The 72,089-nt window shown below is 45.7% G+C and overlaps 1 protein-coding gene across 1 annotated transcript; it reads left to right on the forward strand.

The window, feature by feature from the left end:
* Nucleotides 1-972: 972 nt before the first annotated feature.
* Nucleotides 973-58,732, forward strand: LOC147685479 (HUWE1-associated protein modifying stress responses). The gene is made up of 4 exons (XM_086941367.1): nt 973-1,720; nt 2,512-2,592; nt 28,480-28,755; nt 56,683-58,732. Exons 1-4 carry the CDS (start codon nt 1,525-1,527, stop codon nt 56,925-56,927), a joined length of 798 nt encoding a protein of 265 aa, XP_086797493.1. The 5' UTR covers nt 973-1,524; the 3' UTR covers nt 56,928-58,732.
* The last annotated feature ends 13,357 nt before the right edge of the window (nt 58,733-72,089 follow it).

Below are 72,089 nucleotides of genomic sequence, written 5' to 3' on the forward strand. Positions count from 1 at the left end.
TTATGTAATATTTATAGGGGAAGGATGTGCTGTAGTTTAATATCTATGTAGATTGGAGAGGTTTGAGTATGCATTAAGGCCTGGCAGTATGAGGTAGAGGAACTTTAGAATGGAATGTGAGGGGCTGGGCATAGAAAACAGTACTTGGTCATTGATTGCTGTTGTACTGTGCTGTTGAATAAACATTTCGTCTGGATCTAATACCTTTTTGTCATTGGATTGCATTTAACAATGTGTCTTTGTTATCAAAATCTAATAAAATGTTCTAATATATATATATATATATATATATATATATATATATATATATATATAATGTCGTGGTGTGTCCCCGGTTACTATGGGAGAACAACGTTAGCTTAGAAAACTGATAACTGTGAGCACATCAATAATTATACGCTTTGGACACCTCGCGCTACCCAGGTCACGGGAGGCAACACAAAAGGCCTGAAAAAGTCACTCACAGCTGTGATGAGACAGGAATGAAAACAAGCAGTCACATGGTTTTTTGTCACCAATAGACATAAGAGGAGGGGCATAAGCCTTGTTCCAGCGAAGTCGTCAGCGAGCAAGATTTACTGGATGAATCACAGCCAACGCCGTTAGAAGGACTTGTTAGGGCCTTTCCTACCGAACTGATTCTTTCGACTTCGTTTTTGGAAAGAAGGTTCGTTTTATAATTGCATCCACAATACTTTCAAGAAAGAGAACTTTTGTCACATATTATACAACTTTAAGAACATGTGTACTGCTGAATATTTTTGACTCAGTGTGTAAACATTATATCACACGCAGATACAAACAAGACTTCCCAGTCGATCAGTGGAGAAATATTTATTTTTTTACTTCGATGTGTTTTATATGTTTCTACGTTCACTTTAGCATTCACAGTATCGACATTTCCAAGATGGTCTTTTAGTTGTTGCCTACGGGACGCTGCGCCAGGCATAGTCCTTTCTTTGTGTTGACGATAAAAATGAGTGACACTGGATTACTCAGCAGGAGCGGCGCAACGTCCCGTGAGACAAACACCTCAAGGCAACACGCAGGCGTAAACGCATTTTTTTTCCCTTTCCCTCTTGCGTCGCATCAACCAACCTTGACCCACCCAAACCCATCTGTGACGCTTTCAGAGCGACACACATCTCCACCAATCAACTACGGCTCTCCTCAGTTCAAACCGGTTCCAAACAGAGAGGCAGCGAGTGACAGCTGGCCGTGGAGGCGGGGCACGGGGGTGGGGCTTCCCGGCCAGCATGTAATCACATTCTTAGAGTCGCTCGGTGGCGTAATCTGTTCAGTTTATTAAGCAAGGCCTCTGCGGGACTATGGCTCGGAGGTAGAGGTGCGCCGTCGGGCTGTGTGTTCTAAGAGGTGGCCGCGACGGGCCTGTCTGAATCCGGGGAGGCCCTCGGAGGAGCGTCCGGTGTCCGCGGGGTCTGCCAAGCGCAGGGCGCGGCACCCGCTCCTAGGAGGAGGAGGAGGAGGAGGAGGCGGCGGCGGCAGCACCAGCGGTCGGGTAGGATGGAGGAGAAAAAGGAAGAGGGCGAAGCTGAGATTCAGGAGCACGGGCCCGAACATTGGTTTACAAAGTGGGAGCGACAGTGCTTAGCAGAGGCAGAGCAGGATGATCCGCCCGAAGAGGAGGCAGATGGCAGTCCGCAGAAACTCTGGCACCTCTTTCAGAACTCGGCCACAGCCGTAGCGCAACTCTACAAAGGTCAGAAAAGGGGCCTATAGTTTGACAGGGGCAACATAACAGGGTAGCAGGAATGTTTGCGATTAAAGCCCGAGGGGCGGGGTGGTGCTCGACGGGTGGGGCTTCTCTGGCAGAAAAAGCAGGACTGCCCGGACTAGCAAGTAGAAAACAAAATGGCGTAATGGGTGTCTCCAGGGGTCCGACACACTAAAAGTGCATCTCCGACTGGGGATCGGAGTGACTGACACCAATTGCCTTTGGTAGTCCGGTCGCGAAACCAGTGTTCTTTTGGGGGGGTAGCGTGAGGGGAGCAGCCCCTCCCCCAACATCTTCTATGCAAATCACAAAAACAAAATGGCGATTGGTTTGGTGAGGGCAGGGAACTGCGGGCGGATGTCTTTTGGGCAGATCGTTAATAGTGTTGCTTACTATTATGGCTACATAAAAACGGTTTTCGCAGTTTGTTACCTGTCATAGAGCTTGACGGTCTTGTAAATTGACAGGCCTGCATTCAACCTATTTACACGTCAATGTTCCTTCTCACGATTACCTGAATTCCTTGTTGTCCTATTCTTAAACATTGGCAAGGAAGTGTATGCGATTAAAATTGTAATCGCCATTTTGTACACTATTTTTTGGGGCGGGGGTTTAGATTGAGGCGAAGTGGCTTCTGCAGTGTTTATGGGTGTGGAAACAGCCAGTGATGGTGTTGGCAAACTGTAGAGGACAAAATGGCGAAATCAAACATGGCCGTGGTTCTAATATTCTGCTAAAATCCTTAATTGCATGTGCGTCTCTTTTGTGTATTACAGATCGTGTATGCCAGCAGCAGGGTCTATCCCTCTGGGTCCCCTTCCAGAACGCGGCCACGGCAGTTACTAATCTTTATAAAGGTAGGTACTCGTGTTTACGTCTGACTCGTTCTCTTCTGTGCTTAAGTCTTGTTTGACAGCCGTGTTTAGTCTTTTGCTGAGGTGGCCTGCTGCTGGCTCAGCAGAGTAGCATTGTTATTTACGGATGTGTACTCATATTTAGCTCTCAGCGGGGAGGTGATGGTCGTTCAGCTTTGGCTACATCTGAGCTGTCTTGAATATGTAGAAAGGTCATGCTTACTTAACGTATCCCATTAGATTAATTAAAGTGTTTTGAGTTTGCATAACTGTTGGTAATTTGAGTTTCGATGGTTTGTATTTACATATGGCTCGACCAATTTAATGCATTGTGCGCTTAACCTTGTTTAGACCTATGGCAATCTTACTCTTATTTTGCTTGGGTGAGCAGTAAATTACCTTAATTTTTTAACGTTAGATTATGGCTACTAACTATTTTGTAGCCGCTTAATTGTTTACTTGTGCTACAAAAGAACTGTTCCATGCCCAGGACAGTAATCCGTTATTGTGTATTGTCTGTCTAGTTAAGAATTAATAGTATAGACGCACACTTTATGCAAAATACATTAAAGCATAGTTTTTTTCCTCCAAACATATTTGATTTTTTCACAAGCATCACAATGTAAGCTTCATTGACATTACATAGTTTCAAATTTAATTTGGCATATCACATTAATACTTATTATCGCCACTTTTTAAGGGCTGGCGGTGACTCTACTTTTTTTTTAACGTTTTGACATGCCCCACCCGCCCCCCCCAAAAGTGTAGTACATAGAACACAAAGTATCGCTAATTATGAATGAGTGGCCGATCGATGTTCGTTACGTTAGGTCTGTGGCGGCTGGTTTCTACAGGATTTCTGCCCCAACACAGTCTATTAAATAGTTTTGTTAAATAGTTTTGTTTTTTTAAATATATATCTATATCGTTGTTCCTGCTTTAGGCCTATTTCCTACTATTAAGTTTTAGTTTTATCTTTAGGATTACATTTGGTTAGCCATTATGGTGTAAATGGTGTTTTGTAGTCTGTTAATAAAACGTTGCACTATATATTTGTGTAATCGTTATTGAATTTCTGGCTCATTATAGTTTTAATATCTCCATTAAATTTTTCTTCACATTCCCATTCTACAACTGTCAGTATGCAATATGGCTTGTTTTTACAAGTGTAAGGTTTGTTAGTTATGTCCAGCATAAATAGTGCCAGTGGGGTTTGTTGGCTTGTGCGATTCTCACGTCTTGTATGGTATATTAAAATTGTAAGCTGGTCACATATCTTCAACTTGTTACTTAAGTCTCTATAAACTGTAGACCAGGAATCGAACTCTCCTCCTTACTAAAACGTACAAGTACAGTTCACTGCATGGAACTTCGGAATTAACTGGTGAATTTTAAAAGAAAAATGCCTAATGGTGGTTAGTTATAAGATTATCTGATACATGAAATCTCCCCCAGATATTTACACATAGCTGTATCACTGTATGCTCAGGGAGCTTGGGGGTTAACAAATGATATACTTGAGTTTGACATACATAGGCCACAATTGCATTTATTGGTGTGTCCTTTTTATAAACTTACTTTTTTTTCTTAATTGGCAATGAGTGTACTTTCTATCGTAATTTTTTAGTCTTCAACTTGCATATTAAAACTACTCCCCATATTGACTACTTTTTAAGGATCACTACCAGTGAATGGTGGTTGTCTTCAAAGTAGGTCATCGCCTTTTATCTGTTTGTTTATTTTTAACTTGTGGGAAAGGAGTATGCGACTGTTATGCTTGTTTTATTTTGGACTGTGATATTGAGCAGCATGTTTTTGTCTGCTTTAGACTGCATACCCGTTCTGAATAATTAAGCAGTGTAACTGCAGGTCCTTTTATTTGGCCTCTTTTCTAATCTTGTTAGTACTGCTATCTGTTTCCATATTTTTGTTTGACAGTTCACGTTTTTTTTCATGCTTATTAACATGAATGTGATATAAGACTGAACTTACATAAAAAGACGGCATCAAAAAAAGACGGCATCAGACTGACAGCTGACTCCTTCCACAGTAGACTGATGTCTAACACTAGTGCCGAACCGCTGCAGTGTCTGACAATTGAACATTGCTGTACTCTAGCTGTGTGGTTATCTTACTTCCTAGTTCGCAACCTTGTGGTGTTGAGGCGTCCAGTTGGATGAAGCAGCGGGGCGAAGCCAAAACCCCTTGTTCATTGGGGCTAATTGACCACGCGTCTTCGTGACCACTCGTCTTCGGTAGCAGTAATTGTCCTCCTTGCATTCCCTGTTTTCCAGCCTCTGCCTTCTTTCAAGGCATGCATTTCCACCCCATGTTAACCTACCTCCACTGTTATTTTTCGCAATGGGGAGCTGCAGGGTAGCATGCTTTGGGGGTGGGGGCTCGCAAGGTTAGGGTTTATGTTGGAAGTGTACATGCAGAGTATTCACAGGCACAAGAGTAAGCTCTGTAACATCAGTGGAGAGGAGCAGAGGTGGGGTGGGGGGGGCTTATATTTTTGCCCATTAGTAATTTCTGGTGCTTGGAAACCAGACCAGTGGTGTCATGGGTGAACCACATAGTCTGAGGTAGGAGGCAGATGATCAGTGTCTTCTGGGCAGCATAGTGTGTATAGTGTTACAAGGAATGGGCCATGAGTGGAGTGGAGTGGTGTGGTGTGGCTCACTAGTTAGAGGCGGCAGACCCGTAAGCAGAGACCGGTCCGGGACCAGGGTTCAATTCCCAACGCGGCAGGGTCGTGGACCAGGGTCAAAGCTGACAAAATAATTCTCGCCTCGGTGCCTACTCTAACCAGGGAACACACTCGGCAACTCTGGGCATTAAGCTTTGCTCATCTCTAAAACGGCCCCCCACAGACGCCGGGGATGCCTGGTTTCACCTTGGAGATACCCAGAAAGGGACCATCTCACAGGGAAAACCAGGACGGGTTCCCCTACGGTCTTCAGCGCCAGGATACTCCATGGAGTCGCAGTGCGCTTTACAAGTACATCCACACCCACATGAAGCCATGCCTTGGGAGGATAATTACAAGATGTATGAATAGTTGAGCAAGAACAGATGCGAGTGACAAACTATCCCCTCCTCCTGAGTCATCACAGTTTGGGGGCTTATTAGTCTGATTTGGGTGTTACTTTAGTGACTTTTATTTGGCAGTCTATTGTCAATCTAGCTACCCATTGATCTATGGACGATTTGCTCATGAGTACCAAGTACCATTCCTGTCCCTCGGTTCCTTTCAATTTAACATATTGAATAGCAATCCAAAGGCATTTTGCTTCTGGTGCAGAGTTGAAAAGCTTTAGCTAGGGGTCTGCACGCTGCTGTGTTAAGGAATATAAAATACATACATAGTTTGTGAGTGAGGGCCCTATCTAGGTCGTTTTCAAGGAGTTGAATGGTGGCCACCAGAAAATTGAGTGCACTGATAAAAAGTAAAAGGGACTGGATCTCCCAGAGTCTTGTATTAATATTGTATTCTAAAATAGTAAAGAAGAAATGGGTCTAAAGTCTGAACACTTAAGATTAACAAACTGTTCAATCGTGAAATGAATAATGGTGAGGTGGTAGATAAAATGGTCTCTTTAAGAGTTCAAAGCAGCAAGGCTCATAGTAGTCCAGTGGAGGCGTATGAAGATGGAATTGGTATCCAAAGAACTTAGAGAAGGTAAAGAACCCATAGAAGCTTTGGATGAGGATAAACCCTTTTGATAACATTTGAGACCACTTGTTTTAGACCAGGTCGATAAATGTGAAGGTACCCAGGGTAGACATGCAAGTAGAAGTGCAGGCACATGTACACTGTGAAAGAAATAGCACCCCGTTGTGGGCTATAAATGACCCATCTGAGCAAGCTGTAAAGAATATAGGGCCAGGGATAAGGTCTCGGGATGCAAAAGGTTTACAACGATGCAGGGATTATATAGAAGTACAATGAATACAATGGGGTAAAACACCGTCTTAACAGGTTTTAAATGAGGATAGAACTGGCCAATATGAAATGCCATTGTGCTGTTATCAGAGAACATCCAACAATGGGAAAGATCCTCAAGCCCCATAAAAGTGAAAGGAGCAACCTCGATACTGAGGAAGAGACCTTGTAGCCCAAGAAGATTTTCTTTGCCCCCTTTAAGCAATTTCTCCTCCTGACAAGATGAAGAGGCCTTTGAGCTGGTAACTAAAACTAGAAGTGAGGTAAATCGGGTGACTGAACGGTGGGAAGGTGACTTGACACAAGACAAAGACCCACTAATGAGCGAAATGCCAATTAACATTAAATAGCTGCAGTCTATGAATAACTCTGGAATCTATAGCCCTATAATGATATTGACCATTGCAGAGTTAGAAACTTGCGAACACTTACCACACCGTATAAAATTTGAAGCAGGGGATCACTTGTTAAATAATAAAACACTTGTCAAATAATGAAGCACTTGTCAAATAATGAAGGGTTTGATACCCTTGCTCAGCAATCAAGTGTCCGAAGTGCATGTACATGTACGTTTGCTAATCTCTAATCTAGTGCAGCAACAACAGCCTAAAACCCAAGTACAAGATTTCTGCAAGATAAGTTTGAAAACCGCCTCCACTTGAACTAGCAGGAGATGCACCCACATACCCTCACAATTGTGATTATTCTAATGATACCAAGTGGGAGGACTAGGGGAGAGATGTGAGCCGCACACAGAATTCACTAATAAGGATATACTGAATACTTTTGCAGAGGGTTCCAGTGATGCTCTGAACTATGAAGTAAAGGTTGGGGGCAACAACAGAAGAGCCAGGAGAATGTCTTTTCAATCTTCAAAAGAACAGTGGTAGGAAGAGGTAAAAAAATAACTAACAAATGTACAAAAAAAAATCGAAAAACAATATACTGGCAGGAGAATTATTAGGTTTGCGTTTTAGCCAAGAAAGGAGAATAGTCATTCCCCAGGGGAAGCTACACCGAAGGAAATAAAGCTGGCCTCTTATGAGCCAATGATATTGGGTTGCCAGGAGGAAAATAAATCGCATGGCACTTGACACAAATCCGGGGACTTTTACCAACATTTGAAGAAATGTTAGAGGGTACACCAGCTGATGCATTGGCTAGATTATTGAGAAATGACAATCCTAGCACTTGGATTTCAACTAATTCTCTACCTAAATTTATAACTTGGAATACAGCAGAATAGTGGTTCCCAGTTAACAAGCTGCCTTGAGAATGTTCCATCAGAATATTTACGAAAAAAGAACCGTGAAAAGCCGGACATGGATGATAAAATATTGTTGTTGGTTGACATTTCTGCCACTGGAGGTCACAAATTGTTTTTAAATCCATCAAGAATTGACAATTTTTTTTTCCTTTCTCCCAAATTTATCAAAGAGAACATCCAAAGATAGATCTCTGGTCACATCGCTTATACACAATTATAAAGTGCAGATTGCAGTGATAGGCTTCCTGTCTAGAATCGTAGCTGAAATGGTCCTAGATCGTATTGATTTGAGACGCTCTGGATACGATGTCTTCGAAACTAATAAGAATATTGCTTTTAAACTGAAAGGCCCCACTATATGCCCGGAGCATCATAGTCCCTTTTATTAGCTTTATTATATACTACGCCGGACTGTATGTAAACGTAGGTTCCGACCACCCCGGTCTAGGCAGCGCAGCAACCCAGTTTATTGGGATTAGTCATACCAGTATTACATGGAACACCTCTCAATCGACATGGAATATAAAGATTGTCATATAAGATCCTCCAGAATGATAACATAATGGCTACTATGGAAATACGCCGACCATTGTAGTGAATTAACAAAGATTGTCCTTCTATAACATCAGAAGTTTCAGAGCCTAGCTCCGTACGAACATGAGACTCCTCTGACCATCTCAAGATGGCCACTACCAAATTGCATTCTCTCTGCAGAACATCATCTACAGAGAACAGAGCCTCTCCAAGATGGCTGTCACATAAGCCTCAACCACCTTGGTCTCACCTGTACCCACAATGCTTTTTGACGCTGAGTACATCTGGGTCTCTGCTGCAGGTGATCCTAGTTAACCAGGCTCTTTCCTTTCAGCCTTGCACTTCATCTGCAGGCAGGACGAGAGGTAAGGGATGGGCTGCTGACTGCGCATGGAACTGGGTGTGATCTTGATCTCGGAGGAGAAAGTGACACATGAGTATGCAATCGTTGAAACTATGCATTGACCGCCTTCGATATTTTTCTTTTACAGAAACTGCAGTAATCTGGCAGTCCCCTGTGATGACCTAGGGCACATTATGGCCTATGAGTAGGTGTAAGAAATAACAATGCTTCATGGGACTCAGTAAAGACAAAGCATTTTTATCTTTATTAACACTGTTGCGAGTTCCTGTTTTTGTTTATTTTATTTTTTGTAACACTTGCTGTTACTGAGATTTCACGAGTGATTTAGGCACTGCTAGCATTCACCAATAGAAGAGGTAGTATAAAGCTCTAACACAACAGGGCACTGCATGATACAATGATATTCAGAGACCATTCATGAATCTCGTTCTGTACACAAAGCATTGATTGTTTGGATATTTCAAGTCCATTCCCTATATCTATCTTTCCTCCAGGTTGATTTATGGATTCATACTTTTGTGAGCATGTTATAGATACCTAGGATCTACTGTATCACGTCCAGGGATGGAGTATGATAAGACTCTAGATACCCACCCTAATTCAAGGATAGGGAACATATTTTTTGGTCTTAAAGAAACTCTTAGGATCCAGTACTAGACCGACGTAGTGTGAAACTTATTGACCTGAATAGTGAAACCACAATAGTTCACTACAACACACTTGCAGAATAGTGGCGTATCATAACCTTGCGCACAGTACTGCTTCTTAGTTTTTGCCCTTACTGCAAGGTCTCTGAATAAAATTTGATCTCCTTTAGGTAATTTTAACATCACACCTTCCACCATATACTGCATGCACTGTCACGGCGGATACAAGAAAAGATCTCCGACAAAGAGCTCTCTCGCGGGGCCTGTGGGGCGTTACAGCATAAGCCCTACGAAGAGCAAAACGCCTGCTGAAGCATGACTCAGACCAGGGTGTGTAGGCAATACTTCCATATAAAGACCCCCCCCCCCCCCCCCCCCGAACCATATGTTCCAACCACACATTTTCTTGTAATGTTTTCTATACCCTCTCCACATAGGAACAAGTACCCACACTGATTAGATGTCAATTATAGTGAGGCGCATGGGTACTGGACCTTTATCTGGCTACTAGTCCCCCTCTTTTTGATTCATAAAGGCCAATGGCATCTTTATCAAGTAGAAAAGGCACTGCTTTTTGCTAGTGTTCAGACCAATGTGAAACCAGTTATTGGGGTAAGCAAGCAAATGGTAACACAAAACTGATTGGGGTAGGCATATATCTAGGGATTGCAATAAGTCACCCAAAAATGAGTGACTGGCATATTTGTGATGGCAATAAATTCAGAAACGGATTCCCCAGTGCCCATTTTGGAAAAGCAGATCTGATACACTGAGTGTCATGGAATTTTGCTGGACTAAGAAGGTACTGGTGGTTCTTTCAGAAATTGAAGAACATGGACATTACTTTGGTTATGTTACAGGAAACTGGGAGTTTAGGGTTGTGGTGATGTATTAATTTTTATTACTTATAATATAAAAGCTTTGAAAGGGCAATGTGATGTAGGACTTGATGGGTGTTTGTGTTAAACGGCCCAATTAAGAGACATACGGTTTAGGAGGATCTGTTCTGAATTTACAGATGTAAAAAAAAATATTTGAAGTGATGCCGAATCAGAAGGTCCCTTGTAAAATTATTGGAAATAGTATGTATATGGAAATAAAAATCCCTTTATCGAAATAACCAATAGGAAAAGCGAGTACAACAGCTGAGCTTCATCCTGGGTAAGCTAAATATATCTTGCCCCAATGCTTAATTTTGCTATGCAGAGTCTTAAACTAAAATCCATAATCACATTTTGCGTAATGAATTTCAAGAGGAAATGCGCGCATTCTTAAATATCCCACACCAGTTCTAAATAAAACAAGTGTCAGTGGGAGGTTTTTTGGGGATATCTTAAATTAGTTTAGTCTGATTTATTAATGAAAGATGCCGAGGAGATGAGTAGGTGTTGAACCTTTTATTTGTTGATGGTTTACCAGTCGCACTAATAGCCTTCGAAAATGTTTTTGACAAATTTTCCTAGTTGAGGATCTGGTCATAGGGTAATTAGCTGACTGTGATAGTCTGCCTCTCGACATTTGAACGGGCGTAGAATAATATGTTCTTTGAAAATGAGGAATAAGGTAAAACACTTGGAGAACCTTTTGATCCTACACAGTGGAACTCCGATTATAGATGATACATTACGAAAGCCTGATAATCGATAGTCACCAATTATCAGCAAAGCCCAAAACTGTTAAGGGAAAAAAATATAAACTGGTGTGAGTGTGAAATTGAAAGCAAAGATGGCTCTAAGAAAATTAGGGATGCATGTAAACTAGTTTCCAGCACCAGAAACATGCAGATTAAGGAGTATAGGAGAGATTACAGAAAGGAAATTGGAAAGATTGGGAAGAGGAGTCCTTATGGACCCAAATCCTTACAGCTCTCCGTAGTGTTATAACCAGTGTGGGAAACACTAGGTGAAGTGAAGGGGACTTTAAAAATACCAGAGGCCTGCTCATTTGATGAACAATGGGTCAAGTATATGGTGTGGTATTATGAGCCAAGGCAATAATGCAAATGTATTGCTGAAATATTTGAATAGCCACCTTAATGTCAGAAATATAAGTAGGGAGGAGAAGAATGTAATACCCTCAGTTAAAGGAGGTTATATCTATAATCCAGAACTTAGAGGGCTCATGCCCAGGGTCCAGATGGGTTATCAGCAGATATATTAAAAAGTAATCTTTCACGCCCCTGTTCACTTATATAGTTCATTCAAATATAATACCAGATTCATAGAAGGGTAGTATTAGCACAGACCCATGCCCTCACCACATCTTCAACAAAGCAGACTCCATCATAGCACCGCACCTCAGACGTCATCAACTGCTCCTTCAAATCCGCCACCTTCCCGGAAAGCTGGAAACACGCCGAACTCAGCGCCCTTCTGAAAAAACCCACAGCGGACCCCACCGAACTCAAAAATTACAGTCCCATCTCGCTCCTTCCATTCCCGGCCAAAGTCATCGAGAAAGCGGTCAACAACCAGCTCGCCGCCTTCCTCGAAGCCAACAAATCCCTCGACTCCTCACAATCCGGCTTCCGAGCAAAACACAGCACTGAGACCGCCCTCATCGCAGCAACAGACGACATTCGAACTCTACTGGACAATGGAGACAGTCGCCCTCATCCTCCTCGACCTCTCCGCAGCCTTCGACACAGTCTGTCACAGCACCCTTCTACAATGCCTCAAACATCGGAATCCAAGGAAAAGCACTGGAATGGATCACCTCGTTCCTTACCGGAAGAACCCAGAAAGTCCGCCTCCCACCATTCAAGTCGGAGGCCACTGAAGTCATCTGTGGCGTACCACAAGGATCTTCACTCAGCCCCACCCTTTTCAACGTATACATGAGCCCCCTCGCGGCCATCGCTCGCCAACACAACCTCAACATCATCTCCTACGCGGATGACACTCAACTGATCCTATCACTCACCAATGACCCTAGCACCGCCAAAACTAACCTACACGAAGGAATGAAAGAAGTAGCCGAATGGATGAAACACAGCCGTCTGAAACTGAACTCAGATAAAACAGAAGTCCTCATCTTAGGCACCTCCCCCTCCGCATGGGACGACTCTTGGTGGCCAGAAGCCCTTGGAAAAGCACCCATCCCGACAGACCACGCACGGAATCTGGGCGTCGTCCTTGATTCCTCACTTTCAATGAACAGACAAGTCAACGCCGTCTCCTCATCCTGCTTCAACATTCTTCGCATGCTCAAAACATTTCGTTGGATCCCCACCGAAACTAGGAAAACGGTCACCCACGCTCTGGTCACGAGCCGACTGGACTATGGAAACACCCTCTACGCCGGGACTACCGCTAAACTCCAGAAAAAACTCCAACAAATCCAAAACTCCTCAGCCAGGCTCATATTAGACATCCCGCGCAAAGAACATATCTCTGGTCACCTGAGACCTCCACTGGCTCCCCGTCAATGAGAGGATCACTTTCCGGCTCCTAACCCACGCACACAAAGCACTTTACGAAATCGGACCAGAATGCCTCAACACACGACTGTCCTTCTACACCCCCTCCCGCCAGCTTCGATCTTCCAACCAAGCCCTTGCCACTGTACCTCGCATCAACGGGACCACCATGGGAGGTAGATCCTTCTCCTACCTGGCGGCTAAAGCCTGGAACTCACTTCCCACTTACCTTCGCCTCACCCAGAACCAGCTAGCATTCAGAAAACAACTTAAAACGTGGTTATTTGACAAGTAATTCCCCACCACTCCTTTAAGCGCCTTGAGACCCTCTGGGTATGTAGCGCGCTATATAAATCCTCTGACTTGACTTGACTTGACTAGGGAATTTCTGAGTTTTAGAATTAAAACCCTACTTGATATACGTACGGTACTAAGAAATGTATACATTAACTAATTGAGATTTTAAAATTGCTTTACGGATCTAAAATTATGATGGCATCTAATATATTACACCTCCAATCCGTAGAAATGGTGGTCTGGAAAAAAATTGTTCGAATCTTCCAAAAGGGTCAATTAAGTGCTCTTAGACTGAAATTGGGCCTTGTTAATATCAAGCAGAGATACTAGCTGAGAATGTTTAAACTGAGGTGAAACTTTGGTCTTCAATGGGTTCACTTTGGTATCTGTTGAAATGGCAGTTGCAATTGAGGGGTGCTACCCATTGGACCATGAATCTACGTAATGTTTTTTAGGCTCAATCCGTCTTTAGCGTTTGCCAATAATAAATTGCAACTGGGTCTTCGTAAAAATAAGATAAAATATATCCATCATTCTCTGCAAGTAGCTATCAGAGTGTGGAGAGGGACCACAGGTTATGCATCTGCTACACACAGATTATAAAGGTAAATTACAACGGTATTTAAAAGAGAAAAGCACAGAAATCCCTGTTATGTTTTGGTGAAGCTGAGAATGGGTCTAGTCTTGTCACTTATAAAGAGGAATTTCAGATTTGTGAACCCCCCCCTATATGGGCAATCAAATGGAGAATCTGTCCACTTTAACCCTATGTCATATTTGAATCTTTTGTGGGTCACTTAAAAATTACCATAAGCGAATTTAGAACTGGTTTTTAGAGCTATTCAGAACACTCCAGACCTACTATTTTTAATACTGGAATGTAGCAATATAAAATTATGCTTCAGCGTGAGCAGCTTTTTAGTGATGGTAAATAGGCTGAGGAAAGAAGTTGCCGTTTTAGATTAATGGCTAGTGCCATTGCAAGCAGTGATACTTAAGTCTACATTCAGCTATATATGTGGCACTGTTGTGGTTTTAAAGAAAAATCACTGATTTGCACTGGTAGGGTGCTGCTTCCAATGATTTTGTTTTGGATGAAATTCAACGGTAGTTTGTCTATCTCTAATATACAGTAAGTTATTTTTGCCTTTGGAAGTTGCGGGTAAATTATGGATTTCAGTGATGGATATGTTCGCATTAATAAAACCATTATCATAATTAAATTATGTGAATGTATATGTAATTGTGCACCTACCAGGGGTCTAATCAAACAAGTGCAGATTGACTCTTGTACTTTCATCGGCTCCTCTTTGAACTCTCATACAGCCGAAATGGATTAAATATAGTTTACACTTCTATGTTCACAGTACTATATACTCCCCACCCACCTCAATATGGTTTATAATCCTAATTCACACACATTCAACTGTTAAACTTTTGCACAAATACAGCCTCCCGCATTTGTGACACAAATAACTAAACCCAAGAATTTAAAGGTGATTTTTCCCAACCAGGCTACAGATGTTGGCCCCGTTAATTTGTGCTACTGAAGTTGTAAATTGCCGACCTCTGCTCTTCGCAACCTATACTGAAGTAACTTACCAGGTTGAGCATCATTCTGTCCAAAACCCAAACAGAAGTCTGCTGCCAGTGCCCTAATTTCATAACTTTTCTATGGCACAGTCGTGCTTTGTTAATATCACTCTATTAAAAGTGGTCTTTCACTCCGCTGCTGGGCTTTATCTCATAAACTGACTGCCTAACTCCCATCCTAAATGGTTTTAATTTGTTGCTTTGTGGAAGAGGGACAAAATTTAAACCCGCATTGAGCGTTGTGAAAATATTTCTTTTTAGTGATGCCACCGAAAAGGGAAAAATGCTATGACTTAACTGTAGCCATTTTATGCTTGCAATACAAATGTAAAAAAATAAATGTTTCACTAGTGACATCTTTCACATTAAAAGCCTTCCAGTTGCGCCGCGGCTTTAAGGTCGAGCATTCAAGACCTCTTGTACATACTTTAGTATATTCTTATGTGTTTGACCCCCAACTGATCCTCTCCCTCACCAAAGACCCCCACACCGCCAAAACCAACCTCCGCGAAGGAATGAGGCTGTTGCCGAATGGATGAGGAACAGCCGACTTAAGCTGAAATATGACAAGATGGAGGTCCTCCTCCTCTGATCCACCCCTTCGGCCTGGGACGACTCCTGGTGGCTGACCGCACTGGGGAACAGCCCCAACACCCACTGACCTGCGCGCAACCTAGGGGTCATACCCGACTCCACCCTCTCCACGACTAAGGTCAACACAGTCTCTTCCTCCTGCTTCAAAAACCTCAGCATGCTCTGCAGGATCTACAAGTGGATCCCCACCGAAACGAGAAGAACGGTCACCCAGGCCCTCGTTGGCAGCAGATTGGACTACAGAAACACCCTCTATGCAGGAGCCTCGGCCAAACTCCTAAAACTGCTGCAACGCATCCAGAACACCTCTGCACGCCTGATCCTAGACATCCCTCACCGCAGTCACATCACGCCCCACGAGAGACCTGCACTGGCTCCTGTCAACAAGACGATAACCTTCAAGCTCCTCACCCATGCACACAAGGCACTCCAACACCAGACCAGCGTACCACCACAGACTACTCTGCAGCCCACCTGGCAGCTCCCCCGCATCTGAAGAGCGACCTCCGGCAGCAGATCATTCTCCCACCTCGCCGCCAAGATCTGGAACACCCTCCCACCTACGGCAGACCCAAGACCTGCTGACCTTCAGAAGACTCCTCAAGACCTGGCTTTTCGAGCAGTAGCTGCATTCCTCAGTGCCATGAGACCCTCACAGGTAAGTAGTGCGCTTTACAAATGGACTGATTGATTGTATGTACTTTTTGGGATCTGGAGATCAGCCCTAGGACTTGTCTGCTTCCGCTTGGGGATTTTTTTTCTATTTAAATGCCTCTATTTAACGGTCTTGATAGAAAACTACCAGTAGAGGTCAGTAACAGAATTGCTTTCTGCTGGGGGATTAAACATTTTTTTTTTTTCTGGCAACTGCCTCTATTTAACTTTCTTGATAGAAAACGACCAGCAGAGGTCAGTAAAATACCAGAATCACTTTATCATTCTCTAATAGCACCCGCAGACAATTTTTTTCAAATATTGTATTTTCATTGATATGACCACCGAAGGCTCCGATTTTATATTAAAAACCACTTTGGACTACACCATTTCATGCTGAAAGGCTATATTTCTATCCATGTGTTCTAATACCTGGCGTGTCACACAGTTTGGTGCTTACTTTCCCTCCATGTTTCTGAACAGTAGATGTTTCAGCACCTAGGCTAATGTGCTGCATAGATAAATACACACAAGGTCCCAAAGGCGAGACCGATTGCATTGCTAAGGCTAGATACTATTTATTTATTTGAAAGTTTTATATAGCGCGAACAAGATCTTTGCAGATATCAGAGCGCTTTACAAGGTAGGGTATGGAGTAATAGCATGTAATAGTTGAGGTAGTTAGGTACAAGGTGCATAGTTACATAAGTAGGTCAAAAAACCGGAGGTAGATAATAGGTGAGGTAGTACAGGGTGCATAATAGTCAAACAGTTGCGCCAATAATATAAAAGTACAAAAATAAGCATATACTTGTTTAAGCGTGCTACAAGTGTTTTTGGAGATAACATCAAGGTGGGCATAGTTGAGGTAGATGCGTGCAGGATGTAAAGTCACACAGGTGCATCAGTAGTACAAAAGTAGGGAAGGTTGAGGTGCATCAGTAGTACAAAAATAGGGATGGTTGAGGAGGTGTAGGTACAGTGTGCAAGGTCAGACAGGTGCATTAACAATACATCAAAATACAAAGAGGGAACATATACAATCAAATAAGTCATGATACAAGTTGTACCGGTAGACCAAGGGGTCAGGCAGGTATTACGGAGCGGATTCATGAGCGCTAAAGGATAATAGATCATGTGTATTTAGCCATGAGGATCGCTTTTACTTCTTTCTTAAACAGTTTGTTGGAGGAGATGAGCCTCGTTTCCGGAGGTGGTGAGTTCCAGATCCTGGGTGCCATTCCTGAGAAGGACCGTTTATAGGTTTTTTCCTTCCTGAATCTTCGAGGTTTCAGCAGAAGATTGTTTGTGCTTCTAGTAATTCTAGAGCCACCCGAGATTGTCAGCTTTTGAGTGAGGTAGGCGGGTGAGTTCATGTGTACAGCCTTGTGAGTCATGCAGGCGATTTTCAGATGTATTCTGGCTTCAAAAGGTAGCCAGTTCAGGGATACTATTTGTGAAGGGTACAATAAATGCCACTTTAGCAAGCACTTGATTTGAGTGCAGCTACAGTTTCATCTAAACACTTTCTAACACATTTTTTAAAGGAGTGAAGGCAAAATGAATATTTACGTTGATATAAAAGATAAATTAAAGCACACTATGAACCAGTTTTGCTACTTGAGAGAATTAATTTTTTAATTGATGTGAACAGTGTGCACATGCTTTCTACAGTCATTCCATGCGAAGGGAGCTAGTAGGTGAAGTGGGCAGACCCACTTCTGGCTTGTTTGTAGTGGTAGGTGGAAGCAAAATGACGATGACAATTTATTGGTACAATAATTGAGCCCGCTGGTCAGGAGCCCTTTTATGTATGTATATGATGTATGAATTTCTCCAGAAACTAATCTGGTGAGACAGCTAAAGAAGTCTTGAAGATTGGCTCTAAAATGCTGCTTAGCTCACTAAGCTATCCGATTACGAGAAGGAAAAAAACTAACGTGCGAAGGTGGTTTTTTTTTTTAGTCCCAGTGCTTAGGGGTTTTAAATGAACTCCGTGGCAAACTAAGATAGCCACAATAGAAGGGAAAGCTAGGAATGAGCCCACCCTCTAACAATCCAATATAGAATCTGTGATTATCCATAAAGGAGATTACTATTGGGATGATTAAGTACATGGGCCATTTCCCTTATAAGATATTGCTGAATATGCAGTGATAAGCATTTGTCACTTTTTTTTAGCAGCATTGGTGAAATTTCCGGTCCATTTATATAGAGAGGAAAGTTTTCCGCGCAAAATAGACCATACTCCCAGATCACAATTTAAAGTGCTGGGATATTTTTAACTTAAAGCCTGAAGAAGGTGGTTGGACCTGCTGATACCACCGAAACGCATCGTTTCTTGGTCTCTGCTTTAATAATATTTGGATATATCATATGATATTTAAGATCTAATAAGAAAAGAATACAATGTTGAATGTATACATTGTTGAATGTATCAACACTGTTGGTTTTGGAGTCACACAGTTGACTTTCACTTTGTTTTATATTTTGCTCTGTATTTTGACAATTCTTTTGATGAAATTGTTTTTTTTAAATATCGGAGTGGATAAACCTTTTGAACTCATTTTTAACAACTGTACTGACTTTATGAATAAACATTCCTATACTGGACTTTTTTGCTGTTATACTCTCTAGGTGATTGATTTTGCTGGTGGCGAGTGACTAGTTTGGTATGGTATTGGTTTCCCAAAGGGAATTTATTAAGAATTTATTTTAGACCTACTGACAGTTATCCACCTGAAAAACCCTATCCTATTGAACTTTAAGGACTTGCACCTTCTGGAATCATTACCATTCAATGCAGCTTTTGCTTGAATTTCCATCTCCCAGATTGCGGCAACTCATTTAGAACTTTCTTCCATTTCCCTTTACTCTTTGGACCATCCCGTCTCTGCAAGTCTTATATTTATTATTATTTTGGAATGTAAACTAAGATACCTGCTGTACCATTCAAAGTGACTGTTTTTGTTTCTTTTCCTCAACTGCTCCTCTTCCATATGCCTTTTCCCTACGATTACATTCTTCTAAATTGGTCATACTATTTTTGTCTGCTTCTGTTTTTTGTAAACCACTTATTTTGTGGAATCTACTATACAAAAAGCGTTAAGTGTGAAAACCAACTTTTGGTTTCTGAAAGTACTTGATACTGTGTCAAACGGTTGTGCACTTGAAATGGTCTTCACATTCTCCTCTCCTTTTTTTTTTTAACGCACAATTTCAGAACAGTTAACATTTGGATCTCGCCATCTTGTAGCCTAACCCCAGTACCTTAAATCATGTGAGTGCCAGCAGAGGGCTTCTTTAAATTATGTAAACGATGCCATTTTAGTACGTACCTGGTGGGGTGCACCTATAGACTGTCGCTCTTGCAATGCCCTCTTCATTCTTTGTGCCCCACAAAATATGTAGTTTGGAGAGACCACTGGCTCTGGCCTGAGTGTATACCCGGTTGGTGTAGTGTTTTTCTGGTTTTGTATCCCTTTAAGAGACCACTTAAAATTTCTATCCCATGATATACGAACACATTTTTATGTCCGCTTCTTTAAAAATGCATTTTTTTTATAGTAATGCGTTCAAAAGCGAAATAATGTTTGGGTACATTTTATTTGTACTGTTAGGTTGAGCGGGTAGGTGGCTAGACCTGCTGAAACTGTATTGTGATTTGTTCAAGAGAGCTTTATCAGCCTTGTCCATCTTGTATTCAAATGGTATGGACGGTCAGGTTTGTGCAGCCACAGAAATCCTAATGACTTCTAAAACACCTTAGAGTCCTTCATGCTAAAGTCCATATCATGTATCTTTCAGAATGGGTGGAGTTTTGAGTCCTGCAGTCTAAAGCTGGTGTGTTAAAGCTAGTATGTTAACCTCTCAAACAGCGTCACTGCAGTCATTCTGGCAGTCTCTTTAATGTGAACCTGTAGTCCACTTAACTGTGCCTAATTGTACTGTGGTCATTGAAAGATTCTTGGGAGGCGTGTTCCAGCACGTGTGGCCTTTTCTTTGACCATCTCTTTACAGTTAGCACCTAACTTGAGGCTTGGGCACCTTCAGTTTTCTTGTTTCCTGACTTCATTAGTTTCAAGATACAAATTGGTGCTTTCCATGGCTCCAAGTAATACAATGTCCTTTAAAATCATTTGTACCAAATGAAAAAGTTCCTAGCTATTGTAACAAAGTTTCAATTCTATTAAGGACTGAGGCGAAGATTATGCTATCCTTTCTCCACTTTATTGATAGCAGCCGTTTTAAAGTAGATACAAAAACTATAATTCCCCTGAAACCGTGGGAATATTACAACAGAACATCATAGTCCGACAGGTAGACTGTCCCAGCTCCACCAATCGGGGGAGCCCAGTCGGTTCATAGTACTTTATCCCTGGTCATTCCTACTCTTTCGTTGCGCGAGATCAGCCTTCTTCAACCCCCTTTTGTCTTTATTTGTGTCCAAACCTGAAACCAGATAACCTAGTTTGAGACAATACTGGCCAACTATTAGCCCTGAAAGAGAAGCTGGCTTACAGACTCATCTCAGAGGCTACACTTGCAAACAGATAAAGCTAGTGTCAATCTGATTAGAACTTAAGTTACTTACTCCACAACAAGGGTGGGAAGAATAAATGTCAATTTTTGTACCTTGAGAGGGATATCCTCTCCTCAGTCCTTAATAGAATTGAATCTTTCCGTTACGATAGCTAGGACATTTTTAATTCTGTGTCTGGACAGGAGGCGAGGATTATGTTAGTTTAAAGCACCACCAATTGGGCCATCTGTAGAACTTGTTCGAAGTAAAACAGTTTGAATGTATAGTCCAGGACCATTCCGCAGCGTTGAGTAGGTCTTCCTGACTGGCCCCCAGGGTAAATGCCTTGGAAGCCATCCACCCCCCTAGTAAGGTGGGCTCTGAAGATCTATCCCAGCTTGTTGCATTGCCCACCTTACCCAGCGGGCAATCGTGGGTGAGGAAAACCACGCTGTGGTTTTTGCAGAGCAATAAGTTCTGACATTTCCTCATAAGCTTTAAGGCAAGACACCACACACAACTTTGGGGTGTCTGGGAAGGTCGAGTACAAAATACTCAGTCCAACATTTTATTCTTCTGTGAATTGTGACAGTAACTTCTGAGGGAGAAAAGATCCTACCAGACGCCCAGAGCTCTTGACATCAGATACCAGTCTACAGGAGATCAGGCAAAGTAGCATGGCTAATTTAGCAGACAGTCCTTTCCTGGAAAGTAACCGGTTTGGTTGCCCGGAGAGAGATTTTTAGCAGCTGGTTCACATCCCAGAGTGCAGAGTAACTGGATTCCGGAGCGGGGAGAGAGTATCCCCCACATGAGGCGGCAAACAAAAGGGTGTTCTCACACCGTGGAGTTTACTGTCAAGTGACCTGCATAGATGGCGAACCAAAAGGTATTGATAGTCCTGTAAGCCAAAAACTTTCATCAGCAAGAGATGCCCAAAAATTCAGTATGTGTATCTAGTGCCACGGGATCAAGGGCCTGTCGCATACAGTGACAATCTCCTCCAGGTCGAACTATACCGCTTGACTGTATTGTCCACCTAGGCCTTGAACCTCTCAGCTGTACCAGACAGGCCTGGGACCGACCATTATCCCCACTAATCTGCTACGCCATAAGGGGTAGAGACCCTTGCACTATGAGCGGTGAGGGTGCTTTACTGGATTAAGGAGTGGTGCTGGAAATCGGGGGGGGGGGGGGGGGGGGGGGGAGGAGAGAGTCATTGGAGAAACCCAAGAAAGTTCCAGAACTGGAAACCAGGGTTGCGATCTCAAATCGGTGTGGTCATTACCCTGCTTGCTCCCTGCTGCTGAACCTGGGCCAGCGAATGGGGGAAGACATAGCCCTATTTCCCCCTGCCAATCCTGAAGGAACATATCAGTCTTCTGCGGCAGTGGATCCGGTTCAAACTGAAAAACCTGGGTGGCAGTTGATCCAGCAGAGGCAAAAAAGTCCACTGAAAAGTGGCCCCTGCAGTTTAAGTTCCTGAACACTTCCAAATTGGAGTTTCCGCAGACTCACACTGTGGAAATGGCGTGACTGATAATCCGCTGCCTGATTGTCCTGGCTGGGTAGGTACTCCGCTGTGACAGATCTGGCAGTCCAGGCAATATTGCTAGAAGTTTGCGGCTAGATTCTTAGAGGGCCTTTGATCGCGTGCCCCCAATATTGTTTATGTATCTGACCGCTGATACATTGTCCATCTTGAGGAGTACGCAGAACTGGATGGAGTCATTGGTCCAACATTGGATCGCAAAGGGGTCTGCAAGGAGTTCCATGCAATTTATATGTAAACGTTGCTCTTGTGGATACCATACACCTCCGGCGGTCAACACACCACACCTCTCGCCCCAGCCAACCCTGCAGACATCTGATTCGATTTAAATATCTGGCGCTGAACCAAAAATCGCTCTCCCATTCCAAGCTTTCATGTTGGCGAACCACCAAGCGGGCTCCGCTCTGGCCTGTCAGTGAGACCTGCTGTGAATACGAAAGGTGAAGGTGCGCGGCTTTCAAGCTTTGAAGGGCCCAGTAGTGCAAAGGCCCTGGAAAGACAGCTTGGATCAAAGAGGACCGGAGTCCCACTATGCAGGTGACCAGTCTGAGAGATGCGCGGTTTCGTGAGCGCCTGACTAATCTCAAGGTGGATCTTTGTCACCTTCCTGGAGGGGAACTGAGACAACATTTGACGGAGGCAATCGAGAAACCCAGAAAAATCACCTTCTGGGAAGGACCAATGTGGATTTGGCTTTGTTGATCACGAATCCCAATCCCTGCAAGAGATTGACCGCAGTCTGAAGCTGCTGTGAGTGCTCTAGGACACTGAGCCATCAACAGGATTTCGAGATGCACGATGAGCCTGCTGCCCAGCTCCGAAGGCGTTCCACCCACTGCCTGAAGGCCTTGTGGTGCACCACAGGCCGATGATAGGCAGCGTGGTGAACTTGTAGGTCTTGTCCCCCCAAAAGAATTGTAGGAACGTCCGTGGCTGGAAAGATGGGAATCGAGAGGTAGGTGCCATTGAGTTCCAGGTGTGCCATCCAATCTTGTGGTCGTAGTAAGTCCCGGAGGTGGTGGAGTCACTCCATCTTGAAGTGACGATAGACAAGGTACATGTTGAACTGGCGGAGGTGGATTACTGGGCACTGCCTACCATCTGCTCTGTCCACCAGGAAGAAGTTGCTGATCAAAGCTGTGGGGTAGGGTCAGGGCGATCGCTCCTTTGGCTAGGAGAAACTGCACCTCCTGATCAACCAGGGTGGCGTTAGCCGCAGAAAAGGTGATAGGCCGCGGTTGAACAGGCTGGTAGGGTTTCCCATAGAACTCTATCTGGAATCCCTGTATAGTCTGGAGAACCCAGGCATCCCCCGTGATTGAAGTCTGGGCTTGGTAAAAATTCGCCAGGCGACTGCTATCCTTAGAAGGGAAGAAGGTAGGAAACTCACAGGAATAGTTTGAGGCGCCACCGCCCCGGCCACCTCTGTGCTTGCTACGTCTTCCTCTAGTATGGTTGAAGTTTACAAATCTGGCTTGGTCTTCATACTGGCCTTGGTGGAAGCCTTGTGTGGGAGTGTATTTGTTAGGGTAACTGGGCGAGCGGCCCCTTCCTGGGCTGGCCCCCCAGGAAATCCCTGGAATGAAACACCTTTTTGATAAGGACTGCACCTTGTCCAGTGAAAGTTAAGGTGTTGACTCCCTTGCCCAACTCTTTATTAAAGGGATCTCCGAAGAGACCACCATGTGCTACTGGGCCTGCCTCTGAGTCTGCTAGGTCCCGGAGCTTGGGGTCTACTTTGATAAGCAAGAATCTGCGTCTCCCAATAGACAGGTCGCAGTTGGCGTTCCCGCGGAAAAACCCGGCATGTTGCGCTCAAGAGTACAAAGTGTCTGGGGAAATGATGGATCCGGAGGACTGTGCCTCCTCTGCCGTGTCCAAGATCTTCATGAGGGGCCCTAGGGTGTCCAACAACTTGTTCTGGCACGCCCGCCAGGACCAGTCTATCTTGAGGATGGTAGCCATGCGCGGCACCGGGGGAGGGGGGGGGGGGGGGTGAGACTGTAGCCTTTGAGACAGCCCTTTGGATTGATGCGTCTACATCATCATAGAATGTCATTTCACTGCAGTGCGGTAAAGGGGTCTACCTCCCCCAAATTCTCACTATAGTGCTCCATGGGACAGTGCGCCTGCAAACTAGGGGGGGTGTAAACCCAGTTAGGTAAGGACCGTCCTTATGAAGAGGACCGGTAGTCCCACAGCAGGCTTTGCTGAGTAGTGACGAGTTATGGGGCAGGTTATGCCCAATGTGGGTGGCTGGGTGTCAGCCAAGGCTTCAGCGCGGTCCAAGCATGCTTATGGGGGCTCATGCCTGGGACCCTGCAGCTCTGGTGGTTATGATGGGCAATGTGTGTATGGGGTGGGTCCCGCAGGGGTAGACCTGCACCTACAGACTCCAGTGTTGGGAGCGTTAAAGGCCTAATTACGGTCCCAAGGGCGTAACATGTGGAATATGCTAATGCAATACTACAGTTCCACTTTATATGTGGGCATTCTCTCCAGCTCAAAGGCTTCTCAGTGGTGCTGCAGCTCTGATTCCTGTCTAGAGCGGAATTCGGAGCGCAGGACTATACCGCCGAGCCTTCACAAGGAAACGCGGCCGTGAAGGAGCGGATATCGCTCCCATGACCGGACACAGGGTCGACCAGAGTAGCGGGCGCCCCGTGACTAAAACCTGAACATAGGGTGGAAAAAGACTTCAAAACCTGAATCTAGGGGAAAAAAATTCAAAACATTCAAATACTGATACGAGGAGCGCAATGGATTAACAACCTAAACATGCGTGCTAGAATCAGGCTTAGTCTAACGGTTTGTTCACAATGACGATCTGAAAGGCATACTAACAATAAGGGCCACAACCAACTCTAGAAAGAATAAAATGAGGGCTCACTTTTCTTTGGCTGCGAGTAGCGAAGAATGTGGAGGAATGGCCAGGGATAAATGACTATGAACTGTCTGGGTTCCCCTAATTGGTGAAGCAGGGACATGTCAGACTGTTTAGTTGTAATATTCCCATGGTTTCATGGGAATGATAGCCATTTTAAAGGCAATACATTTTTTTTAAACTATCAAGGTGGAGAAAGAATAGCATAATCTTCGCCTCCGGTCCTGACATAGAATTGCCACTTAATGGGGCATAGACAGTAGTGAACCATTTGATTCCAGTTTGACTTGAAGAACTTTAAATGTTTAGTCATGCTCACAACCTCTGCAATGCTTATATGAAGATTCCTTTCCACCATGCCTCATTTTTGCTTCTCTACCGGGCTGTTTAACTCTTCCTCTAAAGAGTTGGAGTGAACTTTCTGGGTAGAGAAGTGTACAGCTAAGGAACAGGTATAAGTAAACCAACGATATAATGGTTGGATTCTTCCAGATGTAATGGTGAGTATTTCGTATTTTTTTTTTTACTGAATTCTTATTATGAAACTTTAGCATGAAACAATGTAAAATTGTGGTCAGCAGATGTAGTTTTAATTCACTAAATGTCCAGTCATTGTGAAAAAAACTGACATCCGTGCTTGCTTTAAACCACTACAATTCTAGAACCTATAGTACTATAGAAGTTCGTTTTTTAATTGGTTTTAATGTATTTCTGATTCTATTAAGCAGCCGACCTCTTAAGTATTTACTTTATTCTATGGGACAGTGTTATTCTCTGAACGCTCATTTATTGTGAACAGTCAGTCTGTGTACTAATTCGCGTATGAAGTTTTATAATGTACTGATCGCTCTACTGTGGAGTTAAAGCATCATTTTGTTTATAATTTAGATCAGTTTATTGAATCATATCAGCCAGTTAAGCTTCTTGTTGCCAAAAAGTTAACATTTAGCAACAAGTGCAGCTTTTCAGCAGCTGAGATGGGACATTTCTTGTATTTGTCTTAAGTATACCTCTGTTTGGTCCTAATTAGCAGCGTGTTTAAATCTGCCTCTCTGTATTTGGTGCCAAGAACAGTCAATTCAGATCTTTGGTTGCCTGGTTTCCTGCGTGGCTGAACCAGTTTCTTATATTGCATCTTGTTTTGTGTCCAAATAATCTAGAACTCCCAATGTTTTTTGCTTTTTGCCTAGGCATGCATTGCTTCAGTTAAGTTGTCGGTAGATCTGTACTTTGGTTGTAGAATGATTAGCTTATTGGGTGATAATTGACAGTACACAGATTTATACTGGTTAGGGGTTCAGATATATTTAGAAAGCACCAGCATGAAACCCACCTGTCATGTTTTTAGGTGATTTTACAATTTTTGTTGGTAAGTGTATGAACATATTTGGTTGGATGTGGTAGGTGTCTTGTGGGGTTAAAGTTTTCTGAGAGAGCTGGCGTTTAATTACCTTGACCTCTACAAGATTTTTCTTTGTTCTCCTTGTGTGTTAAAACTTTGTTGGAGCCTTTTTTTTAAAAAGAAAAGGCTTTCCATTTATTCCTTTATCTGATTATTTATTTGCTAGTATTTTGATTAGTCATCTATTACTTTAGGTAAATGGCGCCTAAGATCTTCAGTGAATATAGCTAGCCACTATACAGACTTCGGAACCTCATTTAATTTCTTAGCCTAAGATGCACACCACAATATAATTTTATATTTTTGCTAGGTTATTTCATATTAATTATAAAAATGAACTATATTCATAACGTTAAAGGTTTTTTGATTAAAGAGTCTCCAGTCGCCAGGGGGACGTCCTCGTGGTCTTGGGTCTTGGCGGGTGCAAAGTGGGCTAGATTCGCGGTTCCTGGCTGGCACCAGGGGTATTGCTGTTGGAGCAGAACCACTGCTCCTGGGAGTCCCAGTCTTTTGGAAGGTTCAAGGCAGGCAGAGCAGGTGCAGGTTGAAGGAACAGGCCTGTAGAGTTCTGGGGCCAAGTCAGTGGGCATCCTCCTTTTGTTAGCAGCTGCAAGGTAGGTCTTTGTGTTTCTTGGTCTTGTTGTGGCAAATCGGGATCTGATGAAGGAAGGTTCAGGGTGCCCCAAAATACTAAATTTAGGGGTGTTACAGGAAGGGCAAGGGCAGGGACCAATGGGTCCCTGTCCTGGGTACGGTGCACCCCCTAGCCTGCTTCTCTCCTGTGGGAGGGGGACAAGAGCCTAGCTGGGATTGGGCAGTGCTCTGCATATTCAAGATGGCCGGAGCCCTGAGTCATGCTTCACCTCGCCTCTCCCACCTGAGGGGTGGGGTTGGCATAGGCTGGCACACCCCCTTTCCTCACTTAGGGTTTCCTGCCAGTCTTCCCGCCTGAGTGGGGATCAGAACCGGCAGGGGCCAGTTGCTGAGTACAGCAGATCTTCTGGAGAAGCTCACAAGGGCGGACTGCCTTTGAAGCTTCCCCTGCCCATCCTGGGGGAGGAGGCTTGGCACCTCCTCCCAGGATGTGCATTGTTGCGTGTCCAGGATAGCGAGGGCTCTCCACCCAGGGGTCCAGCAACATGTCTGCTGTGTGGCAGCCGAGGCAGCCCCTCCAGACAAGACTTGGATTGTAGGTTAGTTTTCAGGGGGATTCTCTAAGATGCCCTCTGTAGTGCATTTTACATTAAATCCCACTCTGGCATCAGTGTGGGTTTAATGTGCTGAGAAGTTTGATATCAAACGTGTCAGTCTTCAGTGTAGCCATTATGATGCTGTGGAGTTGGTAATTACAACCTCCCAGCACCATATACTCTTGATGGCATCACTGCACTTACAGCGCCCAGGAATGGTCCTGGGTACTGTAGGGGCACAGGGCTCATGCACCTGTGCCCACACCACTGGCATAGGGCACCCAGCTAGAGGAGTGACTGTATGCCAGGGATGTGTGCCATGTCGACTTTGTTTGGTTCTGTACTTAGACACACTGCCTTCAAAGGCAGTGTGGGTGTCAGGGCACAGGGCCCCTAAGGGTGGCATAAGTGCTGCAGCCCTTGGGGGTCTTATCTGGTCACAATTCCCTGGGTACTTAGGGTACCATTTACTAGGGGCTGACAGGTGGCCAGAGATGCCAATTGGGTTTTAGTTTCAACAGTTTTCAGGGAAGGAACACAGGCCCTGGGCACCTGGTTGGCAGGAGCCCAGGGCAGTGCCCAGTCAAAGCACATCAGCAGTTCAGCAAGAAGTGGGGGCATACCAATGCAAGAAAGATGGCACTTTCTCACTTATTCAATGAACTCTCCAAGAAGCCAGAGATATTGGGCTCCCTGCTATAAAGCTCTGCTCGCTAACTGTACCAGAACTGCACTAGGCATGATCTTAATTTCTTGCTGGCGAGTGAATCGTGATGCTTTTCAGCCCAGAATTGTCTCAATCACATTATTATGCTAATCTTAAGTGTTTAAAAGGGTACTAAAAAGACTATTACAAACTGCTGTTTATGGGGAAACCTGTTTATTGGAGCGTTTTGCCACTTCCTGAGAGCTGGGGGGGCAGGTGGGGGGGGGGGGGGGAGGGGGCGGGTGTAAGTGTAAATTCTATGGAAGAGGCTTTATTTAAATGCTTGGACACATTCTCACTGTTTTCTCTCCCTCTTGCAGAAAGTGTGGATGCCCATCAACGAAGTTTTGATCTAGGAATCCAAATTGGATATCAGCGACGTAATAAGGATGTGTTAGCCTGGGTAAAAAAGCGCAGAAGAACTATTCGTAGAGAGGATTTGATCAGCTTTCTTTGTGGAAAAGTTCCTCCTCCACGTAACTCTAGAGCACCCCCAAGACTGACTGTTGTAGCCCCTAGTCGGGCAACTTCGACAGAAACTAGTTCCTCTGTAGAGACTGATTTGCAGCCCTTCCGGGAAGCCATAGCGCTCCACGGTAACAGTCACTTTATTCTATTCACTTTTTTTTTCTTCTTAATGCTGTGCTTTTGTTGGGTTTTCTTAACAAACGTGAGATTAAAGATGCATGTAGTAGTGTAATTAAGTAGCTTTACTAATTCACATTTTACTTGTAAGCATTTTTTAATGTGATTCACGATGCTCTATGCTAGCAATTCTCCTAATAGCTTTAGGTTTAGTTGCCTTGCATGATGCATGGGCATGTGATGGGGCATGTTTTGCCTTCACTTCAAACTGATCAGGCATATGTTAACCTCTGTTGGCACCAAACAAGTGATTTATTTAATTGTTATGCAGAACCATTTCTCCTTGTAACATGAGATTGTCAGTGCATTGTGAAGTACAATTTTAAAAGTGATAGTTTTTAAAGATGAATTTAGAAGCACATTCTTCCCAACACCCTGACAAATACGCTGATAGTGAACTAAGAGGCACATCAGTTATGTGCACCCTCTGGATGGCCTGGGTTCTTAGTCCACATGACAACACTATAATTTGTTAAATATAACGAAGGTGAATGTTTTGTATAGCACATATCCTGAAGTCTTGTATTTCGAGGTTCTCTGATATGTAATAAAGAAGAAAAAGGAGGGAAAGTGAAATTAACAATTTCCTAGGATCAATTAGTTTGGTATAGTGGGGAAGCCATGGTTAAACCCAGGTTTTCGGGTTTCACCATGTGCAGTGTAGCCACTAGATTAGATATCTGTTGCTTCCACTATTCCCAACATACCCCTCCCCCACCATCCCCTGTCCGACTATCACCTTGCTGACATCAATGTGGCTCTCACATCAGTCCAAACATTTTGGCCCCTGGGACAAATGTTGGGTACTCTTGCTTTAAGACCTACTTATAGTTGGTAACACATCAGACTTTAGTGTATCCGGTTGTGCATGGACTTGACTCCTCCCCATTTTAAGCAAACTTCCTTGCCCGTCTTACATCCTCTCCAACCATTTCTCCCCCCTATAAAATTTTGTTTTCTAGGTTAACACCTGAGCACATTACTCACAAATTGATTTAAAATGTAGATTTGAAAACTTCACTGATAAAGTACATGAAAATAGGGGAAGTTAATTGTCTTGTAAAGCGTTGATTTACTTGGTTTACCTTCATGACTGCAGTGTTTAGGAACTATTTTTAAACTACCTTTTCACTATTCTGGTTGGAATTAGGCAGTAATTGTGTTTGTAGATCTATTACTCTGACTAGAGTAGGTAGTATGACATGAGTTTTTTGTGGAAGCTGCTGTGCGGTCAAAACAGATCTTTACTCCTTTGAGCTCACACCTGAAATTCTCCTTTTTGAGAGGTGAAAGCGTAGGTTTTTCGTTCTCGCCAATGGAGTGGTGATGGGGGAGGCAGAGGAAGTCAACCCACTCCTGGTACGACTTAAGGCAACAATAGTCCCCACATCCTGCTCCAGAGATGAAAACGGGCAGTGGCTAGGTCAGTATGTCTGGCTTGCTGCGTTATTTACTAGGCATACTCCTTGTCGCTTCTAATGTTTCAGTAGCAGAGTTCCTGCAGGACAACAACCACTTCCAGACGGCCAGATCACAGCACAGTTGCAGGCCTTTGTTAATATGCAGGGAAACGGAGCCAGCGGACTGCCATCAACATCAAAACTTGATTTTGTGTTGTCCTACTTTGATGCACAAGTTTTATTTTGTCCCCCCTTACTTTATTATGGTTTTAATACTTAGTCGTTAGAGTACGATGATGCAGAATAATAAAAAAAACAGATTAGTATTAAGGTATTTTTCAGCATCATGAAAATAGAGTGAACAATATTGAATGGGTGGTCTTTGGTTGCCCCCCTCGAATTTATAACTGCATTTCAGTGGAGCAGGAAGGATGCTAGACGCAGTAAGACTAAAATTGAGTGACTCTAGATTCTTGCAGTTTTGGAAGTTAATTATCAGGTGTTCATTTTGCTTGGCTTCTCACGCGGGTTCAAACGGCTAGTGGCATTATATCATGCAAAGCCAGCTCAGCGTAACTGAAGATATGGTCGATCCATTGGACCAGGTAACTTAAGAACTTTCAGTGAGGCTGCTGCAGTCTCAATCTGCCACCCATTTTTTATTTGTTTCCTTTGTTGCCGCGGACTTCGGCAGCACATGATCTGCAGGGCTAAGGCTTAGCTCTCTATGATCATGGCAACTTTGGTATTAATTAAGGTCTGTGCTATGTAGACCGTACGCTGTTGGGAGTTTGTGCCACATGTTTCATTGAGGGAGAGGGGGAGGTGTGTAACATCTCAGTTTGGGGTTTTCTACCTGGGCTCTCCCTGCTTGTTGGCGCTGGGACACTCTTGAGTGTAGCAGTGCGCGCCAAGTTCTTATTTATTCAGTGCTTCATCTTGTCGGAGTTGAGCTTCAGGCTGTTAGTTTGCATCCAGTCTGCTACAATAGTCATGCAGTTAGTGAATTTGGCTCTGGTGGTTCTTATGTTGTCTATTTAGAGAGGATGAGTTGGGTGTCGTTGGCAAAGGTCATGACGGTGATGTTGATGAGCGATGTTGTGTATCTTAAAAAGAAGACACCCCATATTAGTTTCTTAGTCTCTGAAGGGTGGCTGCCTGACCCCGTGGGCCCTTCCTGTGAAGAAAGCACCTACCCATTTTAGGGCATATCCTTGTATGCCAGTCTCGTGGAGTCTTCTGATGAGGGTGTTGGAGACTGCTAAAATACTTAAAGCGGTCAAGCAGGGTGTGTGTATGAATTTCTCAAATTGTGGTTAACTCTTTACCTTTTTACGTGGTTTTGGATTGTTACCGAAGGGATCATTCTTTGAATTGTTTCTCTACTACAGTATGATAGAAAGGAGGTGAAAACTAGATCCTCATGCGGAAGATGTTCACAACTTTTGGGGGTGGTGTGGGATAATGCTGTTCCAATCAGATTATTTGGAGAGTGCACTAATCACCTGTGAGGGTCTCAAGGCGCTGAGCTGGGGTTGGGATGCAGCTACTGCTCGAACAGCCAGGTCTTGACGTCTCCTGAAGGTCAGCATTTCCTGGGTCTGTTGCAGCTGTGTGGGGAGGGTGTTCCACGTCTTGGTCTCGAGGTAAGAGCACCATCAGCTGACGGTGGAGGTCCTGTGGAGGCGTGGGACTGCAACAAGGGCGAGGTCAGCGGAGCGCAGCTGGCGATTCGGTGTGTAGGTGAGACGCTTGTTGAGGTATGCTGGTCCGGTGTTGTGTAGTGCTTTGTGGGTAAGGAGCTTGAAGGTGATTTTATTATTTTTTTTTTTTTTTTTTTCCCTTGACTGGGAGTCAATGCAGGTCCTTGAGGTGGGCAGTGATGTGGGTGTGGTGGGTTATGTTGAGGATGAGGCGTTCTGTATGCATTAGTTTCTTCTGGAGTTTGGCTGTGGTTCCTTCATAGAGGGCATCGCCGTAGTCCAGCCTGCTGCTGACTAGGGCCTGTGTGACCGTCCTGGTTTCGATGGGGATCCATCTGTAGATTTTGCAGAGTATGTAAAAAATGTTAAAGCAGGAGTAGGAGACGGCGTTTACTTGCAGGGTAATTGAGAGCGATCAGTCCAGGATGATTCCCAGGTTGTGTGGGTGTGGTTGGCCACCAGGAGTCGTCCCAGACTGAGGGGGTGGATCCATGGATGAGGACTTCTGTCTTGTCATAGTTAAGTTTCATTCGGCTGGTCTGCATCCAGTTGGCGACTGCCTTCATTCCTTCGTGGAGGTTGGTTTTGGCGGTGGCAAGATTTTTGGTGAATGAGGGGGAATCGGTTGAGTGTCGTCTGCTTAGGCGACTATGTTGAGGTTGTGTGAGCGGATGATGTTAGCAAGTGGAGCCATGTAGATGTTGAAGAGGGTAGGGCTGAGGGATGATCCTTGAGGTACGCTGCAGATTTTGGTGGCTTTGCAACCAAGGCAGGAGGCGGACCCTGTGGTTTCTGTTGGTGAGGAAGGAGGTGATCCAGTCCAGGGTTTTGTTGAGTCCTGTGTCGTGTTGGCGTGTGCATAGGGTGTGGTGGCAGACAGTGTTGGAGGCAGAGGTCTAGGAGGATGAAGGCTGCAGTTTCGCTGTTGACCAGTTTCCTGATGTCTGTCAGCAATGAGGGCGGTTTCGGTGCTGTTGTTGCTGCGGAACCCGGGTTGGAACTGGTCCAGGATGTTCTCCTCTAGGAAATTGGTCAATTGCTGGTTGACTTATCTTTTCGATGACTTTCGCCAGGAACGGGAGGTGGGAGATGGGCCAGAAGTTCTTGAGGTCCTTTGGTGGCGGTCTCGAAGGAGCTGTTGATGATATTCCGAAGCTGGGGGGGCGATTATGCGGTATGCTTTGTTGAAGATGTGGTGAGTGCAAGGGTCTGTTGGTGGGCTGGAGTGGATGGTGTTCATGGTCTTGATGGTGTCGTTTTTGACGACTGTCTAGGAGAGCAGGTGGTTGGTGAGGCAGGGGGCAGCGGTTCAGTGTAGGCAGGTGTTGGGAGGGTCTGGAGAGCTCCTTCACGATGTTGAAGAGCTCTTTGCTTTTGTGTGCATTGTCTATGCTTTCCTTGAAGGAGGTCCTTTTGGTGGCTCGGATGAGTTGGTGGTGTTTGCGGATGGCGTTCTTAAGGGCTGTGGTTTTCCGGTGTCTCTTCGTGGTGCCACCTTTTCTCAAGTCCCCCCGCAGGTCTGCTTGGTTTCCTGGAGGTCTGTGGTGAACAAGCTGGCCTTTCTGTTGGTGCGTCAGTTTTATGATCGGGGTGAGTGTTGGCGCAGTTGTCTATCCATTGTCCTAGGTTGCTGACAGCTGTCGGTGGGTTTCGAGCGAGGGTGGTGATGAGCTGGTCTTCTGTGACCTTGTTCCAGCTGCGATAGGGGATCCTCCGTGGATGGTGGTGGGTTTCTTGAAGGCGAAGTGGACACAGTGGTGGCCGGTCCAGTGGAGTTCGGTGGTGTGGCTGAAGCTGATGTGGTTGCTGGCTGAGAGGGTGGGGTCAAGGGTGTGACTGGAAGGGCGAGTAGGGGTCGTGACTAACTGTTTGATTCTGAGGTTGGCGAGGTTATCAAGCAGACTGGTTGAGTTGCTGTTGTCTGTTATCTAGATGGAAAGGCAGGTCTCCGATGAGGATGTAGTCTGCGGACGCAAGTGTGTGTGTGTGTGTATGATGTCAGAGATAGCAATGAAAGGTGGCCGGGGGGGGGGGGGGTCTATATAAAAGTGTTCCTCAGAGTGGTGTTTGGGTCGGTGTGGATCTGGAAGTGCAAGTGTTCGGCTGCATTGGAGGTGTCTGTCGTGCAGGTCGAGACTCTGAGGGTATTTCTGTAGAAAATGGAGATTCTTCCTCGTCCTGGTGCGGTTCCTTCTGGTGATCTTGTAACCATCTAGGAGGCTGTGGCGATGTCTGGTGCCGAGGAGGGTATTCAGCCAAGTCTCTGTTGGGAAGGTGACATTCGGGGACGCTGAGTCTAGTAGGTCCCAGAGTTTGACTGCATGCTTGTAGACGGAGCTGGTGTTTAGTATGCATCTGAGGTAGTTGCGTTGTGCTTTGTGGGGTGGGGCGGGGCGTGTGGGTGTTTGGGGGCTGATGAAGCTGCATTCACGGCAGGTGAAGGGTCCTTGAGTGAGTGTTGTGCTGGCCTGGAAGCAGTTTGATGATCGACCAGTGTTGAGTCCATGGAGGAAGCTAGCGTTGTCTGGTGTCGGATTTTCGAATGTAGACTGCTTCAATGTTAAAGTTTCCGATTTGAGTGATTCTCATTCACTTTGTGACTAACCTGTGACGTTTAATGCCACTTGTGCAGTTTCTGCAGCCAGGAAGCCACCCCTTCTCAGGTGAATGCACGGACACACTGGTGGTATGGGATATTTGGTTTCCAATCTCTCCCTTTATATCTTAATTCCTTAATAAATGTGTGCTTTCAAAATTACCTTAATAGTGATAGCTCAGTTTTGCTCCAGGCAACCAGAGTTCCTATGACTGTTAGATGCTACAGAGTTCATGATGGAAAAATAATTTTGCACTCTGCACCAAGAATATAAGCTCTGCAGAAAGGTTCCAAAATTCTTCGTATTTCATTCTAAAGAGGCTGTAATTGGAGGCGAGGAAGCCAGCAGCAAAGTCTTATGCTGCTTAATGGCATTGATTTTCTCAATGGGTTGGCGAAAAGACATGACACATGACGCAAACATGGATTCGTACTTGTAGACGAGTCAGTTGTTTGAACTAGTTTGGGTAAACTTATCAACAGTAGCTGTATTTGCAAGTTGTACATAAATCCGGTCTAAAGGTCGCACCCTTGAAGACCACTTTGTTTTTTATGTTGTCATTTAGTATGGCAGGATTACAACTTTAAAGATCAAAACATTCTAACTGAATTTGCACGTTTGTGAAGATTGAGCAGTTATTAGCATCAACCATAAAATTAAGATGGCTGTACATTTTCATGGTAACTTACTTTTTAAAAGGTGAATTCACCAAGAGAGAGGCCATTACTCATATTAGAGGTTTGGCTGGTAGTAGTACTATGAGACCAAGACCGCCAAAAATAATTGTTGTAGTACATACAACAGAACTAGTGTAAAATATTGCCGGTTTCCATTCAAGGGTTGTGCTATTAATCTGTTAGTAGTTGGCAGGTTGCATATAGGGCAAAGTAGAGGGGTGCAATATTATCATACATGAAAACGTGGTCAGTGGGGTTTTGTGAAATTTGATCTTTCCGTTTGAGTAATTAAGACCTTTTTGGGGAAATTCTATGAAAAACAAATCTGGCATTTAGCCCTGGCATTTTTTTTAGTTAAAGGTGCAAAAAAATAAACGTGCTGTGATCAACCGCCGCACATGTTTAGTTTGTTTGCATTGTTTCATGCTCCTGAAATCTTTTCACCCAAACAGCCTTTAAGTTGGACCACTTTGTGTAATGGTGTAATTTTGGGAATATTATGTAACACGATACAGTTACACAGGATTAGGCTGGAGTGACAAATTCTGCAAGGGCCTATTTTATTTTTTATTAATGTAACTGAAATGACTAATAGCTAAGCAACATGATCCCTCCCACTAAAAATTGTGTGACCGGTTTTCAACTACTCAAGGTTATAACCATTCTTACAACTAATATGGTAACCTTAGTCTTGGAACTTTGCATTACTATGAACCGTTTTTGACTTTGGTTATGAAGTGAGCAAAATATTTTAGTCAACAGCCTAGTTTTCATTTAAACCATAATTTTGGTACACTATGTGCTAGGAGACCAACAGAATTATTTGATTCATTGATTTAGATTGGCTTAAATTAACACAACCACTCTCTCATGAATACAAATTCAACTAGTTTTTGCAGATTTACTTTCTCTCTCCGGTGTAAATGATTTGAAAGAAACAGGTTAGTGTTAGATTCCTTAACTTAGAATATACCCAGGCGTCAGACTGGATCCGGGAAGTTTTCGTCAGCACTACCCCTGCGTGTCGGTGGGCGTCTTCTGCGGCTCCGCATCAGTCGTCGTCTGCGTCTTGATTGCTGTGATGACGACGTCTGATTAATTAGACGCTGCCCTTACATGCTGACCTCAGTTATTCTTTTTTTTTCCACGCAAGCTCACATCTGGGAAGAGCTAGTACCCTAGTCACATTTTGACAAACATTTTGGCCTATTTTGGCTATCCTTTTTGAATCGATTTGACTCCTGGTGCCGGTAGGGATGCCTTGATTCAAACTACATGACGCCAGTCACCACTTTGTCGGTGACTCCCGCCCCGCCTCACCGGTGTCTCTACTGCCTAGGGGCTGACCACGCCGAAAAGTTGTGCCCCAACTGCCGGACTTTGACGTCGAAGGCTAGGCGGGAGCAGTCCTGCAAGCTACTCGAGATCCGGAAGTCTGCTCCGCGCCGCTCGAGGTCCTGGGCGAGGAGGAAGTCTAGGGGCCGGTCGGCTCAAAGTCCTTGCATTCAGGTAAGTCTAGGAACTCTAAAAAGAAGTGCAAGAAGCGACATAGCTCTTCTGACTCCCCTCGCCTGTGGGTTTGGGTGGCACCACTCCCGCGGCTCCACCGTAGCCGCAGGTGGTCCCATACCCTTTGGTCCCTGGACTGCAATCGTCGCTGGAGGAGGTACGTGATTTCCTTGTGCCCATGAAGACTCACTTCTGTCCGAGGCCTGCCAGCACCTTCGGGCCCCGCAGACCTGACAAAAGGGCCCTAGGGAGCCAGCGGCTTCGGCGCTGTAGTCTATTTTGGTCCAGACATCGCTGGGCCCTGGGGGATCCAGGCCTGGATCCAGTGTACCTCCCGACTCCTCCGCTGACCCTGATGGTGTCACTCCTGGCGCAGTCTCCGGTGTCGGTGGGTGAGCAATTCATCTATGACCTGGCTCTGTCATTCCTGCCTGTTTATCAGGACACTGATGAAGGGGAGGACTGGGAGGGGTCTGAGGACCCTCTGGCACAGCAGTGCCAGTTGAGTCAGGACTGGGCAGACTAGCTGGAGTGTGCCAGTGGCCTTGACACTCAACCTGACACTGGCTTCATTTCTCCTCCCTCCATGGCTAAGGAGGAGGGTGCTACCTATGGTGTTGTGCAGGGCAGCCAAGGCCTTGTCTCTTGAGCTCCCTGCTGTGGCCGTGAGGACTAATCTCCTCATCTAGGTGCTTCAGCCACCAGTAAGCCTCTGCTGCATTTCAATGACGTTCTGATGGGCACCTGGTCCAAGCCCTCCACAGTTCCCTCTTTGGACTGGAGCATGGCCCGATGCCACTGCCCAGCTCTGGGCACCCCCCCCTGCTTTCTGTCCATACACCCCACCCAGAGAGCCTGGTGATCCAGGCCTCTACGTCCCAGACCGCATTCCCAACTGCCCCTCCAGATCGGGAATCCAAAAGGCTTGACCAGTTTGGGAAGAAACTGTTCTCCTCACTTAGTCTGGGGTTGCGGTCTATCAACACTGCTTGCCTTTTGGGCCGCTACACCCACTCTTTGATGGACACAGTTGTGGATGTGCTGCCCCAGTGTCCGGAGGAGGCCCAAGCACGGCTTGCCCAAGCTCTTACTGAGGGGCGGGATGCAGCACGTTATTCCATCAGCTGTGGACTTGATATCAAGGACTTGCTGGGCAGAGTGATTTACATGACTGTGACGATCCGTCGCCATGCCTGGCTTGGGTCTGCCAATTTTTCGGTGGATGTCCAGTCCACGCTCTTGGACAATGCCCTTAGATAGCAGTCACCTTTTTGGCGACAAAGCAGACAGTGCGCTTGAACGTTTCAAGGACTCCAGGGCTACGGCCAAGTCCTTGGGCCTGTTGGGCCAGCGCCAGCAGCCTTCTGCTTTTAGCCCCTTTCGTGGCCAAGGAAGGGGTGCCCCCCCCCCCCCCCCCCCCCCCCCCCAACATGTTTGTCCAGCACAGGCCGATGCACCCACCTTGTCGTGGTAACAGCTGTGGTGGTGCCAATGGGACCATGGCGAGGCCAGTCCACATCCACCCCGCAGCATCTGCCTCAAAGCCCTCCTAGTCAGAGCTTTCAGGCCCATTTGACACCAGTGGGGGGCAGGGTCCGCCATCACCTTCTCCATTGGCGCGACATCACTTCGGACAGGTGGGTGCTGCAAATTGTCCAAAGGGGCTACTCCCTTCCCTTCGAGGTGACCCCTCCAGCAATGCCACCGCAGTACCACCGCATGTCTGGGATCACTTGCAGCTTCTGCAGGAGGAAGTTACAGGCCTCTTGGCCAAGGGGGCCATCAAGCTCGTTCCTGGGCCAGAAGTAGGACATGGTTGCTACTCCCACCACTTTCTGGTTCCCAAGTAGGGCAAAGGGGGCCTGCGCCCTATCTTGGACCTCCGGAGCGTCAACGGCTTCCTTTGCTGAAAGCCAGGGCGGACGAACTCAGCCGCCGGTGCATGATGGATCACGAATGCCACCTGAACTCTGATGTGGGGCAAGGTCTCTTTCTGCAGTGGGGAGAGCCTTGGTTAGATCTATCCGCCACCGAAGGGGACGCGCAATGTAATCAGTTCTGCACGTTGAAATTTCCAAGGCGGCACTCGCTCAGTGACTCTTCGTCGCCAGTGGAGCTGTGGTCTATTTTATGCCTTTCCACCTATACCACTTATGCCCAGAGTGCTGAAGATCCGACTCGACCGGGCCCAAGTCATCCTTGTGGCTTCTGACTGGGCACGAAGATACTGGAATCCTGAGCTACTCAGTATGTCAGTCAATTTCCCCCAATTCGTCTGCCTGTTCAGAAGGACCTTCTGTCGCATCAACCTGGGGACGATCCTCCACCTTCAACCTGTTCAGCCTCCACCTACTTGCGTGGAGATAGAGCGGCGACAGTTGAGGTGATTTGACTTGCCTCCTTTAGTCTATGATGTGATTCTGGCAGCCAGGTGTCCCTCCACAAACTCTGTATACGCCTGCAAGTGCCACAGATTTGTGGCATGGTGCACAGTAAAGGCTGTGGATCCACTCTGCCCCCCTTTCTGAGGTTCTCCTCTTCCTTCTTGCCCAGCAGGGCTCTGCTCTGGGCACTATTGAATGCCTTTTCAGCCTTCTTAAGGCTTCTTGATCATCCTTCTCTTTTCAAGTCCCCTAGTTTCATGGCACCAGTGTCTGTTTGTTGCATGGCTCTGCGTTCCTGGCGCGGAAAGCTATGTGCGGAACTGAACTCCGCGAGGGTGGCGTCTAAGTACTCCGACAACGTCATCCTGGCTATCACTCTGCAGACTCGTACCGATGCGCAGGGGTACTGCTGACAAAAACTTTCCGGATCCAGTCTGACGTCTGGCGATATTTTAAGGAACGCAGAGCCATGCAACAAACTGACACTGGTGCCATGAAACTAGGGCCCTCAAAGGGAGATATCTTCACCCTAGATATTGGTTTGCAGAACGGGGAGTATGGGTGGGGCCGTAAGGAATTTAACACGAACTACTGTTTCTTACAGATATACGTTACCGAAGGCAAGTAACTTGTGCACCAGTAGCAGCATTTGTATTTCTTCATTTTCTTGCAATTTTCTGCCCCTACAGTGGTTAGGCATCCACTTGATTTAATCTGTGAGTAAGAAACCACAGACAAACAATTTGACTAAGCACTGCTATGTAGACGTACAACCCAACTCCACAGGGGCGTTTCAGCTGTTACAATGTGTGCAAAGAATGTATATTTAGATTTTGTTAATGGGGCAAAAAACTACTGGCCTAAATCATTTTGCAGGTTGAAGCTCCTTTAGATTCACTTGTGACCCTCCCACTTCCCCGCTAAATGTTTGTTATGAATTAAATTTTAAAAACTTGTGTATTTGGTTTTGTACTTTAATTGCACAAAATGGAGTGATAGCATAACTTAAATTTCCCAAGAACCAATGAAATATTCAAAATGTAATGTGTTCTGTGAAATATAGGTTTTATCTTCATAATGGTCCTTGCATCATTGTAAACTTTGACGGGTCACAGGATTATGTATCCATGGAGGCTTGAGTTGTGGAGCTAAAGAGAATTTTAATAGGGGGTGTGGCTAACTGCCGAACATGGCGGACGGGTTATAGCACTGTTCCGAGGCCAGACCAGCTACTCCTTCAATTATTGGCGATGAGGTGGAGGACATCTGAGCCAACACTCTGCCCTACTGTATGCAGGCATCAAGTAGCAAGCCGCCTGCTTGGTTTCATAAATTGAGGTGGAACATGCAGCAAGGCCTTTGAATCACGGCCAAGAGGAGCCCTGATACAGCCTGGAGATACGGCGATATCTCTGAAAGTGAGAGCGGGATTCCATATGATGCCAGGAGTGTTGGGGCGAGGAGAAGCTGAGGGTGCGACCTGCGCTTGGCAGCACGTACTAGTGTGATGCGCCCCCCTCCCCTACTGGGGGCTGCACTGATTATCGCTGCCTGCACCAGACCGGTGCTGTGGTCATTGGGATACAAAAGGGGATGATGGACGGAGCGTTTGAGCCAATCAAACACTCACCCCAGTCCACTGATCTGGGATTAATCCATCACCATTCTTTAGCTCACTCAGCTACCCCAGTTCAGACATGGCCATATGCAAATCAGTCTGACCCTGTACCTCATGGGAAACAGTTAAGCCCGAACTGCCAAGCCATGTCTTCCCTGGACCGGAAACAAGCATCCTGGGACCGGTTTCGGATTCATAATCCTCATCAGCCAGGCTATCTTGAATCCAGTGGCCAAGTGATTCAAGTCCGAGCATACCCTGCCAACTTGGGGCAAACAAAGCGATACAAAAGGGGATGATGGACGGAGCGCTTGAGCAAATCAAACACTCACCCCCAGTCAACTAATCTGGGTTTAATCCATCACCATTCTTTAGCTCACTCAGCCACCCCAGTTCAGTCATGGCCATATGTAAATCAGTCTGACCCTGTGCCTCATGGGAACAGTCCAGCCCGAACTGCCAAGCCATGTTTTCCCTGGACTGGAAACAAGCATCCTGGGACCGGTTTCGGATTCATAATCCTAATCAGCCAGGCTATCTTCAATCTAGTGGTGGTGAGCTGGACCCCTGCCGTCTGAGATTGTGAGAATGCTGTGGTTGGGTAGCAGTGTCCCGCTGTGGACTGTTGCTGAGGGCACGGTGCATTATTGGAGACTTGGCACACCGCGACCTACCTGGAACAGGCACAGATATTCTGCAGCAGCTAAGGCTGTGACTGGGGATTGGGCCTTGCTGTGGCACCTCATTTATTTTATTTATTTATTTTGAAAGTTTTATATAGCGCGAACAAGATCTTTGCAGATAGAGCGCTTTACAAAGAAGGGGTACGAACAGGAGAGTGCATAACAGGCCATTGGGCATAGCGTAGTTGTAGGTAATAAGTGGGGTGGGGTAGGTACATGAGGGAGCATAGTCAAACAGGTACGTCAATAATGCAAATAGTACAAATGAGTGGGAGCATAGACGATCGGGTAAGTCGATAATGCAAGTAACATAAACAAGCAAAGGGATTGAACAAGTAGTACAGATCGGTGCAGAGTCTTTAAAGAGTCCAAAAGAATAGTTCAAGTGTATTTAGCCATGAGGATAGCTTTTACTTCTTTCTTAAAAAGTGTAGTGGAGGAGATGAGCCTGGTTTCAGGAGGGAGTGAGTTCCAGATCCTGGGTGCCATTCCTGAGAAGGAGCGTTTATAAGTTTTTTCCTTCCGGAATCTTCGAGGCTTCAGCAAAAGATTGTTTGTGCCTCTAGTGTTTCTAGAGCCGCCAGAAATTGTCTGCTTCGGGTGAGCTCAGGTGTACAGCCTTGTGCGTCATGCAGGCGATTTTCAGATGTATTCTGGCTTCAAAAGGCAGCCAGTTCAGGGATTTAAAGTCAGGGGAAATATGTGAGTTTTTTTGACCCAGTGATGAGTCTCGCTGCAGCGTTTAGAGAAGCTTAGGGGTGCGGTAGTAGTTAGGGGGAGTCCGCAGAGGGCGATGCTGCCATATTCTATTCGAGGGATGACTAGTGCTTGTACTGCAGTTTGGAAATCTTTGGCTGGGAGGAAGGGTTTAAGTTTCCTCAGGGTATTGATTTGGTAGTTCGCTCCCTTAGTTGCCTTGCTGATATGTTGCTGCATGTTGAGATTGGTGTCAAGTGTTATGCCTAAAGATTTTGCTGAATCCACGATGGTGGGTTGGACATTGAGTGCAGTTAGGTGTTTAAGCCAAATTTGAGTGGTGGAGATCTTCGCCTGAGGTAAGATCAGAAGGAACTCTGTTTTCAGAGCATTGAGTTTGAGATGATTATAGGCAAGCCAGGATTGGGTGCTTCTGATCGTTGAGTTCAGGAGCAAAATGTCTTTGGGGGATTGTAATTTGAGATATAGTTGGGTGTCATCGGCGTATATGTGGAAGTGTACATTGGATGCTTGTAACAAGGTGGCGAGAGGTTCCATAACTAGGTTGAACAAAGTTGGGGATAGGGAGGATCCTTGGGGGACGCCTAACGATACAGGTATTGGCGAGGGCAACAGGTTGTTGCTCTTGAATTTCTGCGATCTGTTGCGTAGAAAGGAAGTGAACCACTTGAGAACAGTCCCAGATAGACCCATTCTTGTGTATAATAGTTCGAGTAAATTCTCATGTTTAACGGTGTCGAATGCTGAAGAGAGATCAAGAAGGATGAGGAGGCAGGTATCGTTTTGATCTAGGATCTGAAGGGCGTCGTCAATTATGTGAGTCATAGCAGTTTCTGTACTGTGTCCTGCTCGGAAGCCTGATTGATGAGGGTTGAGGAGATCAAACTGATCAATGTGTTTAGTCAATTGTAGTTGTGTGCATTTTTCCAACAGTTTGGCGAGAGTGGGAATATTGGTAATGGGACGGTAATTGTTTAGATCAGAGGGGTCGGCTGTAGGTTTCTTTAGTAAAGGTGTGACTTGTCCAACTTTGAGGGAGTCAGGGATGGTTCCTTGTTGAAGTGAGCTGTTGATAATTTTAGTCCAGAGTGGGAGGAGCAAAGGGGTAAAGTCTTTTACAGCGTTAGCAGGAAGGGGGTCCGTGAGGTGATTGGATGGTTTCAAGGTGCTGAGCAGTTTGCCAACTTCAGAGTAGGTGCCAAAGGATGACCATGTAGCATTGTATTTTGGTTCAGTGGGTGCTATGCAGTGTGGTTTGGAGTAGAGGCTTGCGTCAATGAGGAGATCACTCTTTATGTTGTCAGTTTTTTGGATAAAGCGGAGAAGTCCTCACAGGAGGGTGTTTCGCGCATAGTGCTGAGAGGTTGGGGTTGTTCCTTGGATTGTGTTCTGATTAGCTCAAACAGTTTTCTCGGACGGTTTTTTGCTTGGTCGAGCTGGAGGCTGAAGTCTGATTTTGAGCTTTTTATTTTCCTGAAGTAGGCGTTTCTCTTTATCTTCAGTGTTTTTAGGTGCAGTGCAGAGGGAGCTGATCTCCAGGTGCGCTCTGCCATTCGCATGGCTCGTCTATCCTCATTGAGACTCCCGTCGTACCATGGATTGGAGATTTTTGTGGAGACTCTTTTTAGCTGCATAGGTGCAGCCTCATTATTGAGGTCATAGCGTTGAGATGGTGGTCGGTCAAGGATTGAACGTCCGTAGCGCCGGTGCAGCTGTTAGGGGGTAAAGAGTTTGGGTTGAGTATTTTTTCAGGTCTCTTTTCCAGACTTTGGGCTTGGAGGATTGAACCGGGTTAAATTGAACTTTTTCATTGATGAAGAATGTGACCATATGATGATCTGACCAGTCACAGGGTTGGATAGACTAGAGTTGGATAGGGTCCTCTTTGGAGATGATAAGGTCGAGGGTGGAGCCTTTCTCGTGGGTCGGGCTGTTGCATATTTGGGTGAGGTCAAGGGCATTGAGGAAATTTTTACGACTATTTACCACCGCGTCATTGTGATCGTACCAGTGGAGGTTGAAGTCACCAAGGTATATTTGAGTGAGCTGCCGTCCGGAATTGGTTGGGATCATATCCATGATTTGTTGGGAGAAGGTGAGGTTGTCACCGGGTGGGTGGTAAATGCCATGAAGAGAGCATATTGGTTTGCCCTCACTGATAATATCGAGGCAGATGTATTCACAGGAAGTTGAGGAGGGTAGGGAGGGGGAGGTGACTTTCAGAACAGAGAGGTTGTTCCTGTAAATGCATGCGATTCCACCACCTATTTTGCCAGACCTGTCAAATCTAATGACTGAGCCATCAAACTACCGTCCTATTTCCCTCCTTCCCTACCTCTCTAAAATCCTGGAGGCTCATGTCACCGGCAGCTTATCAAACTTTGTCGAATCTTCCCAGTACCTTGAGCCCAACCAGGCGGGTTTCCGACCCGCCCACTCGACGGAGGCGGTCATTTTAGCAGTTCTCGATATACTCAGGTACAACGCTGATATCGGGAACCCTCAAGCCCTTGTCCTCCTGGATCTGTCTGCTGCGTTCGACACGGTGGATCATAACATCCTTCTCCACCGTGTCGAACAGGCCGGCATCCGAGGCGTGGCCCTCGATTGGGTCAGATCCTTCCTCACTGGCAGAACACAGGCAGTCCGCTTGGGTCCTTTTACGGCAAAAAAATCTCCCACGGTCTGCGGAGTCCCCCAGGGCTCCTCTCTTTCCCCGCTTCTATTTAATTTGTATCTCCGGCCACTGTTTCAATCCCTCCTCAAATGGGACATCACAATTTTTAATTATGCTGATGATTTGCAGCTTGTTTTTTCACTTAATTCCCCTCTGGCCATCAATACGTTCCATGCTGTAATGACTCACATACAACTCTGGATGGACCAGAACCAATTAAAACTCAACCCAGGAAAAACTGAGCTTCTTCTTCCTGGCCTCAGCCATATCCATTGGGGCCCTCAGTTCTGGCCGCCGGAGCTTGGTTCCCCCCCCACCCCTGCTAAAACAATAAAGTCTGGGCGTAATTATTGACACCGAACTTACCCTCAAAGCCCAAGTTGGAGCGGTAATTTCATCATGCATGTTCCAGCTTCGAAGGATTCGCAAAGTTCGTCACTTCCTCCCCCCTGCAGCACTCACCCAATCTGTTACTTCACTGGTACTCTCACGTCTTGATTTTTCTAACTCTATTTATCACGGCCTTCCACTTTATCTGCTGAATCGCCTCCAGGTCGTCCAAAACCAGGCAGCTCGCCTGATCCATGGACTACCTCGTTGGCAATCCGCTAAACCTTTGCTCCATAGCCTTCACTGGCTCCCTGTGAATCAAAGGGTCGCCTTTAAGGTGGCTTGCCTCACTTTCAAATGTCTTCACTGCCCTAGTCCTGGGTTTCTCAACTCCCTCATCCGCCCCTACCGCCCTACACGTAATCTACGCTCTGCCCGTAATGACCTACTAATCACCCCAAAAAATAAAACCAAGAAATTTGGTGGCCGCCGTTTTTCTTATCTAGCCCCCACTCTCTGGAATTCTCTCCCCCTGTCCATCAAATCCTCCCTCTCTCTTCTCTCCTTCAGGAAACTCTTAAAGACCCATCTGTTCCCATCCTTATGTTAGGTTTTGTGTATTTCTGTCTCTCTCACCTGTCTAGCAGCGCCAGGAAGCTTCGGCGTCAGTGCGCTTTACAAATGGCACTTAACATAACATAACATAACATAACATGTGGTAGTTGGGAGGAACCAGAATGTCCATTATAGGTGTAGAAGATTCAGTTAGCCAAGTTTCAGTCATGATGATTAGGTCAAGGTCCAGTGTTAAGATGAGATCAGCGATGGCGGAGGAGTGTTTAGAGGCCGATCTGCAGTTGAGGAGAGTGCATTTGAGACGGGGTGTGTCGAGGGTTCTAGAGAGGGAGACTTTTCTAAGGTTATTAGGGAGGGAGATCCTGTTAAGTGTGGGGGGGTCTATGGGGATTTGAGTGTATCGTGGGAATGGCGAGGTGTGTGGTGGATGTGTGGTTTAGAGGAGCTGGGTCGTAGGAGCGGAGGAGGGTGAGTGTCGAGGTCCGAAAGAGGGTTGCAGGGGCGATGGGGGCGGTTGTTGCGATTGCGAAAGGGGATTGAAGTCCAGTGTGGGGAGTGTTGAGTGAGAGAGTCATCCGGAAAGGTGGGGGACATGTTGGGAGGGGAGGTGGTGGTGGGTGAGGGGTGTCTGGGGTGTGAATAGTTCTTTGATGATGTGAATGTCGTCTTTGACCTGGAGGGTGGCCATAATCTTGTCCAGCGTGGGATAGGTGGTGGGGATGGAAATCAGGGGTGAGTGACTGACCATCGAATTAGGGGGTGGGTGGGTGGGCTGGTGTTCGTGCAGGGCTCCGTGGCGTCGGTGTACAAGTTGGTGTTTGGGAGGGAGGGGTGTGGATGAAGTAGGGAGGAGGTTGGTGGTATAGGTGAGGGCATTGGTGGTAGGCGGAGAGAGCAGGGTAGAGGATGAGTGTATGTTGGTGGTGGTGGTGGCGGTGCAGGTAAGGTAATGGGGGCTGAGAAAGGGCGGGGAAATGGGATTGGAGATGTTCCTGTTGTGGGGAGGGGGAGTTAAATTAAGAAAGGTGGTGTGTTCTGCGTGATTAGTTAGAGGGTGGTAGTGGGGACTGAGAATGGGGGGGATAAAGGGTGGGATTTGTTGTTGTGCATGTCGTTCTGGTGCTGAACTAGGTTAGACGGGTTGTGGGTGGGAGCTTTGATGTCAGGGGTGAAAGGAATGGGAGTGGTATGAGTGGAGGTCCGATGGTTGGTAGGGGGGGGGGGGTGGGGGTGCGGATGGTGTATGAGGGGGAGAGATCTGTGTCTGTGATTGAGGAGTGTGTGGTAGCTACAGCAGGTGGGTGATTGACTAGGGTGCTGGGGGTAGAGGTGAGGTGCATGTCGTTCTGGTGTTGAACTAGGTAAGAAGGGTTGTGGGTGGGAGCTGTGAAGTCAGGGGTGATATGAGTGGAGGTCCGAGGATTGGAGAGGTGCTGGAACAGGTTGTCTAGTAGTTCCAGGTTCCTGTCTGGATTGAATTAGAACAATCCCGTTATTGTAGATAGTAATGGTGGCTCTGCCTGGGAAGAGTTGGGATGGTGTGATGGAGAGTGTTAGGCCATCAGTGGATTTCCTGGTGGTGGAGACGGTGAGTAAGGTGAGGAACGCTTTTCTCCATTGAGCTCTGCGTATGGTGTGGAAGATGATATCGGTGTTCAAGGATCCATTGACCGGTGAGAAATAGGTGTCGGCAAAGGGGGTTTCAGGGTGGGACCTCAGGAAGTTGTGTTTAAAGCATTTAGCAGCTTTTTTGGTGAGTACGAGTGGGTAGTTGATTTTACGTGTGCTTGCCGACTGGATCCATGTTGGGATGGCGGTATAGGTAGGTGCGGGAGGGTGAACAATGATATACAGGAATAAAATACAAATGCAAACAATAAGTTACATGGATCAAAAGTGACACTAGTGAGCAACCAAAGTATGAGGTAGCAATCTGTGCATTACAGGAGAAAAAAATGAAATGGGTTCAGGTTACAAAAATGTACAAAATACAAGTAGAAGTATAATACTGATGATATACGGGAACAAAATACAAATGCAAACAGTACAGGGGAAAAAAGTGAAATGGGTGCAGGTTACATAAATATACAAAGTAGAAGTATAATACTGCACTAAAAAGCAGGGCAGATCCTCATCGAGTCAAAAGGATTGTAGCAGCGGGCAGCCGTGAGCCATGATGAAGGCAAACATCCTCGCTGATGCCCGTGCAGCGGCCAGAGCTACTGGGCTGCAGCCCCTCCCGCCTCGATAGGCTATGTCGCGTGTTTCCCGTTTTCCTCGGGGCTCCACTCCGGCAGTTCTCCTGGGCAGCGGCGCATCACTCCTGATCGGATCCAGCTTTACAGGCGTGCTTTACGCCTCCGATGGCCAGAACAGCTCCCTCGCGGGCCCTCACAGTGGGCACCCGTCGTCCAAGCGCTGCTAGGTCACAGCGGGCTCCAGGCAACAAAGAATCCGTCCCGGGCTCCGCCGATGGCCAGGGGCAGCCCGGGGTCAGGACAAGGAGGGGGGTGCCTCGGTCCTCCCCTGCGATGGTCACAGCCTCCAGGGGGGGGGCGAGCAGGGACCCCTAGAAGGCTCCAGTCAGCGCCACAGCTGGCTCCAGGCAGCCAATCGTCTGTCCCAGGCTCTGCCGGTGGTCAGTGGCTGCCCGGTGTCCGGAGAAGGCGGGGTCGACTCCGTCCTCTCCTGCGACGATCACCTGTCTCTGGTAGCTGGATCGACCTGTGCCAGCAAAATCTACTAGGTCCCGCTGGCGCCAGATCTGCACTGCTGTGTGCGGAAGTACTGATCAACTGTGTGGTGTGCTGAGGCATGCCCCTGGGCTGGCGCGTACTGCATGTACTCTGGGCTGTAACCAGGGTGTGGCTTGGTTGGTGCTCGTTCTCCCATACACCTCCCTCCTTTATACTCAAGCCACTGGTCCTGCAGCATTGCCTGGCCCCCGGGGGTGTGATGCTACTGTATGTATTGGTTGGTGGAGCGTCGCGTCTGGTCAGTGGCTGGGCTGGATTAGTTGGGGGCACTTACTGCATTGTCTATAAAGCGGTTAAGCGGACTGCTGGGGGTGAGCCCTGATCTCCAGACCCCCTGTTTTAGGTCGACCCCAGTTAGTGTGCCCCACCACCTTCACGTTTAATGCTGCCATGTGCCACGCTACAGCAGGAAAGGTACCGTGTTTGGCTTCACTGTTTGCCCAGTGTGACACAGGGGTGAGGTGAGAATTCACTGAAGTGCCCAGTATTTAGGGTACATAGCCACATCAGAGCACCTACTGAAGGGGGGCACTATTGGCCCTTGATTCCAGTCTACTACAGTGGGTGTCGAAACTACTTGGCAGCTCACAATGGGGGCGCACAAAAGTAAAACCTCCAGAGTCCGTCTCTGCCTGTGCTACACAGCAAGAGGAACATGAAAACATCACTCAGCTACTTCTACAGACTGTTTCCCTCCAAGAAACATGGAGGCTGCTCTGGCACTCTACCTAATACTGAAGGAGGTTCTGGAATCTCGGAAGGCAATAGAGCAGCAAATAGGTTCATTAACCCGTTCAGCGCGGCGCAAATTCCTGGGCATTGGGCCTATGGAACCATGACGGAACCGTTCCGTCATGAGCATGGAAAGGGTTAACTGGCTTTATGGTCCTCTAAGCAGACCATGACTAGTTAATCACAGAGGTGAAAAATAACATTACTTATCACACATGTGCCTGCAGCACAAGGAGCACACAGGCCAGATAGCACAAGTACAACGCCAGGTGTACAAACTACAGAACAGAGTTGATGACGCAGAGTGTGAAGAAATGTCCGCATAGTTGGCCTGCCGGAATGATGCGAGGGGCCCAATTCCACTATCTTTATAGAATAATGGCTGTGAGAGCAGGTGGCACGAAGGGTCTGTCTGAGCTGTTCTCTGTGGAAAGGGCACACAGGATCCCCATGAGAGAGAAGATTGCTGGTACACCGCTTCGCCCAATGATTGCACCAATACTTAATTAGAAGGATCGGAACATGTTGCTCCGTAATGCAAGAGAAATTCCCCATCCTGTATGAAACCCATCAGATGTCATTGTACCCAGATTTAACAATCCTTGTTTGGCGCCAGAGGGCCTTCTACAGAGCAGTAAAACAGAAACTGAACGCTTAATCTAAAAAATGCTTTGCTGTTTCCTGCCCGCTTAAAGATTATGCATGAGCAAAAGTCATACTACTTTGACCGCCCTGAGGCGGTAGCGGACTGGGTGGAAGTGTCATTCCCCTCACACATGACAAAGATCACCAGCCTTGAAACACAAGCGGCACCAAATGGGAAACCGCGCCGCTTCCAACCTACCTGAAAATCCACTGCCAAGAGTCCATCCCCGGAAGAGGTTCTGGAGAGCTGGGCGGCAGCGCTTCTCACCGTGGTGACTACTCAGAGGAAAGAGGGTCGCGGTCTCGGATCACCATCTCAAGACACAAATCCTTTTCACTTTATTCCCTTCAATTACTCCACGCTGTAAATGATTACCTAGGTTATTTTATTTATTTGCAAGCTTATACCGCGCTAGGAATCTATCTCCGCGCCTTTGGCATCATCTGAGAGCAAAGAGGGCCCAGTCATATATCCTTCCTTCCTAGATGGTTAGCCTAGTAGTGGAAGAGGAACGTTTTTAATTTTTTCCTAAAAGGAAGATGTTCTCTGCATAGTCTGATTTCCATAGGGAGATCATTCCACAACTGCGGGCCGGCTACTGACAAGGCCCTTCCCCCTTGTCTTGTCGTCTTAAACCTGGGGACACAACAATTCTTGATCTCCTGATCTAAGAGATCTGGAGGGAACATATAAATTGCATTTTTTTGTCTAGTAATCGGGGCCTTTCCATGTGAGGCACTTGTGGATGATACAGCATGTTTTAAACATCACCCGCTGTTTCACTGAAAGCCAGTGAAGTTTAGTTAACAGGGGTTTCGATGGAGTACGAGCAGGGACGTTAAGAACAAGGTGTGCAGCAGTGTTTTGCACAACCTGTAGTCTTGCAATAATCCCCTCGTTAGCGGCTAGCAGCAATGCATTGCAATAATCCAGTCTACTCAGCATGAGCGACTGTACCAAGGTTCTTCTGGTGGTATCAGGGAGCAAAGGGAACACCTTCCGAAGAAGCCCAATAACATGGAAACCGGAGCCGACCACTTGATTTGCATGTTTCAGGGCAAGCTCCTGATCCAGTTTTACTCCCAGATCTTTCACAACCAATTTGGGCTCAGGGACTGGGCCCAGATCTTGAGGCCACCAGTCTGGAGTCCACAGGCGTTTAGCTTCCCCAAAGAGCATCACCTCCGTCTTGGAGACGTTGCACTGCAGGAAGTTTGATGCCATCCAGTGGGCCACCTCTTTCATCCCCCGGGCAAAGGAGTTACGTACTTCAGGTGTCATCGTTTTAAACGGAAAGAGGAGTTGAGTATCGTCCGCATACGATACCGGGATGAAACCGTGGGATCTCATGATGTTAGCCAGGGGGGGCCACATAAATGTTAAATAACGTGGGGCTCAAACAGGAGCCCTGTGGCACCCCCTTTGCCTCAACCTAGGTGACTAGGCAGGGTTATTAAATACCTTGCTGTACACGAGCCACAGATCCAGGCGGTCTTCCCACCTCACATCGTTTTATAAACTTTGTAAGCAACTATGGTCCTGTTAACTGTAGTGCAACCAAAAATACGAGTGCTGTGCAAGGCACAGGAATTAGTTCCCCCGAAGGAAATGCAAGCCGATGCCTGTTGATTTGATTACAGATTTGGTTTCTTGTTAGGTACAAACAAACAGTGCTGGACCAACTATTGGTTGGTAATATGGGGTATTGTTCATCTGGCTCACCTCAAAGCATGCAGGACCCCTTCCCCACGAGGCAGCAGAATTCGGAGCTGCACACATCTATGGCTACTTCGGTGAAGTATACAATAGTTACTTGGAAAGTTAGGGGGCTTGGCTCGGTGTACAAACTCACTGAATACATGCCCTGTTGAATAAAAGGAAAATAAAGGTCGCTTTTATGCCGGAGACACATTACTGATTCCATGGCTGCCAAGCTACGTAGGAAATAGAAAGGTTAGGTGTACGACAAATCACTCTTTGGGGGGGGCTATCCGAAATGGAATCCCATTTGCATCCTTAGAGCAGCGCGTAGATGTAAATGGTAGATATGTCCAGATCCATGGCACACACAGTTGTAGGCAGTATATATCCCTAAACTATGATCAGGATACATTCTTAGCGAACTTAAATACCGTACTGGCAGACTGGGCTGGGCATCCATGGCAACTAGGTGGAGACTATAATGCAGTAATGGACATACGCTTAAATCGCTCTCATCCCCCACTCCAGGGAGCAGCTTCCATTAGGCAATCATAAGCTCTGTGGATGGGCTGAGTGTTGGCCACTAGTGGACGTCTGACGCCTTAAAAATCCAAGCAGTTTAGATTACTCGTTCTACTCTCCTTCCCACATGTGATAGGATAGGGTGCTCTGCTCCCTTACTCACTGCCCTGTTTACACATGCCACAAACCTGTGGAAGACTTTTTCAAATCACAACCCTCTAGAGATCATGCTGTCCTTGGGAAGAGTCCCTGCACCAATCCTCACTTGGAAGTTACGGCCACAGATGTTGGAAGACGCCGTCTTCTGTAATACTATTGCCACAACCATTACCAATTATTTTGCCGAAAACTGATTTGCAGCCCTCGTGCCTTATAGAATGGGAAGTATTTGAGACTGTCTTGAGGGGGGGCAGCTATTAGTGCCGCTGAAGGGGCCGACAAGATTCATAAACATTAAAGCAGTAGAAAACTCGCTGAACAAATTAGAGCTGGAAACTGACCGATTCTACTAAAGCAGAGGCACGTATACAGCACGCAGGATTACAGGAGTGCCTACGCATAATAGACCATCAATCCTACACCCAACTCAAGCATGCTGATGCAGACAAAGTGCTCTTCTTGCACAACTGCTGCGCAATGCGCTGTCCACCTCCCCTATATATATGGTAGTCTCACCCAATCGCATAGCTGTGAATACGTAAATGGACCTTAATAAAGCTTTTTGCGAAATATTACGAGTGTTGGGAAACGAGGCAGCATCTGTGAGGCCTCCACAAATGCCATGACTACATTTTGTCCTTCACTGGGAACCAAACACCCAATTGTAGCACCTGACTCTCGGAGGATAGCGTTGCAGAGCAGTCTGAGGCTTACTCCAGGGAGGTTGGGTGGGCTAGTAATCCATTTGCAGGTGCGCAAAAATAACACTCAATAATTGATTGTCCAGTCTGTGCTTTATAAAAGTAAGTACATTTATTAAACAAAGTATACACACCACTCCATACTATACACCAATTTACAAATATACATAAGCTGATGGAATTACTTTGTGACATTGCATAACATCTCCACCCCTCCTGCCGGGGGGTGGGGTCTAATACCACCACTCCCATGTATGCACATCATTTTACCCCAATGCAGTTAATTGGTCTTAACCTGGAGCGAGGGCCCTGCACACTGGCACCATCCCAATGGCGACCACCCCCTTACCTCAGCAAGCATTAAACAGGCTACACCTGCCTTGGTGACACATGACCATGACTGAGCATCTCCAATTGACCATACAGTATGCACCTCTACACTTTAAGGGCTAATAGTCTGGGGACTTCACCTAAGCACAGTAGCAAGAATAAAAGTTTACGCACACTTTAGAATGACAGTACTCATAACATTTGGATATCATTAGAATGCATTGCAATTACAGCCCCTAAGGCATCTCAGATCAAATCACAGGTTTAAGTACATACAGTCCGACACCTTAGCAGGAATGTCTAGCACTTCCACTTTGCTTATGACTCACTTAAATCCACTTTGCTTATAACATCGCCTTAAACCAGTACTTCAAATGGAACATCTGTCTCTTGAAAAGAAATAACCATTAATAAATGCATTTCGGTGCAATTACACTTCACCTTCAGGGGTTGCCCTTTTCCAGACATTCCCCACTCAGCCCTTTCCTCCTTGATGCTATTATCACTAACCCTCAGCTGAAGAACAAAAGTTCCAGCCCAGAAGGTGTTAAACGCAGGTTGAGCTCTGGAGAGGTTATTCTTTTCAAATCCCCAGGACACCTAGGGTGACTTGTCTCTTCATGCTGGGGGTGGGGGCAGACTGTGCTTCGCCAGCAGCTCCCCCAGCAGCTCCCCCAGCACCTTTTCATCATTGAGGGTGACACCCTGCTTCCATATTCCTGGGCAGGGGAGAGCTGTGCTGGTGCTTTACCGCTTTCTGGGGCCTCGGTGGGGGGCCCAGTCCCACCCGGACCCCCAGGTAAGTGTTTCGGCTCGGGGAGCCCACCCCCGGCCGATCCACCTCTTCTCGGGGGCCCGGCACCCTGGCCTGCTCTGGTTCGTCCTGGCGGTCCCCATGCGTTCAAGGGCAGCCTGGGGAGCCCACCCCCGGCTGCCCCTGTCTGCTCCCCGCATGGCCAGCACCTCGCATGCTGCAGCGGGAGCTGGCCCATCAGTACTGGTATGCCCACTTCGACGGGCAGACACACGAGGATTCTCCGGTTTCAACGTACCTCGGTGGGAGTGCGGCGGCACTCCAGGCCCCTGCCCCCCCCCGCCCGCCCCCCCCCCCCCCCCCCCCCCCCCCCCCCTCTTTGTCCTCCGGATCTCCAAGAGGGTGCATTCTGCAGGGAGTGGTTTTCACTGGCTCACTGCGCAGAGGCCTCTTCTGCGCTTCGGTCCTGGGCTCTTCTTCTGGCGCTGTTAGGGGCCTGGGGGCAGTCAGGGGGTCTCCTTTCAACTGCCCATTGCACGAGGCTCCAGCACCTTTCTCCTCAGCAGACATAACCACAGAGCTTCTCTTCCTGTGCAAGTAGGGGGCTGGCAGGAAGTCCCTGTGTGTCCTATCAAACAGTGACACATCACTTTCCTGCCCTTGCTCCCTCCTTGTCCAGTCTCTGGGTTGTTCAAACATGGCCTTGTCCAGTGTCTGGCCACCTAGCCCCTGAAACCCAACTTTCCTGCCTCCCACCGCCCCCCGTCCCCCCCCACCCCCCCTTCCCCTCACTGCCTTCCCTCCTTGGTGCAAACTGGTGCCTGGCACCCAGCGACAGCAGTTGATGGATTGGCTTTTAGCTCCACTTATCTTTTCTCCTTGGAGGGAAGATCTTCGCTCCAGAAAGAAAGGTCATTAATCTAACCTGCCATGGCCAGACCCCAGCCAGGGACTCCGAGAAATATGACCTTTCCGGATGACCCAAAAGCAGTACAAATATGACTTTGGACTATGCAGAATACTAATTTTCACATCTGCTACACTGGACATTAGTGCATGTCTGGAATCTGTAGGCTTTGTGGAAGTCATTTTAGCCATGGGCCCCACATTCCCATAGGGAAATAATGAAGTGAAAACAGTCAGACACCCTGACTTTCCCTGGCATGTTCCTTTCCAGTGTATAAAGCCTATTCCATGTCACACCATTCACTCTGTAGCTGCTCTTGGACTGCGCATGCTAGGAATCTCCCCTGCGCAGTCCCTACATGTGTGCACACGCATGTGCACCTGTGTCTGCATGTAACCAGCACAATGTCCCATACTCCAGCTGCTGCGCAGCGGCCTAGTCAAGCCTGGGGTACTCCAGCCAAATCTCCATGCAGTCTCCTTCATTAAGAGTTCACTGTGGGTGAGTCACAGATTAGGAGGCTCCCCCACAGTTTAAGCCCAACAATTAGGTGCTCAAAAAGAGAAAAATCTGGGCGGCTCATAATGTCAGAACCACCTAACAAGACACTGCAAAGGAGCCCCGAGGAATAGGTGAGGAATCATTAGTATCTTTTGTGTGACCTTCACTGTCCCAAACTATCCCAGACGGACCAAGATAACTCTGCTGGTCCTATCTCTAAAACTGAAATTAAGGAAGCCATCCGGGTACTCCCACGCGCCAGGACTAGATGGCCCAACTATAGAATTTTGACACATCAGACAAATTAGTCCCTCACCTGCAGTGCGTATACCGATTAGCTCTAGAATCAGGTACCTTGTCCCCTACCGCAATGCAGGCCCTAGTTCGTTCTTTTCCTAAGCCGAGCAGGGATCCCACAGATCATTTGAGACACTGACCGCTGTCACTGTTAAATATCGAATATAAGATCCTAAGTCAAATTTTAGTCCGTCTGCTTTCTTTTCTGCCACAATTTATACACTCCGATCAAAGCGTCTTCGTTGCGGCACCAAGTATCTCCCTGAATATCCGGCGCCTCTCCCATGTCATGGAGGCCATCCCTAAAGGCCGAATGAATCTCCCTCGATTTGCACCTGGCCTTTGATACCCTTAGCTGGGAATACATGCTACTCTTCTTCGGTGTTAGTTTAGTAAATCAGCATTTGTAAAAGGTTTTGTTCTACGAAATCTTTCTTCATGCATTGTATACTCTAGAAACTTTAAAGTTGCAATAACGATGTAGGGTATTTGTACTGTCCAATCCACTTACTGTTCTGAGGTTAAAGCAAGTATTTTATTGCTAAATCTTATAAAGCTATGAAAAGTTAAATTGACTGGTACAGCTTAAAATCCTTATTGCATCTTTTAGTTGCCTGGTGTTTCCTGCATTTTTTTAATATTAAACTGGAAATTTAAACATCAGTGATTAGATGATAGTGCCATGTTAAGTGGTCTCTGCTTTTTCCCCTAACTGGACTGATGTTTTACAGGCCAGTGAGGAAGGGATATTTTATTGCAACCATATACATGTACATCTAAAATTGTGCATTTGGTCTTTGTTTTTTGTCTTTATCTAATATCTTATTTTTCCCTGTGATGAATATATACGTTGGTGTTCAGCATTTCAAAAATGCTCTGTTTGCTTCCTCTCAGCGTCCGTATTTGTTTATATTTAGCCACCTGTTTTTCCTGTATATAGTGTACTTGGAAAAAAAACGGATAATGTATTTGTTTTTGTTTTTTCTCTCTTTCCGATGCAGGATTGAGTGGTGCAATGGCTAGTATAAGTGTCCGCTCCAGTACACCTGGATCTCCCACTCATGTTAGCAGTGGTTCTAATGCTGGTCGTAGGAGAAACGGACTTCATGATGTTGATTTGAACACTTTCATATCAGAAGAAATGGCACTCCACTTGGACAATGGTGGAACTAGAAAACGTACCTCAGCCCAGTGTGGCGATGTTATAACAGACTCACCAACGCATAAACGCAACCGAATGATCTAAACTGCAGATAATTCAAACCCACCATGCTGCTTAAAAGCCACTTGATCCTCAACATAAAATTGAAAAGGAAACTCAAGACCATCTTCCCTTTTTCACTGTTTCAGACAAACGAATTCAATAATGATTGCCATAAAGAGAGTTTTAGGTATTGCAGTAGATGCCTCTTGTAACTTTGGCTTTCTTTAACTATATTCATGTCATGGGAGAGCAGATAGTGTGTAGTATTTAGCAAGATCATCATAGGCGAATATGTACACGTTCCAGTGCAAAAAGTGCCCTTATTTGTATTCGTAAAGGGAGAGGAAATAACAGTTGTATGGTTATAGAAAGATATTTTATTTCTCTGTGAGTATTTGCTTCAACAGTATTGCCAGTTTGACCGATTGTCTTCTTGTTTCAAATATAACTTGGCATCTTTTGTCAACTCTAACTGCTTCCATTTCTGCAGCACTACCATGCACCTAAGTTTGTAGTACTTTTGTGCAAGTTAAATATTGGACTGTACCCTTTATTTTTAAAGCAGTATCATTCTGGTGATCGTGTGATAATGTAAAGAGGTGCTCTGATGGTCATGCAAATAATACTTTATTGAATCAATACAAAATCTTTATTGAATTCACGTTGTTTGTTTTTTCATGTTCTGAAGTAATCCCACTGATTTGCTCCTTATTGAACATCCATGGGCTTTCAAAATTGTCAGCTTAAACTTCTGCACTTAGATGGTGGTATTATCTTTATCTGAGGGTAGACTGCAGTGTAAATACTGTATGGCTTAATTCTTTTTTCTTTTCCATTTTAGGATGGGTATTTTTATATGCAGTAAAATCCCATTGTACATTTGTAAGTAATGCCCATGTTTTTGGGCTATGTAAGTGTCTTTTGTTTTTAGGGAACTATTGTGGGATTCTTTGGACAGGGGTTGTGATCACTGCAGTGAAATTTTACTCAATGCTGTTTCTGGAAGGGAAAAATGCATGTGTTGATGAGTAATGGCCCTTATTTAAACAAGGTTGGATTCTGAACAGTTCTTCTTGAGTTGACGCACCATGCAGCTGTAAATATTAAAGCTTTAGAGTTAATATCCTGATGTATTGGACTTTGTAATGGAATGCTAGTGTGGATGGACTACTAAAATAGTTGTCTGCTAGCTACTTTAATTTATTTCCTATAAGGCATATAAAGCTGATGTAATAGAACTTCCTTTTTGGCATAACTTTTAAAGTAATTTGGATACATACGTGTTTTATCCAATTAACATAAACTGCAGAAACAGTTTCATAATGTTGGTGTAAATGCTCCATTTGGGAAGTATGTCCTTTGGGTACATACCTTAGTTGCCAATCTCCAAGTTGTAAACAGCTAGTAATGGTGATTTTAAAAAAAATGCCATATTGATGTGATTTGACTGAGATGCAAAATGATTTAGTTGGTGTGACTTGCTGATACATCTATAACAGTGAATTTGGTCTATCCAATTAGGCTTTGTAGGACCCTGCTTTGATTTCTTGCTCTCACTTCCAACAAGAATAACATTTGGTATGGATGATCACATATACCAAACTAATTATGAAAATAGTATTTTTTTTTGTTCTACCTTACCCAGAATTAAATTGCCTTTTGCTGAAAAATATTTTTCCAGCCTCTCTCTCTGCATTAGTTTTCGATCTTTGTAAATGTCTGCTCCAGTTTATTGTTCAGAACTAAACAAATTCATAATTGTGAAAGGTGTCTGCAGGCTTTCTCATCTGTATTAGCATTTCTAAATTATAAGTTAAAATAAATGTGTTTTTGTTTAAAAAAAAAAATGTTTCACATAGACCATTTAGCTTCACGTCCTATACATGGTTTTCTAAATATTGACATTTTTTTCAATTTAAAAAAATGTTTAATGCAATGCCTCTAGTTTCTTCAATTTAGAAACTAATGTATTCCAGTTTAAATGTTCCTATTTTGCTTATCAAAGTGCAACTTGTCGGCAGTTTTTCTTAACTTTCTGCTACATCTGTGACTTGAGGTACTGTACAGTAATATCAACTAATGCTCTTGATGATCAGTGTTTTAACATTTCCACATACTTCCACCAAGTTAAGCAGACCCTTAAGCTTCGCTGCTCTATTGGTTATTAAAGATGGCATACCTCAGTCATTTTGTGGACATCCTCCTAATCCAGGCAACAATTTTTACAAGGATTGAATTGCTATGGTACAAGCTGTAATTTGAGTTGTTGATCAGACATTTGTTGGTTCAGAAGGCTAAATTGTTTTTTTTAATGATTCTTGTTATTTATAGAACTGCTATCAATGTGTGGTTTTCTAATTTTCACGAGCACAGTATTACAATGAAGACAGATTAAACATTTATAGAAAAAGACCTACTTTGCTTCCTAGCGACTAACTTTGTGCTGGAAGCTATATTTTAATCTATTAATTGAAGTTTCAAACTGATAAATGATATATAATCCACTTATATAACTATGGCAGGTTACTATTTAACCCATTTCACTTTGTTTACATGGCTGTTACACGGGAATCCTTCTAATCTTCTTGTCCTGAACCCCCTGCTGCATTCTTCCATAAGTTGCAGTGAGCTCATTGTCCTATCACTGCCTGAAGTACAAAGGCAGTTTATTAGCCAGAACATTTGCAGACTTAGTATTTTTGTACTGCAGGCTGCTCCAATGGGTAGACATTTCCTTTCAATCAGAAGACACTTCGCTCCCTGCTTCTGAGGGCATGTCGCTTCTCTGTATCACCCTCCGAAGTATCTCCATAACGAGAGCAAGCTAGCTAGAAGATTAATTATAAGTTGTATAAGCTTCTCCATGGCATTTCTCTCACCTCTTCCAGCTACGCACATACCAGATGGGGCTTAACAGTAGCTTCAGCCTTATGGGCTTACCTGGTCCTTCCATTGGATTCTAATGTTGTCCTCTCTCAAGCATGACCACCTTGTACGAAGGGGTGTGCCATTTTCTCAGCCTCCCGCACCTGTCCCTATAAATGTTTTATAAACTGGTTGGGGATTATTTACCAATTTGCCATGCTGTTTATACAGGATTCCCTTCTCTGTATTCCGGCACTTTTCTTGTCTGACTTCACATATTGTTTCCCAGGTTACTAATGAAATATTACCCCCCAGTTCTCTTCAATGGTGTTATGTAGAGGGGTCTTAACCAATTATAAACCTTTTAGATAAACCTATGTTCGAGGCATATGGGCTGCAGATGGTACATTATGAATAGATCGCCATCTGGTGTTGGGCTCGGATGATTGCACTTGTTTTTCTCTTGGAGAGTCTTTTGTAGATTGGTGACTCCTCCTTTGGTTGCTAGTGCGCATGGGCATCGGCTCCATCCTTAGATTGTTTTTTCCGCCATCGAGTTCGGATGAGGATCGAAGCGCTCCAGATCTACTTCGGGAAGAAGTGATATTTCGGCGTGTATTCCCTTGCCAATTCGACGGTATTATCGAACGCGATTTCATTTCCATTCCCACTCCAGCATCAAAGAAAAACTTTGGTCTACGTCGAACGAGAGGCCTTTCTCGACGTGGTCAAGCCCGGAGTCCATGGAAAGGACTCCATTTAAGAAATGTCCAACGTGTGGTGCTAAGTTCCCACACAAGGACCTACACGAGGTGTGCAACCTCTGTCTATCACCTGAACACGAATCCAGGGACTGCGAAGCCTGCGCAGCATTCTCCTCCAAGTCTACAATTAAAAACCGTCTAGCTCGAAGACACAAGGTTTCCAGAATGCAGTCTGAGGCAATCCCGGAGCTGTTTGAAGACAAGCACCTCGAAGAAGAAGAGGATCATGAAGAACAGTCGGGGTCGGAAGTGGACAAGTCGGATGTCGAGGAATTCGACGCTTAACAAACCGTGAGTGACGACGTCCCCTTACCAAAAAACCAACCCCGTGCGGTAATGACCCCGCCTTCGAGCCCGGTCAAACCGCTGAAAAAAGTTTTCCGACGCCCCGCCTTCGGGCCCGGCAACGAAACAGAAAACGTAACTCTCGGTCTCCCACCATGTCGGATCCGAGAAACTGTCGACACCGATGCTTCATGCAAGGGAAAGCTCGGCATCAAAACATTCCATGTCTAAACCGAAACATGCTTCGACGTCAGTCTCACTCGACACCGAAAAAATCGGACTTGAGCACATCCTCGGTGCCGAAAACACCGAACATTGACGATCGGAAGCAAAGGCACCTTTTGGAACCAAAAACTTCGGTACCGACACAGGAGCAGCAAACCGATCCAAAACGAAAGACTTTGTTTATTGATCCACAAACTGGCAAAGTAGTGACAAAATCACCGAAAAAGAGGAAGAATGAACAGATAGATGACAAAGCTCTTCATACTAAGAAGAGAACAATGGGGACAAATACAACTCCTCCTCGGCCTAGAATCACACCCTCTTCTCCTATTCCTCACACTATGCCAACTATTCCTCCACCTTCTACACCAAGACCATCTACACCTCAGACAGATGTACACAGTGATACAGGGGAGGGAGAACCTCATGGGGATGAGGACACTATCCCAGATGAGGAAGACCCAGGGGAGAATTATGATGCAGGGTCAGATACCTACCCACATTTATATCCCTCAAAACCTTCACCACCTGATAACACAGGTTTTGTACAGCTGATTAATAGGGCAGCAAAATATCATAAGGTAGATCTACATACAGAACCTCAAGTAGAGGATTTCCTATTAGAAACACTACCTTCTGCACAAAGAACATCAGGCACTCTACCTATGCTGAAGGGTCTTCTCAGTCACACAGCAGACCTATTCAAAGACCCAGTGAGGGCTAGGGTGTTAAACCCAAGAATTGATAAATATAAGGCAGCCCCAAAGGACCCAATATTTATCAAGGGACAAGTACCTCTGGACTGTCTTGTAGTTTCCAACGCTCGCAAAAGAGCAAACTCATTATCTACTGGAGAAGCCCCTCCACCTGATAAGGAGTCAAAATTAATTGATGCATCCGGCAAAAGAGTAGCATCACAAGCGGCAAACAGCTGGCGCATAGCTAATACACAAGCGCTACTTGCACGCTATGATAGTGCGCATTATGATGAGTTAGAAAAGCTCATCACACATCTTCCTAAGGAACATCAGAAAAGAGCAGATCAGTTTATACAGGAAGGAAAGATAATAACTAACACTTCCATTAAGTGCGCCTTAGACGCAGCAGACGCTGCAGCAAGATCCCTCAACACCAGTATCATAAGAGATGCATGGCTTAGGGTCTCGGGGTTCAAACAAGAAGTACAAACATCTTTATTGAACCAACCTTTTGATCAAAAGACACTTTTCGGCTCAGGTACAGATGAGACTTTAGAAAAGATGAAAGGACACAAACGGCTAAATCAATGGGAGCATTACAACAGCCAACACAAAGGGGTTCCTTTCGTAGATCCACCTATAGAGGGGGCTCAAAGTACAGGAACGAGTCAGCAATCTACCTCTTTCACACCAACATCACCCAGAGGTAATTCAAGAGGCAGTTACAGAGGTAACAACAAGGGTAGAGGTTGCAGAAATTATAACAACCGCAACTCCCCAACCCCAAAACAGTGACTTAATACAACTCCCCTCAATACACACATAACACCGGTCGGTGGACGTCTATCACAGTTCCTACCTGTCTGGGAAAACATCACATCAGACAAGTGGGTGAGACAAATTATCCAACATGGTTATTGCCTAGAACTCACAGCTACCCCACCAAACATCCCCTCCCAGACAGCGTCCAATGAGTCAAGACCATCTGACATTGTTAAAACAAGAAGTACTATCACTGTTACAAAAGCATGCCATAGAGAAGGTTCCAAAACATCAACAAGGGAACAGGAGTATACTCTCTATACTTCCTAATCCCCAAAAAAGACTGGTCTCTAAGGCCAATCTTAAACCTCAGACCTCTCAATGGATACAAACTCTGAATATTTCCACATGGTCACGCTCCAACAAGTACTTCCTTTACTGAAGAAAGGGGACTTTCTTTCTACACTGGATCTAAAAGACGCTTACTTTCACATCCCAATTCACAAAGCCCACAGGAAATATCTACGGTTTGTAGTGGAAGGACAACATTATCAGTTCAAAGTCCTTCCGTTTTGGGTCACAACGGCACCAAGGGTGTTCACAAAATGCCTAGCAGTGGTTGCAGCACACCTAAGAAGGCAACAAATACATGTCTTCCCTTACTTGGACGATTGGCTAATAAAGGCCAAGTCAGAAGAAGAATGTTTTCACAACACACAGAAGACCATTCAATTGCTGCACCACCTAGGGTTTACGGTGAACTACAAAAAATCCCACCTACAACCAAACAAGATTCAACAATACCTAGGGGCTACTATAGACACAGAGCCAAAGCATACCCCAATCCAATCAGGATACAAACAATGGTCACGCTGATACAAAGATTTCAACCACAACACTCACTACCAGCACGAGTGTTTATGCAGCTGTTAGGCATGATGTCCTCCTGCATACTGCTAATTCCATATGCCAGACTACAAATGCGTCCACTACAGGAGTGTCTAGCGACACAGTGGAATCAGGCTCCAGGTCAGATTACAGATCTGGTGTTGGTAGACGACCATACGCATTGCTCTCTGAAGTGGTGGAACACAACAAACATTTCCAAGGGACGGTCGTTCCTAGAACCGATTCCACAAGTGATACTGACAGCGGATGCATCGCTCACCGGATGGGGACCACATATGGAGAAATATACAGTACAGGGGAAATGGAGTGTGCAGCAAAAGAGACTGCACATCAATTACTTGGAACTACTAGCAGTATTTGTAGCATTAAAAGGTTTCCAAATGCAAATAACCAACAAGGCAGTCCTGATCAGAACAGACAACATGACTGCAATGTATTGTATTCAAAAACAGGGGGGGACACACTCTCTCCAACTATCCAAACTAGCACAGGACATTTGGAGATGGGCCATTCCTCAAAAGATCTATCTGTTAGCGGAACACCTACCAGGAGTTCAAAATCAGATAGCAGACATCCTAAGCAGAGAGTCAGAACAAGTACATGAATGGGAGCTGCACGACCAGATATTACAGCAGATGGGGGCAACCAGAGATAGATCTGTTTGCCACTCATCCGAATGCAAAATGGCAAAACTTCGCATCCAGGTACCCACACCACCGGTCCCAGGGCAATCACTATGGATAAATTGGTTCAACAAATTTGCTTACGCTTTTCCCCCTTTCCCACTAATTCCATTAGTAGTTCAGAAACTGCAACAGCATTCAATGACAATGATACTAGTGGCACCCAGGTGGGCAAGACAGCCGTGGTTCACCACGCTACTGCAACTCTCACAGGTGCCACATCAAAAGCTAAAATTATTACCCATGCACCTTACACAGAGCCATGGAGAAATAATGCACCCAGATCCCAAACAATTGAACCTAGCGATCTGGCTCCTGAGGTCATAGTTTGGATATTTAGATTTACCTCCAGAATGTATGGAAATCATTAAACAAGCAAGACGTCCTACCACCAGAGCATGCTATGCAGCAAAATGGAAAAGGCTTGCTGTATACTGTAACCGTAATCACATCAACCCTCTGGATGCATCCACTAAACAGATTATTTGCTATTTACTACACTTGCAGCAATGTAACTTAGCATATACCTCTATCAGAGTTCATCTCGCAGCTATAGCGGCGTATCTACAAAACGGACAACATCTTTCCCTGTTTAAAGTACCAGCAATTAAAGCTTTCATGGAAGGACTCAAAAGAGTCATTCCACCAAGACTGCCACCTTCCCCAGTCTGGAATCTCAACATAGTACTTACCAGACTAATGGGACCACCCTTTGAACCTATGCATAGGTGTGAAATACAATTCCTCACATGGAAGGTGGCCTTACTCATAGCTATCACTTCACTCAGAAGAGTAAGTGAATTGCAAGCGTTTACAATTCAAGAACCATTCATGCAGTTACACCAAAACAAAGTGGTTCTTAGAACAAACCCAAAATTCTTGCCTAAAGTAATTTCAGCATTCCACATCAGTCAGTGGAACTACCAGTCTTCTTTCCAAAACCACAGACGGTAGCAGAAAGAGCCCTACATACATTGGATGTCAGAAGGGCAATATTGTATTTTATAGAAAGAACACAAACTTTCAGAAAGACAAAACAGCTATTTGTGGCGTTTTCTCCTACACATAAGGGCAATCACATCTCTAAAGCAGGCATTGCCAGATGGATTGTAAAATGTATACAAATATGCTACTTAAAAGGAAAGAGGACATTAACTGTTCCTCCTAGAGCTCACTCTACACGTAAACTAGGAGCATCTATGGCATTCTTGGGAAACATTCCACTAGATGACAAATGCAAAGCAGCTAACTGGGTTACACCGCATACCTTCACAAAGCACTATTGTGTAGATGTGCACACAACACAACAAGCTAGAGTGGGACAAGCTGTATTAAGACTGTTGCAACAGACACTGGTGACCACCGCTAGGGAGAGAACTGCTGTATAATCTATTCATAATGTACCATCTGCAGCCCATATGCCTCGATGGAATATGCTACTTACCAGTATGCATCTGTTCTTGGCATAGATGGCTGCAGAGTGGTACATGCCCTCCCAGCCTCCCCGGAAACCTGTGTCTGTTCCAACACTATCTTATTTAGATACACTTACATGGGCATTTCTATCTGTATTCTATCGAACTACTCCATCTAACCCTACTATGGCAAAACAATCTAAGGATGGAGCCGATGCCCATGCGCACTAGCAACCAAAGGAGGAGTTGCCAATCTACAAAAGACTCCAAGAGAAAAACCAGTGCAATCATCCGAGCCCAACACCAGATGGCGATCTATTCATAATGTACCACTCTGCAGCCCTCTATGCCAAGAACAGATGCATACTGGTAAGTAGCATATTCCTTTCTTTACTTAAGTATCTGGTTCCAATGTTTTGCTGGGTATAAGTACTTGCAGTGTTTTGTAAAATATTAGGACTCTAAGTATTTGTTCTAGAAACATTTTTTCTAGAAATAAAGTATTGCTTTAGTCTTATGATAATATTTACCAACCTGCTGATAGAACAGCTACCTTAGACCTCATCCATTTCTAGAGTCGTCCCATACCTATGTATTGAAAATGCTGGATTGAAATCGATGGTAGGAAGAAGTGAGTAAACAATATTCTGAAGGCAGCCACTACTCATGATCTTTTTTTAGGCATCCTTTGAATGGCTAACTGCTACTGCATTATTTGTCTGTCCATTGCTTAAAGATTCTCACTGAGGACTTGCAAATGAGCTGCTCTTTAACAGTAGATGTCCAAAATCCCCAATCCTCTCAGTGTTGGGCACTTGAATAATTTGACTTATTTGTGTCTTGCCTGGTAAGTAACTTGAATATCCTGCTGTAGCTTTAGGATACACTATTTTAATTTGAGAACCTGAAAAATCTTTAACTTTGGTGCAATACAGCTTAAATGCTGAGATCCAGCTGTGTCTTAACACCTTAGCTGCGGTGCAAATATCCCTCCCCAGTGCTACGCTGTCCATTGGAAATAGTGCTGAATGGACGTCCAATGGTCGTGCGCAGCACTGGGGTGGTAGCGCTCGTGACGACCGTTGGCCGTCGGCAGCGCTTAAGAGGTTAAAATATAGATTTCTTCACTTACTTTGGTCCCTTTTAATCCCTTGCAGCAATAGAATGATATTCTGTACATTTAAATGTGCAAGTGCTCACTTCAGTAGTATTAAGAGGCTGCTTAATTTATGCTAACCATTATAAGCCGACAATGCACCATGGCACTCTAGTGGTTAAAGTAAGGGTGGGCTGGACCAGAGTGGCTAGACATCAGGTAACCAGGTTTTGTTTTTCATTCCTAAACCAGATTTCCTTAATCTGAGGAGTCCTAAGACTTGCTGTCAGGAGGCACAAAGGCATGGAAAATGAGCATTAGCAAGCCAATTGGTCTCTACTATCCCAGAGTTATTGGCCTCACTTTGTTCAGCAGCATGGCTAAATGTTGGGGTAAAGTGCTGTGACAGTGCTGGTGCACCCCCCCCCCCTTCAATAGTATTGGGGGTGGTGTGATAGCTAAGGGAGGGAAGAAGCGACATTAACAACGGCAGGGTAAAGACTCGCTATGATGTAGCTGGCAATCATGGTGCCGTCCCCCCTATCTCCACCGTATGCTAGCTGGGGGTGGGCCAACACACAGTGAAAAGTTAAGCAACAGAGACAATATTAGGTAACCAGCAACACTGATGCGAGACCTGATGGGAAGCAGTAGAGCAAAAAAAAAAGCACCTAATCACAGTGAGCAACAGACTTATACTATTCAATCAATCAAAAGTTCTTTATTCTGTAACTATTACAGTTGACCATAAAAACATGGTGCATATATCAGAACTATTAAAACATTCAAGATTAAGACTACATAAAATAAATTAGGTCACATCACAATCCATTTTCGAGACCTAAAAACACTTTTTGAAAAAGCAATAACCTTACCATCTAGCTGTTAAAGTCGTAAATGCAGGGTAGCATGGTCTAATGCCACATTTTTTTTAAGCACAGGGATGATCCAGCTCTTTTTCGGTATGGAATAAAGTTTACAAAAAACAATATATGTATCGTCGATATGAGCTGAAACCTTGTCACATGGGCAATTGCATACAGCTCGCGACCAGTCAATCTGTAAAGGGAAACTGTAAAATGTTCAACCTGAAGCGTGTGAAGAGAAACCTTTCATAATATATGGCTGTATCGTAGGGGTTTCTAAAACAGGAAAATATGCTTGCACTGTTGGTTTCTTTAATTCAGTTGTAGTCCTTGCTTTGCCCAAATAATGCAAACAACTTGCTTATAGGTCTTTCCTAGATACATTTTGCATTGTGTATGGATCTTTATAATATTCAGCATGGCCTAGTTTAATCAAACTTTTTGACATAAGCTAGCCGTCTTATATTTCTGACCCTATCCACTACCAAGGCATCCTTCAATATTTGCCTATTCAAATCTGTCATCTGCAGTCCATACTCTGTACTACAAGATGACCGGCTGTATCTTAAATATGTCCTCTAAATACGATACCCCTAGTTCTTGGTGGCATATTTAGTTGAAGTACTGTCTGGTACTGCCAGGAGGGATCTCAGACATATTTTCTGCCAGCTGTAGGGTGTTGAACCTTACAAAACTCCAAATTACGGCTCCATACGTAGCAATGGATACTCAATTTGCCATATATGTTGGTAAGATTTCTGCAGGAGCGTGCCTTCCTAATTATTTTACAGCAGTTTAGCTGGGCCATAATCTTTTTAACCAGTAGCCACCGTCTTGCTTTAATCACCAGTGACCACATCCCCAAATGATCGAATAAATCAAAATTAAGTCAACAGAGCTTAGACCGGTCTCCTTGGAAGGGAGAAACTAAAAAGGAGGAAGGGAGCCTGGCATGCAATTGGCCACTTAGGAGGCAGCAACTGGGTGACTGACGCCAATGATAGGTAAGCAATTGGTGGTAAATTTAGTAAATAACATGTTTTGCAAGCGACAGCCGTACCGTACCCTGTCTCTACTATGACCAAAATAAATATAAATATATATCTCAACCTTCTCTGGTCCGAACTGTTGCACAAAGGGCACACTAGCTTATTCTAAGGCTTTCCTGTGTAGAAAGCCAAAAAAGTGGCTTCTATTTTTAATTTTTTTCACAAAGTTTGAGTGACAGTAAAGTTTATCAGTAGTCTGTGAAGGAGTCTGCTTGGCCTTCAGTTTTGATAACATGAAGGGCCATCCATTTGCTACTATCTCCATATAAACCTTCATATTTACATTGAGTACTTAATGACTGTATGAGTAAAACAAAATTGTAGTTTTTTATGGGTTCATTAACGGCCTGCTTCTTACATAGGTCTGCCTCTGGCACATTAAGAGTGGAGGAACTCTTTTAGCAAGAAAGCCAGTCTTGAAGAATGTTTACGAAACTGTCCACAGAAGCCTACTTGATGTCACTCTTGATTGTATTTTCACCAGTACGGAGTATGCAAATCCACTTGGGCTTAACTAGCAGTACTACAAGTATGGCAGCCATTTAATGGACTACGACAACCATAATGCCAACGCTCATTGGGGCGGGACTTGTTTATTGAATAAACCAGCTGTCCTGAATCCATTTTGTTGCCTCCGTCATTCAAGATATGCAAGCTGCCAGTGACCAAGGGTACACAGATACTCGAAACGCGTTTGGCTTTTAGAAAAAAGTAAGCAGAGGGAAGCGCTGACGAGGCAACCACCCGTGGCATTTGTGTGCTTGCCCTTCTATGTGTGGCATCTCTACTGGGGCGACTCATTGTGTGTATATATATATATATATATGTGTCCAGGGTCCGCCTCTCCGGCGGCGGGGCATCTCTGCAGCCGGACTAGCCGCTTATCACACACGAGTCGCCCCAGTAGAGATGCCACGCATAGAAGGGTAAGCACACAAATGCCACAGGTGGTTGGCTTTTAGAAAAAAGTAAGCCGAGAAGCGCTGACAAGGCAAACTCGTTTCGAATATCTGTGTACCCTTGGTCACTGGCAGCTTGCACATCTTGAATGACGGAGGCAACAAAATGGATTCAGGACAGCTGGTTTTTCTCCATAAACAATCCATGCTTGGATGTTGTCCTTGATTGAGATTATATATATATATATATATATCTCTCAATCAAGGACAACATCCAAGCATGGAGGATAACTGGTCTCCTGACACTTAACACCATCGCTGCTAGTGATATTTTCCTCCTGTGCTGGAATTTTCTAAAGTCCATTGAGTATGACGAGCTGGGCTCGTCATCAGCCTGGTAGGAGGCTACTTCATGACGAGCCCAGCTCGTCATGAGCCTGGAAGGGGTTAAATTACTACAATCTACCATTCACTAACACTGATGCTTTGCTCATGGAACATTGTTGACTAGAAACACATTAACACCTTTTATATTCAGGTCTTACAGGAGACCTGGGGAGCTGAAAATTATCATCTCATTGATTTTTAGCTGCAGATAACTTACCTTTAGAATATTCCCAGGCGTCTGTCTGGTTTTGGAACCTTTCAAACAGTACATCTGCACGCGGGTAGGTGGTGTAGTTTGTTTTTTTGCGTAGGCACGGTCTGTGCTGGAAGTGACACGTGCAGTGCCTATGTTGATGCCTCCCCAGCATGCTGACATCTGTTATCTGAAAGAAACCCGTAGTGATAAGGAATGTATCTGAGATTTACCACCAGGCATCAGACTGGATCCGAAAAGTTTGTTGGCAGTACCCCTTGTCGGTAAGTGTTGTCGTCCTGCTCTGCGTGCATTATTGGCATCATCGCTATTTAAACACGCCCATGCACGCTGACGTCCGTTCTTTCTTTTTCTTCACTAGCAAGTGCAGATCCGGGAAGAGCAAGTACCCCCAGTCACACTTTTTTTTCGAGGCCTTTTGTCTCTTATTTCGAGTCGATCGACTTCTGGTGTCGTAGCGATGCCTGGCTTTCAAAACCTTAGGGACTGTCACTGCATGATGTCGGTGATGGACCCACACTGCGTGTGTCTCTACTGCCTGGGGCGCAACCACGACCTCAGTCAGGCCATGGCACCGAAGTCTTTGTGGGAGCAGTCCCAAAAGTTGCTGGAAGTCCGGCAGTCTGCTCCGTGCCACTCAAGGTCCCAGTCCTGTGGGAGGTCGAGGGACCGGTCGTGGAGCCGTCCTCATCGTTCCGCTGGATTTAAGTCTTCGCACTCTTGGTCAGGTAAGTCGAAGCATTCCAAGAAGTCGAAGCGTCATTGCTCTTCGACTTCCCCTTACCCGTCGAGGCTGATGGTGCAGCTGGTGCACCCCTGCGGCTCTGGCGGAGCCTGCAATGTCTCCACCCGCCTAATTGCCTTTCCGAGGCCATTGGCAACGCCTGCTCAGGTGGAAGAGTTTCTTGCTGCCATGGCCCATCACTTTGAGCTGTCTGGCCCTGCTGGTGCGCCTACGGGCCTTATTGGGGGGTGGGGGGGGTTCTCTGCTCTTCCATCACTGGCCGCTTCCGCATGGTGCCACAGGACCCCCTCCTGGATCCAGGCTCAGATCTTGGGTGATACCGGTTGACCTCATAGCACCTCCACGGGTGTCGACGTCTGCCCCAGTTTCAGCCCTGTTCTGGACTCTGCGCCGATTGGAGTCACTTGACTCCGATAGGGCCTGTTTACCCCTATGTCTGCCCTCCTTATTTTCAGACTGTTTCACAGACTTCGATGGAAGGGGAAGACTGGGAGGGGTCTGAGGACCCTGTCACACAACAGTGTGATTATGATCGAGACTGGGCAGAGGACTTGGGGGGGGAGGGGGGGGGGGGGATGCCACTGGTCTTGACGCCTCACCTGACCGTGGCATGCTGTCTCCTCCTGCCGTGGCTTCGAGGAGGGAGCCAGTTACAGTGGTGTTGCGTAGGGCGGCCAAGGCCCTCCTCCCTACAGTGGCCGTCAGGACTAACCACCTGACAGAAGTTCTTCAGTCGGTAGCAACCTCTTCGAAGCCCTTGCTGCCTTTTAATGACGCACTTTCGGATGTTCTTTTTGGGCACTTGGTCCAGGCCCAACACAAGGGCTCCTGTAGACAGGAACGTGGCCTGATGCCATTGCTTGGCTCCAGATGACCCCTCCCCCCTCTTTCTCTCCCAACACCCCACTCCTGAGAGCTTGGTTGTCCGAGCTTCTGCTACCCAGAGCCCGTTCCCCCTCTGCACCTCTGGATAGGTAATCCAAAATGAAGCAGCTAGGCAAGAAGCTGTTTTCATCTGCCAGCTTAGGGCTGCAGTCCTTGAACACTGCATGCCTTTTGGGCCTTAATTCCCACTCTGTGTTGGGCACTGTTCTGCAGGTGCTGCCCAACTGTCTGGAGGAGGCACGGACAGTACTCTGCCAAGCTATAGCAGCTGGGACAGATGCAGCGAAGTTCACAATTTGTTGTGGGCTTGATACTGCTGGGCAAGGTGATTTCCACGACTGTGGTGCTTTGGCGCCTTGCCTGGCTGAGGACAATTGCCGTTTCAGGGTATTTCCAGAGCACCCTGATGGACAGGCCCTTTGATGGCATTCACATTTTTGGCAATAAAGCAGATAGT

Source organism: Lissotriton vulgaris, chromosome 10 (genome assembly GCF_964263255.1).
Source record: "Lissotriton vulgaris chromosome 10, aLisVul1.2, whole genome shotgun sequence".
NCBI lineage: Eukaryota > Metazoa > Chordata > Amphibia > Caudata > Salamandridae > Lissotriton > Lissotriton vulgaris.

Bases quoted from the DNA above. Each gene is read 5' to 3' on its own strand.
- LOC147685479 (XM_086941367.1), top strand. From the start codon at position 1,525: ATGGAGGAGAAAAAGGAAGAGGGCGAAGCTGAGATTCAGGAGCACGGG. The intron at 1,721-2,511 runs GTCAGAAAAGGG...TGTGTATTACAG, and splicing joins CGTAGCGCAACTCTACAAAG to ATCGTGTATGCCAGCAGCAG. The intron at 28,756-56,682 runs GTAACAGTCACT...TTTCCGATGCAG, and splicing joins GGAAGCCATAGCGCTCCACG to GATTGAGTGGTGCAATGGCT.